The following is a 72,089-nucleotide window of genomic DNA, read 5'->3' on the forward strand; positions in this document are numbered from 1 at the left end:
CGTAGAAATGCGTTCTCTATATGAAGATGTATGCATTTCCTAAAACATATATTATATTCTGTACCTCATTCATTATTAAGATTTCTTTCTTCCACTCAAGGGAGTTACTTGAAAGTAAGGATTATAGATAGTCTCACATCTGTATTATACATACATCTGTTTCATACCTCTGTAGCATCATCAGTGCACATTGTACATACTCAAAATAATTTCAAAGGATAAATAAGTTATAGAATAAACTTACACTTTTGTAAATTTAAAGAGAAATGTGAAATTATATAAAATGCCAAATGTTAAGTGTGGCATCTGAAATAAAGTGACAACAATGACAACAAAAAAGAAAACAAAACCCAAAGGTTTTCCAGGCTCTGAATATCATAACCAAATTGCCTAAACTCAAGTTATATTTACAATTCAGTTTTCAACATGTTTAGTCGTTTTTAATCCTTTGATATATGAGCAAAATAAGGTGTCAAAATTCTTTTTTTTAGGATTTTATTTATTTATTTATTTAAGAAAGAGAGACAGAAAGAGAGAACGAGCAGTGAAGAGCAGAAGGAGAGAGTGAGAGAAGCAGACTTCTTGGTGGGCATGAAGCCTGAGGGGGGCTCCATCCCAGGACCCAGAGATCATGACCTGAGCCAAAGGCAGATGTTTAACTGACTGAGCCACCCAGGGACCCCCAAACTATCAAAATTCTGAAAGTGTTTACCATTGCTCTTGAAACTGAATTAAATGTTTGGGGATCTATAAAAGCCAACATTTTTAGGCATGATCTTGTAGAGGAGAAAGAATATATAGCCATAAGCCGTGATGAAGGGTTTAAAAGCCTCAACAGAACATCTCTCAAAATGAAGAATATATGAAATTCTAGAGAATTCTTGGAAAACGGCAGCCAGCTTATGAAGAACACTGACTGTGACTAAGACTATGGTCTGTGTTTTTCTCATCAACTTCTCTCAGTACCATGGCTCTGGGAGAATATGTTAGTGAGGTAAGGGGTCGCCCTTGCCCATTCTTCAACACAGAAGAGAGAAGAAACTTTTAAAAAGATGTACAGTCTTCATTTAGAATTAGTTTGAGTTCTATTTATTCAAGGAGGGTTACTTAAACATGAAAGTATGTATCAATTTATCAAATGTGCACCTATAAATAATGGCAGTTGATTATCATCAGTGAATCGGTCCATTGCTCTGTTGTTAGCTCATGTCTGGAAACTTTTTCTCATGGTTAAATAAAATGAAATAATTAAATATTGTTATGGAAAATTGAAATAGTGTCAATTTTTTATAAATACATATCTATAGAAATCATCCCCACAGCAATAGCATTCTGCACATATACCTTAGCCCTAAATCGGATAAAAGGTAATGAGCTTGTCTAAAGAATTAATCTCAGAAGAGAAATACTTGCATATCAAAAATATTGTATTTTTACAGTATCTGCAAAATATCACTGTAGTATTAAAAATCCAGGCAAAATTTTGTAGAGCAGCGCCTTCCACAAATTATGTTAAGTTCATACAAATTATAATAAGTATATTAAGGATTCTCAAAGCACATCAGAAGCCTGTGAAGTCGAAAGTTGTGGGCACTGTGGTATAAATGGGGAGAAGAATAACAAGCAAAGTTGAATATTCTTGTTCTCATGACTTAGGTATAAAAGATGACTTCCGCCCAATGCAGGGAGTGCCGAAGCCTGCCAAGGCGAATGCAGATATATGAGGCATTGTGAAATTGCACTCATATATTTTTCCATGCCTGTGATTATTTGCTGATTTACTATTGTCAAACTCTGGTGCTCATTCATTTAATCACAAGTCCCTTCGTGACATAATTTAAGGTGATCACTCATGAGAATCTGGGGTGTGCCAGGAGCCCGAGGAACCACTGTGAGTTAGTGCTTTTGTGGATTCCTTGAGGAGCAATGAATTTCATGACTCAAATGGGTCCAACATGAAAATGAGGTTAGTAGCCATGTGTGCTTGCAGATTTTCAAGCACTGACATACATTTTGGCAGAGTGGGAAGGATTTCTTCTCAAGAGACTTCTGGAACTAGAGTCAGCAGGCTGGTGATGCCCAACTGCACTTTCTGAAAGCTTGTGGCCAGATCCTTGGCGAAGGCTATCCCTCTGCCTGTACGGTCTCCTTCGGCATCAGATTCAACTGCCCCCTACCACGTTCCAAGAGGGATTGAAAACAGATTCTCGCTTCTGAAGTTGAGCCCCAGCCACTTGTGAGAGTAAATGGATAACCGAGTTGTCATTAAAAAAAAAAAAAAAAAAGAAAAAAGAAAGTGTCAGGCAGAAATCAGCATTTTGTTTAAGACGTCTGAAGGGGTATATATTTATGGTAAGGGGTCGATGGTGCTTCTAGAACCATGGATAGCACAGCATGACATTTTAGTTGTTTTTCTTAGGATCCCTGGTGTTTATAATACTGTGTTTTTACTGGTTTCAATTATTTTCATCCAAAATCCAACTTCTCAGCATTGTCAAAGTCTCTTTATGAACCATGGATCCAATGATAATTCTACCCAACATGTTTGACAGATCCTTTTAGGAATTTTTACAAATTTCCTCACTCACCTCTTGAGAAAAAAAATATTTCACAGAATTTAAAATCCATGGAATACTTGGGACACAATGGATTAGTAAAGTTAAAGTGTTTACCTGAGATTGTCAGAATCTTTAATATGGGAACACACCTTGTTAATGTCCAAGAGGAAGACAATGAAATGCACTTAGGAGACACTGTACATCATTTAGAGCTTTGTAGGACTAAGTATTCAGATCTTATACCCCAAAGACGTTACGTCACAATCTCTTCTCTTCGGCCAATGGAAACCATCAGCCTCTTAAAAATGAGATCACGTACCCCAAATCACTTAACAGGTGCTCGGTAACTATGAGCCCATTTTTGTATGGCAAAGTTCTATTTGTTTGGCTTTGTTTTTCAAAAACGTCTTTGATCTTTCTGATTTCATTGTATATAGGATAAACTGTATAATCCTTAACTATGGTGTAGCATCATCTCCCTTTCCACCTCCTTGTGTCTCTCCTCTCTTCCAGTTTTCTTTCCACTCACACACATTTCTGTGAGTCCCTACTATTCTCTCACTCCTTCTGAGTTAGGATCTTTACGTTGGCTGCTTTTTCAAGCTCAAGAATTTTATGACCTCACTTCCTCTCTTAGCCTGGACAGTCCCTATTGATACCTCCAATCTCAACTCACAGGCCACCTTCTCAGAGAAGTCTTTGAACCTCAACACTTGACCACATGCCTCAGCCGCTTCTCCCTATCATCACACCAGTAAGAACTAAGTAAGTAGAGTATTTATATCATATAAATATAAATATATACATAGTTTTTCTTTATATATATATATATGTGTGTGTGTGTGTGTGTGTGTAGTTTTTCTTACAAACAGTGGAAGACAAAATTGTCTTCTGTCCACCATTATGTTTTAAAGCCAGGATAATGCCTGATACATATAGTAGATGCTTATAAACACTTGTTGGATTAATAAATGACTAAAAATAGAAGCATGTTAACTGGTTAGCAAGAATTATCTAGAATAAATCCAGCCCCAGATTAGAGAGAGAGAAATTTATAGCCCCTCAAGGCTTAAGAGCTATGAAACTAAACAAACCTCTTATTGATAAAACAATTTTCCACTGTGACAACATTTAAGATATATTTTTATGTCGTAAGAACGAAACACAAATCTTTCATTTTAAATTCATTGAAAATCGTCTTGGTTCCCTGACAGACACTTTCTCCAGTGCTTTCAACGCTTGGCACCTTAACGGGCATCTGTCTATATTTTGTCAGTTCTCTGTGTCATCTGCAGGCCAATTTCTGATATATTCCATACATTTTACTTCTATTAACATTTTTTAAGTGAAAGGTCTCCTTCTTATTTGTGATGACTTTGACTCCTCATTTAGTCTTTCAATTTTCTTGCACAAATGCCCAGGGAAATCTATATTTTCTATTTGAAAATGTATTTTATCCATTTAGATAAAAATTCCTTTCCATATCTCCTATAGAAAGAACCACATATCCTTTTATTCTGCTTTTGAGGATTTTTTTTTTCTTTTGCCTTCAATCCTTTCACTAAAAGAAGTATAAAGATTCATTTTATCCTGCTTAGGGAGTGACAAAAAGCATTCTTAACCCTTCCGAGGTCTGTTTTTGCTGAAATTTACCAGGACATCGTTTTGCATCATAAGTTAAAAAGATTATGTTTGTTCTTCTGTGGGAAAAAAAAATCCTAAAGCATCTCAATTCATTTCACAAAGTTTTAGATTCAGTTTCTCCAGGGCAGCTGGAGCTGACAGCCAAGATCAGGAAAATGGGAAAGCGTTGAAAAAGTGCCCGGGAGCCCGATTGTATGGACACAGCCTCAGGCCCCTAGTCTGTGTGTTATGTAGACTGGAGGATGCGGGTAATTACACAGAACATTTTAATAGTGTTTTACTTTGGCCACGTTCACCGGGAAACTTTACTCCTCTCATGATTCTCACTTCTTGGAATGAAATCTGTGCAAGTTCTAAGGGCTGCTGCCTAGTATGAAAAGCTTTGTGGATAATTACTAAAGGAAATACTTTGTGTTTTAATAGAGATACTTTCAGATAAAGTCTCTGTATTTTGATTGCAGATCATGTAAAAAACAACAACAAACAAACCTACATTTATTTATAATTAGAAATCCTAAGGGGAAAGCAGAACTCACCTATAATGTATCAATTTATCCTCATTACATCAAAATAACTTTTTTAAACACAAAAGTGCATCGCCCTACACTCCAGTTTCCCCTATCCCCTCCCCTCCAAAGGCCATTGTGTGGATGTGTTTTGTTTTTCTTTTTTTTTTTGAGAATTGTATCATGTGAACCTTTCCTTATATCAACTATCTCACAGAATTATGAAACAAAAATATGTCAGTGGGCTTCCAAATATCTTAAGGTATAATGTCTCTATCCCTCAACTACCTCTGCTCCATTTTTAACCTAATTATTTATGAAATTTAGGAGACTTTCTCCATTCTCTTTTATCTCTACTAAACTTCCATGAAAAGAGAAAAATGGCACTTTTTATTAGCTTTTTTTCTCCACAATTATTGAAATAAATGATGTATCAAAGATAATTTGCACACATTGTGGGATAAGTATTCCCAAGTGCAAAATGAAGATCAGAATTCAACATTTATCAGCTCAAGGGGGTAAAATGTAAAAAGTAACAGGTTAAATTAATTTGAATAACACTCCACAACACTAAAAATACTGTATTTCAACAAGTCATCAATATTAAAAATTATTAATGAGGTTTTTTGTGTTAAGTCTTTGAAAATCAATGTGCATTTTGCTCTAATATTTCATTTTGAACTAGACACAATTCAACGGCTTAAGAGCCACATGTGGCTAGTAGCTATCATACTGGATAGTGCACACATAAATATTTTTCTTTTATGTGGAAAAAATAGTCTACGGGGAAAAATTGGCTTCTAATTCAGAAATAAAATTCACAATATGAAAAATAAAACTGGTTTTTGATACTTTCACAGTGTTCTTCTAAGGAGCAGCCCTTTCTAATCTTCACGTGTCATGGGTATCACAGAATGGTGACCTTCCAAGTCCAGTCTCATATTTGGCAAAAGTAAATTATCTTTAATGTGTACAAAGCTGCCATAGCTTTTTCTGTATAATATTACTCTTCAGATACTTAAAACAGTTTTTGATTATTATCATCATCATCATCATTATTAATTACTGTTATTTTAGAGACAGAGAGAGGGAGCACATATGGGGGTGGGAGGGGCAGAGGGGGAGAGAGAATTTTAAGCAGGCTCCATACTCGGCGCAGAGCCCGCCACAGAGACCTCAGGGAGAGGATGGGGAGACCCACTGGGGGCTGGATCTCATGACCCTGAGATCAAGTCCTGAGCTGAAATCAAGAGTTGGAGCCTTAAGCAACCAAGCCACCCAGAAGAGCCCCTGGTTATTGGACACGTAGATCACTGCCCAATTTGGCAAATGTTTTGTATTATTAAAAGTCTACAGCCCTGTGGGGAAAAAGCCAAATTGTTCATTTCAAAGACAGTCTAGAATTACCATGGAATTATGGGAGGTATGTTGAGATCGTTGCCAAAAACTAGGGAAATGTAAGCAAAGGACACCAAATCTCACCAGCTGCCTATGATTATTTTGCTGAGATTTACAAGGACAAAGATAGGAATGGAAGACAAAGAACAGAATGGTTGTGATTTTTTTCCCTCCTCCTTTAACTGGGGAAGAAAGAATTCGAAAACAAAATAATGCTAATCCATTATTTAACTGAAGTGTTATTTGTTATATGCTTTTTAATTTCAGCAGTGAACCCGACATTGTCTAACCCTTAAAATTCCTGCGATCCTCATCTTTTTTTTTTTTTTTTTCACTCATGAATTGTGTTTGCATTTGCCTCGCTGATAGAGTAGCTGAGGAACGGGGACATAATGAGATGAGAGAGTTAAGCTTATATCTACTTATATAACTAAGTTCTCTGAGCTTTCGTTTTCTTCTCTATAAAGTGACATGATCATATTCTTGAATTAATCATTTATTCCACGCATGAAACTTGAATCTTTATGTCAATTAACCTCCTGGGTACAGATTGCAACTAAATTCAAAATGTCCCACCTCTGCTCCATTTGTTAACTTATTTTTTTTCCTAAAATTCAGGAGGCTTTCCTCGTTATCTTTATATATACTTGGAATGAATTAAAGGAAAAAGAACGATGCTTTGTCCTGATACAGGGTTAGATGTTACGAGCTTGAGGACTGAAAGAGAAGATGCAGTGGAGAACTCTTTTAGACATGCACAACATTGAGCACATGTAGGGATTATTTTTGTAAGGAATGCGTTCTGTTATTTGGAGACCAAGAAAATGAGCCTCCCCTTCTGTCTTTATCCTCGGTTTGCCTTCCCTCGGGCATCCTGAACTAGGAAGCCACGCGTGTATTTGAGGTGGAGAACACTGAGCAAGGGATCGCATCCTTCCTGCGTGAGCCTCACATTCACAGTAGCTGACAGGGCACCACTTGGCTCGACCACAGGTCTGCCCAAGCCGAGCAGTGCTGAGGTCCCATCATTCTAAAAATTTCTTGTTGCCAAAATATCACATCAGTGTCTCTTTCTGGGGGTAAACTGGTCACAGGGAATTGGAACATCACCTTTCAAAGCAAGTATGGGGTTCGTTTTTGGAAAATAAAAATCGGTCAGCTTACAAGGAGGTTCCCAACCGTGTTCTTTGTTGAAGTTGTGTCTGCAAAGCTTGCTGTTTACACTGCCTCAGTGCAAGGAGTCGGCCAGGGGAACCCTGCACACTTGTCTGTATATGTTTACTGTATCGAGTCAATTTGCATTAATAAAGATTTAAAACTAGCAAATTAATTTGTGAGGTGGCTTGTTTGAGTGAAGGCCTTTAAACACCCTCGGGAGAGCTATTTTGAAATCACTGAACGCTTGGCACTATATTGAGAGCGTGCGTTGTGTTTCTGAAATCTCAACAGCTATAATGTGCCAGCTCCTGGTGAGGACTGCCTCCTTGTGGGATTCCATTGGGAAGAGAATCCAGAAGATCCCCGACTGAGAGTGACATATCCTTAGCGGTCGAGTGGAGCTAGCATGGTCTGCAGGTTCAGAATCAAAGGCGTCTTCATTCATTCTTTCAGTGAATATTCAATATGCATCTAGTAAGGGCTGGGCTAGACGCTATACTCTGGGAAGACAGCGCCCAAGGTATCTCCTGCCCAGCCACCCCCGGCGGAATTTGTACCCTACTAGGAATTCGAGTGAATTAATCAGTTTTGATCGTGAGAATTGCAGAGCAGGAATCCAACAGGTGCTGTGATAAGGACGAGGGAAGCCTTGCATTTTATTATTGTAGTAAGAGTTCCTAACATGAAACGTAAGTCTTAACACATTTTAAGTCTATAAGACAGTGTCTTCAATTGCAGGCACAATGCTGTACAGTAGATCTCTAGAAGTCATTCAAGTCGCAAGGCTGAGAATGTCGTGCCCATTGAAGAGTGACTCCTCGTCTCCACCTCTCTGGAACCCCTGGAAACCACCATTCTGCTCTCTGCTCCTATACGTTTGACTTTTCCGGATGCCTCCTACAAGTAGAATAGTGAAGTACTTGTGCCTCTGTGACTGGATTCTTACTCTAGAGTCTTTATACCTTTGATGGGGTCAGTTAGTTAAGGTTTTGCTTAAGAGATAGATCTGAGTCCTATTAAGAAACCAGGGAACCAAAGGAGACGCCTGGAACAGACTTACTGGCAGGGGGCTCGCAAATTCCTGAGGTCAGAGGGAGCTTTGTGTGCAGGCCCACCTTGGAGATACTGTGGAATCAGTTCCAGGCAACCCCAATAAGGCACATTTTGCAATAAAGCGAGTCAAATGATTTTTTTTTTTTTGGTTTCTCGGTGCATATAAAACTTATGTTTACATTATAATGTAGACTATTAAGTGTATGATAACATTATGTCTTAAAAAATGGCAAGACGCATTTCTCAGGAAAATAATCCTCACATGTGCATGTCTGGAAGAGTTTTCCATGCATCTTCTCACAAAACCCTCAGAGCAAATAGCATATAGGGCTTTCAGGACAAAGTGTCATTTATTTTTTTTTTTTAATTTTTATTTATTTATGATAGTCACACACAGAGAGAGAGAGGCAGAGACACAGGCAGAGAGAGAAGCAGGCTCCATGCACCGAGAGCCCGATGTGGGATTCAATCCCGGGTCTCCAGGATCGCGCCCTGGGCCAAAGGCAGGTGCTAAACCACGCCACCCAGGGATCCCGAAAGTGTCATTTCTTAAGGTACATACCTTAGTTACAAAATACTGCATTGCCAAAAAAAAAAAAAATGCTAACCATCATTTGAGCTTTCAGCAACTCAGAACTGATGAACTCAGATCATGATAACAAATATAATAGTTATGAAGAAATTTGAAATTTTGTGGGAATTATCAACATGTGAGACAGAGCCATGAAGTGAGCAAATGCGTTGGAAAAATGGCACCACCAGAAGCGATGTAAGTTTCTACAAACCTTCAATTAAAAAAAAAAAAAAACTACACACACACAATATCTGCAAAGCACAGTAAAATGAGGTATGCTTGTATTCGATAATCAGCTGAGAGATCACATTTTAGGCCATGCCTGAAGTTTAAATTTTAAGTAAACATCCAATGGACGGCAATTAAATGATTTTTTTCCCCCAGAGCAATGTGCTTTCAGTAGTAGCCTTCCATTAGTGTTGAATGGTGTGTAGCAAGACAAGAGTGGTGGAGTAACGTCAACAAGATGGGTATCATAGTGTCCAGATTGGTGACAGTGGGAGCTTGGACTAGAGGAGTAGCAATGAAGGTGGAATAGAGTAGATTTCTTCAAAGTGCATTTGGAACGAACAGATAAGAAATTAGCTGTGGAAGTTAAAGAAAAGGGATTGCAGTAATTCCTGGGAACTGTGATGAACAACTGAGTAAGCGGTGAGGGAATATCTTGGATGAAGACCATAGGAAAAAGGATAGAGAGTGTATGTAAAATATGATGTTGGACATACTAATTCTGAGACAACGATTTTACGTTCGTCTTCCTACTGGATATCCAAGTCTAGATTTCACGAAAGACCAGAGTCACCAGAGATACAGGATCTGGGGAAAATTCATGTTTAACAGAGAAGAACAAGCGTCTTGGTAGCTTGGTAGTCAGTGTCACTTGACCACTATTGCCCATGTGGGTAGAAGTCGGTGCATTGGGAGTCCTGAGTGCTTGGTAAATACTACATTACTTATGGATGAGAGAAATTTTTAGTGCAGAATGAGTCCTACAGTTTTCAGGGGACAGTAAGAACGATTAGATGGAATCTCATTAGTAGCCATGTATCTACCAACGTTTATATGCAGGCAAGAACCACAGCTCTCCCAGGTCTGGCTCAGGACTTGCGACATCATAGTTGCTCAGCGGATTTTCACGGAATCATCTACTTGAAGGCACAGCAATCGCAGAGAGTGAGTTTTGAACGACCAACTTTCTCTTTTCCTGGAGAATTTAGAACTGAAGCCTACTAAAGCCGATGTATGTATTTCTCCCTCTCCTTTTCCTTTCATGTCAAATGTTATGTGAAGTAACATAAACAGGGTCTGTAAAAGAAACAAATAAGATGAATATTGCTGGTTGCCACTATCACTAGAGCCCTTCTACTAGCCTGCTCAGCTAGGTCTCCTGAATGCGTCTAGGAAGAGAGGGACTGGCACTTGCCGTGTGTCTATCTTCAGAAACACACTTCTCAGGGTTGCCGCTGAGATTCTCCGGGGTGGGGGTGGGGGGTTCCAGTTTTCTCAACGCTACTAGTCTTTAGAAACCAAGGTTGAAGGTATTTTTCCCCCTTTAGAGTAGGTCGAGCAAAAGTCCACTTGCTGAGACTCAGAGAATACTCGGGAAATCTCTCGCTGTCATTCCAGTTCATGAGCTTGTTTTATGTATTTATAATCACAGTGCATCTTTGAACAAAGACAAACCTCTTCAAATTTAATTATCTACGCTATTCACCCACATGATGGAGCTGGGTTTTTGCTATTCCGAAATGTTTCTTTGGATCCTCAGAGAGGGTGTTTATTATAATAGAGCAAAGGACTCAGAAGGCACTTGCACTGATCCCTATTCACTCAGGTGCTCAGTAGAGGGGTTTACAATGCACACCGGCAGAAGTCTTCGAGTTCCTTAGGATCTAAATTTCCAGAGCTCCTAAGATGCTTCCCACCACCCACCCACCAGGCTAGCAATTATGTCTGTCTTTAACTAACCATGTGGAGGACACCGAAAAATGTCCAAAAGGACTTTACACATATTTTGAGGGAAACCCTGGAATAAGATTCCAGCAACCGACGAGATCACTTGAGAAATAAGGCACAACTTGGACATATGCATTCTGGAGTTTTATTTTTAAAGGCCCTTTTTGTTACATTATTCATTTATTTATTATTTGAAATATGTATTGCGCTCTTACTAAATGTAAGCCCTAAGCAAGGAGAATCTTGAGGACCCCAATATTCACTGCAGCTTCCTGGTTGCACACTTCTCACTCTGAATATAATAGAATGTGCTTACAAATACTTCCATTCCCTAAAAAGAAAACAGCAAGTCCTGTTTCTGTTATTATTAGCACGAGAGGCTTACATAAGGGATGCATTAAAAAAAAAAAAAAAGAATCACACCCAAATATGACAACTGACAGTCTGTGACAATCTAATTGCATTTCTGCTATACCAGGGAAGCTATTGGTTGTCACTAATAATGATACCATAAATTAACAATCAGCCTGAAAGAGACAGTTTTCAATGCAACCTCTTCATAATTTAAAGCAGGTCTTTGGTACTGACCACGTTGCCAGTAGGGCTAAGCATTCTGGGGGAGTGAGCGGCTCCCCTGCTCACCTCCCAGTCCAGGCCACGATCAACGGGGGGCTGCGAGGCAGCAATCCTCTGCAGAAGCACCGCCAGTGGGGGGTGTGGGTGGCGTTACCTCTGTTCTTTCTCTGTTGGTGATAGAGAACACCTGCGTCAGGGAGCCCAGACAGCACTAGAAAGGGAGCAGCTCAGGAAGGGCAGCGGTCACGAACACAGACTCTTGAAGTCATGTCAGTTTGTGTGTTTGTTTGTTTGTTTTTTATTATTTAAAAAAAAAAATTTTTTTTGAAGTCATGTCAGTTTGATTTCCATTGTTTACTTTCTGGAGCTCAACGGAGAAACCAGTAACCACGCGTGGTATTTAAACGTACATTGATTAAAATGAAATAGAACTTAAAAAGTGAATCCGGCAGTCATACTAGTCACATTTCAAGGGCTCCAATATGGATTATCATCACAGAAAGTTCCACTCATCGGTGCCATTGTGAGCAATCATTCTTCGCTCCCACTGCTGACACCCTAACTCAACGCATCTCCGCCCCCCGTCTGCTCTGGAGAAGCAGTCTCTCTTCTTCCTCCACTTTGCTCTCCCATAATTTCTTCTGCAGTCAGAAGTCACTGACGTCATTTTAAAGCTTAAGTCAGGCCATGCTAACCTCTTCCATAGTTTCTCTTTATATGGGAATAAAACCCAAGCTCATTACTGTGGCCTGCAGGAGTGTACAGGACGTGGCTTATATAGATCTTTCTTACCTTATGTCCTACCACTCCACATTGTACACCCCAGCCCTTACTTCCTCCAAGCCACAGTGGCTTCTTTTCAGTCTTTGGATGCTCCGACCTTTAATGGTTTTTAAATTTTTTTTTTTTTTTTACATTTTTATTTATTTGTGATAGTCACAGAGAGAGAGAGAGAGAGGCAGAGACACAGGCAGAGGGAGAAGCAGGCTCCATGCACCGGGAGCCCGACGTGGGATTCGATCCCGGGTCTCCAGGATCGCGCCCTGGGCCAAAGGCAGGCGCCAAACCGCTGCGCCATCCAGGGATCCCTCTTTAATGGTTTTTATCTAGAAATTCCCATCGTGAGAACTGCTCTTCCTCTTTATTATCATATGATTTACTTTTTCTGTTGATTTAATCTCAAATTAAGATTAATTTCCCCTAGAAGGCTTTTGATGGATACTTTCTTACGTTTTATTATTTTAATTTCTTTATATAGCCCTTACCCTACAGTTGATTTGAATATTTACATATTTTGTTTATTGCTTGTCTTTATCTACTATAATATCATCTCCATGAAATCAGTATTTTTGTATCTTTTGTTCTGTGCCGAACCCTGAGTGCCTAGCAAATTGGCTGGCATAGATGGAAGCTCAATAAATAATTTCAAATGGCAGCATTTTAAACAAAGAAAACCTGTTCTGAGCCACTGAAAATTTTAGATGCATTAGATTATTTAATTCTCAGTTTCCTTCTGAAGGATATAATAAGAATATCCTTGTTCTTCAGATGTGGAAAGTGCTTAGGTACTATTTAGCGCCCTTCACATGTTTAACAAATGGCAGTGTATAGCAATTTCTCTAGACTCCCCACCCCATGCAGATAGTGGATTGTGAAACACAAAATCTGGCAATTGCTAAGGAAGTGGAAACAGAGCGAACATTAGGTGTAATCTGGTTACTATCTCCTTAACATGAATTACCCACTCCTGGCTTTTGCCTCATCTGTATAATTCCTTTTTTTTTAATTAATTAATTTATTTATGATAGTCACACACACACAGAGAGAGAGAGAGAGGCAGAGACATAGGCAGAGGGAGAAGCAGGCTCCATGCACCGGGAGCCCGACGTGGGATTCGATCCCGGGTCTCCAGGATCGCGCCCTGGGCCAAAGGCAGGCGCCAAACTGCTGCGCCACCCAGGGATCCCTCATCTGTATAATTCCTAAATTATATCTACATAGTTCCTCCTGTCACATACCTGCCTAGGATGTGACCTAAGTCGAACAGTCCAACCCCAGCCCAGCTGATCACATTGCTCATTCTCAAGAGCAAGTCAAAGTTTGAGGTCTAAATCAGAATGATTAAGTAGACAACACTATAGGATAACAGCACTTGATGACAAATTGCACTAACTTCTCTAAAGGTTTCTCTCTTTATATAAACTTCTAATCTTATATGATTACTCATATAGACTCCAATCAGCAGAACAGTTATACGAGCTAATTACCACTGCAACTTTCATTTTTGTTAACTTTAAAAAAAATGATTTTATTTATTTATTTGAGATAGAGAGAAAGTGAGAGAAAGAGAGAGAGAGAGCACGCGAGCAAGTGCAAGAGCACAGAAGGGGGAGGGGCAGAAGGAAAGAGAGAAGCAGGCTCTCCACTGAGCAGGAAGCCCTACCGGGCTCAATCCCAGGATCCTGGGATCATGACTTGACCTGAAGGCAGACGCTTAACTGACTGAGCCACTCAGGCACCCCTTTGGTTAGCTTTCATACACAACTATGAGATGACCAAGCCCATTGGACACACCAGAAGACACATTTAAGTATTTTCAATATCAAAAGTACCTCCTACGTTTGACTATTTACACATATAACACACCAAGAGGACCCAAAATGTTTTCTAAGGTTAAAACAAAATATGTTGAGGATTTGAGTTATGGATTTAATTTCTGTGGGCATAATACCATGATCCACCCATTCAAGCTCCTGAAAGTTCACTATTCACTTTCTGCAGATTTTATGCATGGAGGGAATTAATTTTGACACCATTCACTTGACCTAGCAAACAAGTATCCTTCTTCAGGGAGTGTACTTTCAATGATAAATTCATTGGTCCATCCAGCCCTAACAAAAAAAAATAGGATGGAATTGACCATATTCATGAATCTAAGGATGGTCTGGCCTGCTAGTTAGAAACAGAAGTCAATTCTGTTACCTTTTCTCCTAAGGGAGCATTAGCTTTGTAAGATCACCAAGGCAATGCCACAAACTTTGTCAAGTATGTGAGGGCAAGAGGTGGACAGTCACAGGTGAGGAAAGACACACTGGAGAAGAAAGGGACGGATGCCTGGGGTTTTGTTCTTGATGTTCTTAGAGGACGTTATTTGTCACAAACTATCATCCCTAACCTGTCTCTATCATGATTCTATATTTGGCCTAAATCCATCTGATATTCCCCATATCCCTAATCCCACAATCTGTTCATCATTTCTCAGATGCATCATACATTTTTTTCACCTGTCTACTCTACCCAGGCAGAAGTTTCTGCTTGAATTTTTTTATTTCCACACTTATGGTTAAGGTGCAGCAGATTTCAATATTTAGAGACGTGGGAAAAATAAATAAATAAATAAATAAATAAATAAATAAATAAATAAATATAAATAAATAAATTAATTAATAATAAATAAAAAGAGAAGTGGAAGAAGAAGGGTGTTTTCTGTCCTACAACATGAAAATTAGTAGCCCTTCCTCTAGCTTTCTCAGTAGCATGATGACAATTCTGTTCTAGGACTTCCTTAATTTACCAATAGTTAGTGAATGACTACTGTGCTATTAGACCCTTATGGTTACTAGTGAAACAATCTGTTTTACATGTAGGAGTTTATAAGCTTCTTAAGGTCATGGAGCACATATAACTCCTTTTTTTTTTGTTTTGTTTTGTTTTGTTTTGTTTTGTTTTGTTTTAATTGCCCGGAGGTTCTAGAGCTATTCCGTAAACATATAGAAGGTCAATGTCTATTAAATAAACAAAAGCACGACCCTTCGGTTTCAAATTACATCTTAGCCAGAAGGAACCCAAGAAACTTCTTGACAGAAAACGAACAGCTCAAATTCACTGTGAACTGTGGCCAAAACGCATGCCTCGCTTTCAGAAATACTGAATCTGTGTCATGCATTTGGACAAATCTCAGGCATCAAGAAAGACTCACCATATGACTTTCCCCCTGGAGGTTCAGGCAAAGGAAAATTGAGTTGAATACCTGGCCAAATAGGGGCATTCCTGTGGGGTAGGAGGGGCTGAGGACTTTTGAGAAGATTTTGATCAGCATGAGATTCTCCTCAGGAAGGGAAACAGGGAGGAGACAGTATTTGTTAGGCAGCTTATGGATGGATGGCCAGCCAAATGGCTTGATGGGATAAGAAGGAAGAGTTCTAAAGCCGCTTCCCTTGTCCCTGTCAAAAAAATTTTCCCATCCATGTGACAGGACTGGGCTACTTTCCAGTACTTTAGTTTACCAGACTATATGTCTTTTTATTCCTCACTGGAAAAGATATAAATGCTAAGACTGGAATTACATTTATTATGTTGATGTAGCTCTGAATAGAGATGGAGACTGATATCTATTGATATAGACCAAGATATTATCTAAGTATCTGTAGACAAATGATCAGTATAGACTGGAGTGTATCAGAATCATTTGTGGAATTTTCAATATAGATATTAACAGATAACTGATATCTGAGGTCTATAAAATCAGCATTCTGAAGAAGCACCTCATATAACTACCATGTAAAATCTTGGAAGCCCTTGTAACCGTCCATTGAGATGACTGTGATTCTCTCTTCCCATTTCTATCCTAAAATGATGATTGCGACCAAGTAAGACCCCTAAGAAGAAACAATTACCTCATATTTTAGGTATATTATACCTTTTTAGAGCAAAAATAGTACACTGTAGAGTTTAATGTCACTATTTTGCATTGATAAAAGGGATTATGTGGGGAGGTAGGGATTTATTTGCAGATTAAAACAAGAAACACATGCCAAAATCATCATCGTTAGGATAATCCTCATTCTTGAGAATCTTAAACCTGCCCATTAGGATAACAATGATTTCTTTCTTATAATTATTTACAATAAAAATATATTTTTTTCTGAGATGCAGAGAGTGAGTTGGTTAGTTCACTTGTTACTGCAGATTTTACAGGATGTGACATAAAATACTCAAGATCTAGGAATATTGAGATTTAAAGGAGAGGAGATGGAAGAGAACTGATACTCATTAGTCACTACAAAACAATTTCACATAGAAAAACTTACATAAACTCAAAAACAACTACAAAAAATCATTATACCTAGTTTACATATTAAGACAAACCTGTAGAAAATAAACTTTCTGTGCCTTTAAGTATATTAAATAACAAAAATTCAACTGAATAAATTTGAAGACCTAATTGGCTTTTTTGACCCATTCACAAATCAGGTAACATCCGATGAAGGCAAATAAAGAGATGATCCACAGAGCTAAATAAACAACAAAACAAACAAAAAATTTAATTGCAGAGAGGGCTTAAACAAAATAATTAATTAACAAGGAGCACATTGTTTGGCAAGGTTGCTCCTCCTAAGGGGAGCAGAAAGATTCTATTGGTAAATCTCCTAGTACCGATCAGCACATCCCATCTTGACTGGTGAAAGGTTATGCTCCCAATGGGTTGAAACTGCAGTTGGATTAGGTCTTAAGTCTTGGTTTGCCAGACTTGGCCTAAGTGACACCATTTTGGGCCTATGGTTTTCTTTCTAACATATTTCAACTGACATTTATTATGTCTTTTATTTTTTTAAGACTATTTATTTATTTGAGATATATAGAGAGAGAGACCACAAGCCGGGGGTTGGGGGGCAGAGGGAGAGGGAGAAGCAGATTTCCACTGAGCAGGGAACCTGATGTGGGGCTCAATCCCAGGACCCCAGGGTCATAAACTGAGCCGAAGGCAGAGGCTCAACCACTGAGCCACCCAGGCACCCCTGCTGAGCATGTCTTATGTGGTGGGTGAGGTACATGATATGGTGGACAGTCTCTCAAATGGACCAATAACCCCCAGATCCAGGGAATTCATGTCCTTGCAAAGTGTCCTCCCTTTAAGTGGGACCTGGACTGAGCAACACTCACTTCTAATGAGCAGGACTAATCGTGGTCAGTCGGATGTTCATGCAACATCTGCTTCCTTCGTTTTACCTTCGACCATTTTCCCATTTTCCCATCAGTCTTGCACAGACAGCTCGGTTGGGACGAGGTGCTAACATGCTGTGCAGCTGCTTTAAGCGACCCGCTGCTTGGGCTGCAGCGGGGAGCACCTGACCTCCCCAGCCAGCTCTGATGGGCGTTTGGATCTTGACAAGCACTCCTCTCTCTGAATGCCAATGCGGGAGTGACTGTTATCACCACCACACTTTAGGTTTCCACCCTGCATTTGCCCTGCTTCTTGAAAACACCCGATCCGCCACAGACACACTCCAGGTTGAGCCATTTCCCCTGATTGCCAGGCAAGGGTGCCTTTGGAGGGGACATAATCCCAAACTCCTTGTGCTCACTATGGATTTGGAAAGTATCTGGGGTTGAACTGGCATCTTTGAGTCCCATTTTAAATGCTTAGTACTTATGCTAATCAGCCTCTTTAACACTACCCGACACAATCTGTGAGGATTAGTTCACTTCCTCATCCCTCAGTTTGTCATCTATGAAATGGAGAGAATAACTAGTCTGTGTGTATAGAATGCTGATCTAAGTTTATCTGACTCATTTCTAAGATGGGAAGAAATAATCTCACTGTTTTTTCCTCTGACCCTGAAATGTAGCAATGCATAGCCCTGGACCCACACGCGGTGAGCACGTACTGCGTACTGTCTTTCTTTTTTATAAAGGGAGGATAAGAAGGGGCCTACATGCTTGTCTCAGGAAGGCAAACATATTTTGTAATTTCCTTTCTTTCAAGGGTGAATGTGAATGTTACTGGCAAAGGGAGTGGAGGAAAATTAGTAGAAAGGCTGTGATCCCAAGGCTGCTCTTTAAAATAGACCTCTCCTCTCACTGAGTGGGATAATAGCCATTATTTATGGAGAACTCACCAAGCCTAGGATACTTAATCTCCAGTTCTCACATCCATTCTTGCAGATAACATAGTTTCTCAGTCTACAAAATGGAGATGAGGATTTAGATAAATGTCCCAAGGTCACAGAAGATCCGTAGTACTTAGGACATACAAGATAGTTTGTTTTTCTTTTCCTGATTCCCAAAACAGAACTCTGTTCGCTATCTATATCTGGCTATTATAACTAGTACTAATAGTAATAATCAGAAAGGATGAAGACGGAATGGAGAATAGAACAATAACAATAAAGAATGAAACCAAGAGTAAATTATTCCAAAAAAAAAAAAAAAGCAGAAAGATAATGTTATATTCAAGAGCAAATTTGACAGGGGAGTGCAGGAATAAATAAATAGATAGGAAAATAAATGAACCTTGCTCCACGAGGTGTAGATAGTAAGAATCATAATAGCTCAGGATGGAGCAGGTGCTTTTCCATTGGGAAAGTGGGTACTTGTCTATTCTTTTCTTTTCTTTTTTTTTTTTTTTTTTTTGGTACTTGTCTATTCTTGTTGCAAAGGTTGGAAGAGGCATCTGTACTGTTTTGTCTCTATGTCTATTTTATGTTGGAAGCATCTCAGGGTTAGAGAAGCCATGTAACTTGCCAAAGGCACACAGTGACAATCAAAGGGACACAGATTCGCCAAGTAGTCTGACTTCTAGGCCGTCATCTTAATCACTTGGCAAATACAGTTTCCTGTCAAATACTGATCTTTGTTATCCAAGGAATGTTTAAGGATATGTGGGACTTGATATTAAAGTATCAATTTCATTGGGACTTGATATTAAAGTAAATGACCCAGAAAAAGATGAGAAACTTTATCAAAGATGAAGAGGAAGCTTATTATATAATCCAATGGTGTGCTATGAACAGCACGTTGAGTATTTTACTGAAAACAAACTATATTATTTTTTTTTCACAAGGAAAACATGATAGTGGACTATGATTAGCATGCCAACACAAAAGAAGGCTTTAAACATAATTTTTATTCCAGGTGGAAACATGATGTACTAAAAAAAAATCAATAAATTATATCATAATTTATAAATACATTTAATAAATAATAATAATGATTAACACGAGATATAATGCATGTTCAAGGTAACTGTTTTTTTCCTAGATTTCAATACCTTTTAATCAAATTCTGTACTAATTTAATTAATTGTATTGGTTAATGGCGAAACAGTACACCTAACATACACTCAGGATGACAAGAGAAGAAAAAAATGTGTATGATCATGGCTTGGAAAGATCACAACAAAAGGACACCTGATCCAAATCTTTATGATCATCCTTTATTTGACACAGGTAGTATTGGTTAGATCACTGTATCAATGGTTTCTGCTTTGCTAGGTATCTAAAATATGGATATTGAGTTGCCATTACCCTGTGGCTGGAAATTTTGATGGCTTAAAGTCACCATTTTAAGCCAGTATGACATATTAGAAAGCATGATGGGTTTGAAATAAAAAAATATGTTTTCGAATCCTATAACTACTTCGACTATGTGTATGATTGTCAGATAAAATGCAGAATTGCAGTTATATTTAAACCTATTTAAATACTTAATTTGTTGTTTGTTTAAGCATAGGAATATTCCAAATATGGATATGGACATGCTTATATTAGAAATTAGTCATTATTTACCTGAAATTTAAGTTTAAATGGGCGTCCTCTGTTTTTATTTGCCAAATGTGAGCTTGAGAAAGCTCTTGCATTAAAATTCATCTATTGAATATTGCAGATTAAATAATATTTCTTTTTTTTTAATAATATTTCTTACCTACCTCACAGACTTGGCTGAGAGAATCAAGTAGTGGATCAACTTTCACCAGTCATGTCAGTGACTGTGTCAATAACTTCTGAACTCACTAAAATAAAACTAATATTGCATTACATTAAATAATGCATTAAACAATCCTTGGCCTTGAGTATGACATTCCTTGTCCCACTGATAGAACTTTCCATTTAATTTACATAAATGTTTCTATACTGTTCACTTGCATATTATTCTTAGATTCATGTAAGTGTATTAAAGGATATAAATTGGGGTGGGAGTGATACTCACGCTTTATGAATGGCAAATGCCAATGGATCTAAGGGGTGATGGTAGACTAAAGTATCTCTACCTTTGAACAAGTTTCCTTGCACAGAGGAAGTGCTTGGTAGGAATTTGTTTTGTGATGTACAATAAATAAATATATTTATAAATAAATATATCAATAAAAAATAAATGCGTCGACTAAGAGACACCTCAGGAGATGTCTGTCCAATGATGTGGATATTAGCTGTTACCTAGTTAATTCAAGCCTATACACAGAGTGAAAAATAGTGGTTCCCAAACCAGATACGCTGAATTAGCTTAGTATTTCTATTAAAATATGGGCAAAAAAAGAATAAGTTGGAAAAAAATCAGGCAGTCTGAGGTTCTGAGCCATCTAAACTCAGAAGTGTTAGCAAACTCTAGCATATTGCTTACACATTTAGATGAGAGGAAAGAGACAGATTCACTTCAACTTTGTGTTAGGGTCCAATTGGTCCATATTTATATAAATAGGACTTAGATTGTGCAGGTGTCAGCAAAATATTAAATGGTCGTGGACATGCATTTCCATCTCAGTTGTCATTGGAATCCTGGGTCTCTTTCCAGTTCCAATTTCTAGAGGTCGCAATTAAATCCTTTAAAATTCTATCAGCCTGAACTATTTTGCATGAACTTTAGATTTAATTTTAAAGATTTTTTTTTTTTTTGTGGAGAAATGCTGAAGTCAATAACATTTTGAATATTGTAGAGCAGCAAGAGCCAGATTGATAATAAGAGTTTAAGTCAGTTTTCCAGTGGACCTTGCAAAAATTTAAATAATTGAATTTTATTGTTCTTTTGATGAGTGGCTTCTATGTTTCAAACTTGCTTGTCAGCTGAAATTTATTTTCTGAGTGAGGCAAAAGACCAAAAAAGTGTTATTCATTGCTGTAACCATCTGAACATTTTTCAAGCATATTTGTAAAACTACAGAGCTAATTCAATAATTTATTGAAATTATCATAAAAGTTTAGCAAATCATGCATTGCATTCAGATCCTGATATATGCTAGATTTCCTGTTTTTACGAGTCAGCAGCTTTATAACTATAACCATTTGAATTTCAAATGACAAATTTATATCTACCACAGCCCCAGAATGCATAAAAAATGATAAGAGGGCACCCTTTAGAGAAATTTAAAAAGAATTGTGCATTTCATAATTTGATATATGTAACCTAATCCATCATACACCAGGGTTTACATCGTGCCAGCGAATGCAGACTCCTGTCTGTGGCCGGCACAAGGCTGCACGACAGACACACGCTTCCCTGGGTTATGAACCACTGGCCCCCTGGTGTGCAACGCTCGGCGCCTCTGTCGGAAGGGGTGCGTGTGTAACACAGAGAGCGGCTCTGTGGGCTTAATTACGACGTTAGACTTTGGCTGAATGAGAAAGAAGAGATGCCAAGCAAAGTGAGAAAAAGAGCCGTGTAGTCAGGGCCACAGAGCTAGAGGGTCCCTAGAAATTCGGTCCCCAGCCAGGCGTCTGCATGTGCTGCTCCCCGGACGCCTTCTCTCCGTGGGTCCCTCTTGCCAGGCTAAGGCCACCTTCTCATGTTTGTCTCATCCCAGGGTAATCACTATCTCATATGATTTCTCGTTGAACTTTCCCTGCCAAGGCCCCGTAGCAGAGCCACGTACACACAGACACTGTGAACACGGTGGGCTTTTCAGCTCTGCTAAATATGAAAATTCTCAAGGACGGGGATGAATTCTCATGGACACAGCAACCCGAGTAGTTTCCCAACGACTAGAATAATGGCAGGGGTCCACAATCACGGGGCAGCAGCTTGTGAGGCCACAGACTCGGGCCTGCAATCCCACGTGCCTACAGCTGGGTGTGTGGTCAAGTCCACTTACATTCCCCGAGTTCTACTGCGATCGTGTAAGACGGATGTGACATGGTGGACACTGCGAGGGTCAGACCAGAGTGATTCATCAAACGTTGGTGCTCACACAGTTTGCGCCGACTGTTTCCGTAGACTCGACCTCCAGGGCACAGTCACCCACGAGTTCGTGCCTGGACACGGCGGCCTTTTGGCCCAGGGTTGTGGCTCACAGAGGGATCTTGCATCAAGTGCTGTGCACCTACTCATTCCATTCATAGGCCGGCCGCCCGCCAGCCTAGGAGACTGTCCAGGCTCACAGTGAGCCGGGGCTCAGCGTGGGCCCCCACCTGGGATGGGGACGGCCTGCAGCTCCAGGGTGCCCCCCTACCTGGGATGCGGACTGGCCGTCCTACAGCTCCAGGGTGCCCCCAACTTGGGATGGGGACTGGCCAGCCCACAGCTCCAGGGTGCCCCCCAACTTGGGATGGGGACTGGCCAGCCCACAGCTCCAGGGTGCCCCCCCACCTGGGATGTGGGACTGGCCGGCCTGCAGCTCCAGGGTGCCCCCCCACCTGGGATGGGGACTGGCCGGCCCGCAGCTCCAGGGTGCCACCCTGTGTGGGGCGCCCTCTCTCTTTCCCTCACCCTGAAGTCCTGCCCTCACCACCCCCAAAGGACGCCTACTGGGCATGAGCACGGAAGGGACTGGTTCCATCCACTGAGGATGGGGTGGGGGGCCTGCACGTCGGGGCAGGGACCCGCTGGAGGGGGAGGGAGGGGACACCTGGGGCACAGAGCCGCTGGAGGGGGAGGGAGGGGACAGCTCTCTGATTATCAGAATTTAACCTTATGAACACTGACTTGCAAGGACCTGAAGTCTGGTGACAGATAATTGGTCAATTCCACATTGTGGGAGTGTTTTTGTTCATTGACCTAGAAGGGCACTGGAACGTTCTTGGCCGCAGTGCCTGTCTCCCACCTAACCGCCTATCCCATCTTCCTAAGCATCACAAGTAACCGCTGCTGTGATTATCCATGCTTCAGGGCTCACCTCCAACGCCAACCGGATTGGAAAGCTTTCGCCACCTGCCCCACAGCAAGTGAAGATCAATCAGCCCTATGTCAAGTCCGGAGGTTTCACCTTTCTGCGTCTCCTTTAGATAATCCTCCCAAATAAATACAGAGATCGGCTTACTTAGTCTGTATTTTAGGCATCTCATTAGGTACCGGAATATGGTGGTGAAAAACAGTCTGATTGAACTTAAAAGTTCATTGTGTGCAAGGGAGCACAGTTTGGACAGAAAAAATATAAAGGAAATAAAACATCTGTAAGGAGAGAAGTAGTAATTACTCCAGAGGGGATCAAGAAAAGCCACAGAGAACGAAGGCAGTGATAACAAGAACAACAAGACTTGAGTTTCAATCCTCATTCCAACTACTACTGGGCGCTCAGTCTTGAGCAAGGCATTCAATCATATTTGGCCCAACACGTACTCAAAATATTGACATTAGTAACTAACCATCAGCTGCATCCTGAGGACGGGGTGCCACAGCTAGATAAGGTCGTGCGTATCAAGCATTTAGTACCACTTAATAGTAGAGGCTTCAATAATATTGGGGAAAAGGGGCTGCGCCAAAGTACAAAATGACCCTATCAATGACTCTGGTGGAGCATGGTCAGCCCGTAAATACGGTGACTAAGTCAATGGCACTGTCATCAGCAGGTCCAGAATGGATGAAATTCTGGAACTTATGAAAACTGGTCTGAATAGGAGAACTTTTCCTGTCTGACTTCAGCATCTCCACTTCCGTTCATTACTCGGAATGGAAGACCTGAGCTCTGTACAAGGAATTCTCTCGTGTGTGTGTGTGTGTGTGTGTGTGTGTGTGTGATGGTGTGTGTGCGCGTGATGGTGTATGTGTAGGGGGGGTGGTTATCACGATAAAGACTGTGACCAAAATCCAAGGATGCTCCCTCTGGAAGTACGGGCTCTGTGGTGTGGCGGTGGTGGCGGTGGTGGCGGTGGAGGTGGTGGGATATGCCTTGGATGATGCTGTTCTGACATCTAATATGAGGTATTTTTCTCACATTTTATTAGAGCTCTTTCTTGAATTTTGGTATAATTTTCCTGCTAAAAAGCTATATTTTGCTCTAATTCTATCTTCAGATGAAAATGGAGCTAAAGAAATTATCATGCTGGTAAGAAAAATGCAGTGGTCCAGGCCAGCTGGATTCATAATTATGTGGTTGGAAGAAGTCAAAAGAATTTGACTTCGTTGTGAGCCAGGTTTTTGGCCAGATCATGGTAACCAAGGAAAGAAGAGTAAATATCTCATCTACCTTTTATTTTTTATTTATTTATTTTATTTTTTTAAATAATAAGTTTATTTTTTATTGGTGTTCAATTTACCAACATACAGAATAACACCCAGTGCTCATCCCGTCAAGTGCCCCCAGTGCCCGTCACCCAGTCACCCCCACCCCCCATCCTCCTCCCCTTCCACCACCCCTAGTTCATTTCCCAGAGTTAGGAGTCTTCATGTTCTGTCTCCCTTTCTGATATTTCCTTTTAAATTAATTCTGACACACAGAGTCTTTCCTTGTTACAAAATGATGATTAGGAGAGGAGGAAAAAAGGAATTCTTTTATTTTCTTTTAATTAATTAATATTAATTTTTGAATTCTATTTTTTTATTCCATTCTGTAAGGCAAAGGTCTAATCCTCTTTGTTTTCAGCCTAATATGTGTAGCAATACGCAACAGTAGAAGGGGAAAGAATATCCGAGAGCAGCACTTTATAAGTCCAAACATTAGGTAAATTTTCTTCGAAAGAAAGCCGTGGAGCCTTGGAACAAAGCTGTGGCATTGGACAAGTCTTCCTCTCCTGGATCTAAGCTGTCACTTTGGACAAACCATTTAAAACTCTTAGACGTTAGACTTTGGCAGAATGAGAAAGAAGAGATGCCAAACAAAGTAAGAAAAAGAGCTGTGTAGTCAGGGCCACAGACTCTTGGCATCGCATACGTTTACCTATGTAACACCTGTTTCATAGGGTTGGTCTGAGGGTTACAGTCAGGACTTGATACACTTTGGTATCTTAAATCTTTCCTCTTCTTGATCTCAAATCAGTGCCAAACACCTAGTCTACGGGCAGCCTGGGGCCCACTACTACATTATGACAGTAGGAAGAGTGACCAAGAATGTGGAGCAAGGAGCCCAAAGACCTAGGACGTCAGCCCGTATCTTATTTTGGGAGCCACACAAAGGGATTTTTTAAGCTGACGGTGAATGACATTCTGAGGCATAGCATTCTGGGAATGGTAAAGAGTTGACAAATCGGACTCAAATGAGAGCTTGCTAAAACGAAGACTAAGAAGGCCAATAATGTCAAAACTTGGACAGGTACAATGACACAGACTCCAACCAAGAAGCTACATTAAAAAAAAAAAAAAAAAAAAAACGAAAAAACAAAACAAAACAAAACAAAAAAACACAATTGGCCTAACTAACTGGTGACTCTTAGGATAACCCATTGATCCCTTCCCAGAGCAATCTGCCTTCTGCATTGGCCAGAATGATGTGGTGAATAGATGCGCTGGGAATCCCTGCCCCCGGACCCTTTGCGTTCTGTATTGTGGGTTTAATCTTTGCAGTTCCTCCAGAAATCCACAAATACTTTTGCCTTATCATCAAGATAGAAAAAGGCAGTACTCCAGGCTGTCGCTTGCCCCTTTCTAGACATCAGTGTGAAGATTTGGCCAGTTGCATTTCCATTGCATGTTTCAGAACTGGGAAAAGAGCCATCGCATGGGTTCTGGGATATACCCAAACTCACCATGGAGTGGAACAGATCCAACATTTTATTGACCACTGACCTCTCTCCTTGGGGTCTCCTGGCGAACCACACCGGCATCGTGTGTCTTTACGGCTGAGTGGCAGTTGGGATAGTGTCAGTAATCTTTGCAAAGACCGGTCATTCTCTCTTTCCCAGCGCACACTTACTTTTGGAACTGGTCACAGGACCCTCTGGCAAAAGCTAGGGGGGATATTTTCAGTATAAAATTCTGGTGGTAAGCTGATGCTGCCTCGTCCCTCCGCTCCGAGGTTCTGAGTCTGTGGACCAGTGAAAATCTTGAAACTCTTTGAGAAGCTGCAATTCTTTATTGTGACTATTCACTTAAGATTTTTGTTCACCAGATTTTCTGCCACTCGTCATGGTAAACGCAGCCACCTTATCTCTGGCAGGTAGGAGTCATGACTCGGCCCCTGCCATCTGGCTTCTCATCATCTTCACTGGATTCGGGAAGCAGTTAAGTGGCAGCATTATCTAGTGTTTTTCCTGGCCTGCGGAAAAGACCTATTGCAGAGTTTCTCAAGAATGTCATTGTTCCCCTTACTAATACATTTCTCAAAGTCTTAGTGCAGAGAATATTCTCTGGAATCTCTCAAGGGACATAGCTCAGAAGTGGCCAAGTAGGTGAGTTCTCACCAGAATTCTGATTTCCCTAAGCCTTTCAGTAATTTTCTATATCGAGAAAGGCTAAGAGTCTCAGCTGAATTCAATATAAGCCATCTCTGGAGCCAGCTTTCAGTCAATCAACCAAGCAAACTGTAAACCCAAAGATACCAATCAAAGTAATAAGAGATACAAACAAACAAATAAAAACACTTGCATTTGAAAAGAGCTTCTCACTTTTTTTCCCCTAATATATACTATCAGGTTCAAGTGGAAAAATAGAAATGGCACTGGCTCTAGAGTCAGGTGGATAGGAATTCCACACGGGCTTCAATATTTTTAGTTCTGTGCCTTAGACATGGGCTTCCTAAGGGTACAGTTATGTGGTAATCACCTCGAATTTTTTAAAGAAAACATATTTTTGAGACAATGAATATAAAAAACATATCAGACCGTACTCTAGGAGTATCCAAGAGCTAAATGATGGCTCATCAGATGCCACTCTATTCCCTAGAAGTGATCTTAGTGGTCACACATTGCAAATCCCTATTTTAACAAAAAAATACCCTGAGGTCTACTGTAAAAATATGGTGTAGATTCCCAGAGTAGAAAATTCAGCAGTATATAGAAAAATGATTTCATGATGCACAGAATTCCTTGTGAGATCATTTTACATGATATTTGAAGCAAATGGTTAAATTTGATCTCTCTTGAATTAGAGAAACTATATGATGGAAGTCTCAAAAAACCAGCAAGGTAATAGGTGTATAACTAATAATATTTTGGGCGAATGTAAAGTAAACTTGATCCAAAGATGATATATTTTATCCTGAATATGCATGAGGGGATATGTTAAAAATCCAAGAAAAATATTAAGCAAAAAGCAATACTCATTTTTAACCATATAAAATATTATAGTAATTAACCCGAGCTTTGAAAAGTATACAGATTGGGATTATTTTTAGCCAATTGGAACCTTTCAGTGTGGCATAGATGTTATTAACAGAGCATGTGTTTATTTGCTCATTGAATATTCAGTGAGCATTTGTCCTGTGCCAGGCACCCTCAGCCTGTGTGCGAGGCACGTAGTAATGAACAAATGGGAATCCTGGTCTCCTGGACTTTCTACTAGAGCCAGGGATGATCAATAGGTAACAAGTAAGTATGTAAAATTTGTCATAAGTCTTATGGCAGGAGAAAAACAAGCAAGTTAAGGTGATAGAGAGTGATGGGAAGGGGAGCCCTCGTTGTTAAGGCAACATGTGTGCAGAGATGTGAAGGAAGAAGAAGTGGCATAAAGCAGTATGTGCAAATGCCGTGATGTTGGAGCTTGGCTAGAATGGTCCAGAAGCAGCAAAAATATGGGAGGGTTGTAGAAGATGAAGTCAAATGTGTAATGGATGTGAGGTCAGGGGGAAGGTTAGCAGTGGCCACACCATGTGGCGCCATAATGATTGAAGCATATACTCTTCGTGGTATGAAAAGTCACTAGGGAGGGCTTTTGGTTTTGTTTTGCTTCTTTTTTAGATTTTATTTATTCATTTGAGAAAAAGAGAAAATGAGTGGGGGGAAGGGTAGAGGGAGAGGAAGAAGGAGAAGCAGACTCCCCACTGAGCCGGGAGCCTGACAGATGTGGGGGCAGGTGAGCTCAACCCCAGGACCTGGCGATCGTGACCCAAGCTGAGCTGAAGGCAGATGTTTAAGCCTCTGAGCCACCCAGGTGCTGCCATCTGGGAGTTTTGAGTGGAGGAGTAATATCTAATTTACACTGAGATCATCATGGTTGCTTTGTAGAAGACAGAGGCTATTTAGCAACATGCAATGATAGTGGGCACCTTGTCCTTTCTGCATGATGTTGGGCACAACATGGCCACATCGGCTCTACCTATAAAATGGGGATATTGACAGTCTGACAAACCTGACAGGGTTGTGGTGATTTCCTTGGATAATGCATACAGGTCCCCACTCCAAAGCCTAATTTTGGAGAAAGAGGGTGAGGGCAAAGTATAATTGACCTTAAAAAGACAATCATAGTATGGACAAAGCATGCAGATCCCACTGACGTCCTCTGTGTATTTTTAGTTCTTGGAATTAAAACAATTGTTAACGAGAGAGAGAGAGACAGAGAGAGAGACTCATGAGAATATAGATGTCTAGTTAGGGCCATATTTTCAGCCCAGTCTCAAGTGTTTATACATTTAATATTTATTTAACAGGCAATCTATAGCTAGTTAATTAGATAGCATGCTTAATATCTCATTTTCTTTAGTTGTATGGGTAAATGCTAATTAAATTCCTGAGCATTCCTCACAAGTGTAATGTAATAATAGGAACATCGTCACACACTTATTGGTTCTGCAGATTTGAATTAATTACATTGCAAGTAGATTTATCTTTCATATATTTATACCTCAATAGGTGCTCTTCCCCGACAATCATGGGGGATTTAATTTTCATACCACCACCTTATTAACTCTAAATTAAATATGTTTAGTAGGAGTTTAATACTTGCTGAAGCTCTAGTTAGCGATACTTCTTCCACACATCTGGATTTTGAAATTCATTTTGCCTGATGCTGCTAAAAAGGAATAGAGACAATTAATAAGGCAATGAGAGAGGATACGAAATGTAATTTGGAGACAAGCCAAGGAATCTGCTCCTCCACTGTGTTTCGTCAGCACCTTGGGGGACATCTCTTGGTTTGGTCCACCTCTTCTCTAGCCCTGGGCATGGGATGATCCCCTTATGAAAAACAAAATATATATTTGTATCTCCCACCCTCACATCGTCTCTCCATCCTCACTGATGCCACGGCCTTAATTCCAAGCTCCATCATCTCTCACGTGAACTGATTTAATAGCTTTTTCCTGATCCTCTATGTGTCAAGTCCAGCCTTCTTCCATCTACTCTGCCTTACACCTAACTACCGGAGAGGTCTTTCACCTTCAGAATGATGAGCCTGGGGCACCTGAGTGGCTCAGCGGTTGAGTATCTTCAGGGCATGACCCCGGGGTCCCGGGATCGAGTCCCGCATCGGGTTCCCTGCATGGAGTCTGCTTCTCCCTCTCCCTGTGTCTCTCATGAATGAATAAATAAAATCTTTTAAAAAATGATGAGCCTGCTCTTCCCCTTCTGGAATGCTTTACCTCCAGGATCTACTTCCGATTCTTTACCAATGTCACATAACATCTTCCTGCTTACCCCTGCAATCTAAACGCTTGCCTTTATTCTCCTCAGTCTCTCTAATTTCCAAAGCATGGATGCTTCCAAGTGACTGCTTGGATTGTCTCCCCGATTTCCTGGTTCACTCCTACCCCATCACTCAAAACTGAGATGTGTGCTGATTGAGTGAAGAATCAGATATTTGTGTTGACTTTGACGTATTTAATGCCAAATCTATTTTATTTTTCTGGGGTTGGGGACCCCAGGATATAGACTGTGAAAATATGAGAAGCTTGTCCTTCCTCTCATGACGAGTTTGCTCTTTAATGTGTTCCTGGAGTACTTCCCTCTTTAGTGCAAATGATGGCCCATTTCCTGTCCCCTAATCTGTCACTCACCTTGAACCCAGGGACTATCTTATAAGTATTCAATATATTTGTTCAAAGTTCATTTACTGTGACCTTACTGAGTACTAGAAACTGTGCTTGCAGAATGCTGGAGAAAAACACGCATCACAATACAGAAGAGAAGCAATGAACAGAATGACAGAAAAAGAATCCTGATGAGATTAACTCCATCCACACCATGAGGTAATGGTTAAGAGTCTTTTGCTGAGTACGTTCCTTGTTAACATTAAGTCTAAACTCTTCATCAAAAATGGAAATAGAGGAGAACTTAGTAATCTATGAGAAATAAATAAAATAATTCAGGTTAAGCACCTGGATGATTTACTCACCCAAGTTATCTGGAAAGGGTCTAACTCAGCCATCTGATGAGTTTGGTAACTATGATATTTTAATAAATGTGATTAAGCACACGTAGTAGGTACTCATAAATATTAGCTCTTATAATGATAAACAATTTTCTTATACTGTAAATGAGGAAACAAAGGTTTAGTGCCTTCTTCCAAGGAAAATGGTATATGACAAAGATAATAATGCCTGTCCTCTTATTTATCACTAAATAATAAATGCACAAAACATATAAGTAAACAAGAAAAAATAAATAATAGACAGCCTGCAGTTTCATCAATAAATTATACGTTTCTCCTGGGTTGGATAGAGAATTTACATTTTATTTGATGGTATCCATGATTGTGATAGTCTGAAAATTTCGAAGAAAATTACAGTTAGATATTTCAAAGAGAATAACTGCAAAAGAGTTGATAATAATTTATAAGTGTATATATGTATGTGGCTAAATTATGAATTTTTAGCAAAAGCTCAGAGGATCAGAGAGCTGAAGAGCCAGGAGGAAAAGAAGGGTAAGAGTGGTTTCAGACCAGTGTTCTCCATAAAACTGTACCTAGCCCTTTGCAGTCTTAAAATAACTTTCTCAAGGGTTATTGCGTTTAATGTTGAGACTTAGCGGAAAGGTAAAGGGCTGTATTATAATGAATAAGGAAACAAAAGCTTAAAGAGAGGGATAAACTCACCAAAAGTCACAGCAGAAGTGGGGCTGCAACTGTATTTCAGCAATACAGGACTCTTTCCACCCCCACTGCCGTGCCCTTCCTCCCCCTTCCCTCACGAGCTCTCGGGAAAGCATCCATTTCAGCCCTCCATTGACTTTGGGAGATTTTTGGTTTGTACAAATTTAAATAATTTAAATAGTAAGATGCTGTCAGCTTTTATTAAAGAAGTTATTCAGGATTTCACAACAAGAAGCCCCTGTGTATATTTAATAAGAAGATGTCCATGCTTTAGTGGCCACTAATACAGGATTCTTGGCCTTCTGTGCCCACACTTCTGTCTTCCAGAGACTTCCTGGCATTCGGGTGTGGAATCCAGGGCTCAGTGCTCCACAGCTTAGGGCTCTAAGATCAGCTATTTGAGATCTCTGATTGCTTTCAGTGCCTCCCGGTCTCTCTGCTATGCCCCCGGATTTGGGTGGTTCAGCCTTTTCCCCCCACTCTGGATCATGCCTACTTCACAGTGTGTCGCCTGAGCCTCTCCTCGTCTCGACTCAGCTGCATTTTCCGCAATCCCTGGTCCTCACTAGGCATCCTGATTCCTGTGCATCTGTGATGAGGCGCAAGTGTGTCTGTGTGGGAGATGTTGATGGCTTCAGACCCTGAGAATGAAGGGAGGGGAGAAATCAAATCTCTTGTCCTGTCAGCCTGTGATTAGAACAAACAGCCTGCTAGAGATATCAATCATGTCCTTGTCACTGTAATTCCATTTAGGCCTTTAAACAAAAATTTTATGTAGTCTAAAGTGTAGATAACGGAACCAGTATCTGCTTTCGAAGCTATTAGTTTTCAAATTTTACCATGCATGAGAATCACCTGAAGGGTTTGTAAAAACACACAGTAATGGGCCCTATCCCCCCCTCCCACACACACACCAGGGGTTCTCATTCAATTGATTTTGGTAGGACCTAACCATTTGTATTTTTAACGAGTTTTCAGATGCTGTTCACCTCGTTGATCACACCTTGGGAACTACTTCTAAACACGTGTTGATCTCTTTCACACCTACGACTTATGATCCTCAGCTGAAATATCTTTTTTAAAAAAATTGGTTTTATTTTATTTTTTTATTTTTTTTGGTTTTATTTTTAAATTTTTTTAAAAAATATTTTTATTTACTTATTCAAGAGAGAGAGAGAGTGAGAGGATGCGCACAAGTGAGGGAGGGACAGAAGGACAAGCAAACTTCCCTCTCAGGGAGGAGCCCTGTGCCCGCTAGATCCCAGGACCCATGGATCACAGCCTGAGCTGAAGTCAAAAGCTTAACCTGCTGAGCCACTCAGGCACCCCTGAGACACCTTTGAACTCCACTGCCACAATTTCAAACCAACGCAGCCACTAAAACTCCCTTAAATGTTGTCTTCGCTAGCCTACTTATTTATTGAATATGTATGAAGGTTCTGCTATGTGTCAGGCACTAAATTTGGTCTGTGGCCACAAGAAGATTTGATTACAAACCATCCTTAATTTCTCCAGCTAGGAAGGACTGATATCTTCTTCCTCATAGCATGACTACTGCCCTCCACCGAAGAACTGTCCTAAAACCAGCATCACTGGCATCACTTGGAACTTGATAGAAATGTGATTTCAGATCTTACCTCAGACCTACAAAATCAGGATCTGCATTTTATTAGAATCCTAGTTGACTCGCTTGCAAATTTGGTTTTGAGAAATATTGTTTTACTATACCATGAACTCCTTTATATAAAAAATCTAGGTTTTATTCAGCTGTGAATCTCCTAAAATACCTAGCAAATGTCTTGCCCCGTGATGGAAGGAGAAGGAGAGAAGCAGGTGAAAGATCAGTATCATTTTGTCAAAATGTATGTAAAATTTTAGCACAGTGCCTGACACAAGCTCATTTAATTTTTACAGCTCAGAGTAACTAATGGTTACTTGAAATATTGGATCAAATTGACTTTGTTTGAGTTTATTCTGGAATGAAGGCAAACTGCAAGCATCCCATCAAATTATAGAGGAAATTGAAGGTATCTACAATCATTATACAAAAGACATTGCTTCAAAATTATATTTTGTTTTCTTAAGAAGTGTAGTGATTACTGTTGAGAACAGTGATCACTTACTGAGTAGAGTGTTAATCACAGAGGTAGGTGTTTTGTTTGACAGGGTTTTGTTATGATGGTTGATTGAGGAAATGTTATTACTTCTCCTCCTTGTTTACTAATGAAAGTGAAATGACAGTGAAATGACTCAAGATCATTCAGGTTTAGGCAGGAAACCTACATAATAAAACGGTCAAGATTTGAATGGAGAAAAGTTCATTTTCTTGGCTAACCAATAGTTAGTGTTCAGGAACATCCGGAGAGCCATTTAACTTTGACTATTTCATGAGATAAAGTTTAATCCAAAATTCTGGTTATAGACTCCTTTCAAATAAAGAAAAAAGAAAAAAAAAAAGACTATACTAGTTTTCTTGAGAACAAGCCTCACAAGACAAATACAAGTCATAGCTGTGTCTTGAGTATCACCCAGCTCAATGATTTGCAGTTCTTAATTAGGATGGCAGGATGGTGTTTGCCCCCTAGAGACATAGGGCGACGTCTAGAGATATCTTTGCCCGTCACAACTGAAGAGGAAGGTTCAACTGACATCTAGTAGCTAGAAACCAGGGATGTCGTTAAACCTTTTACAGTAGACAAGACAGCCCCACCCACGCAATCATCTGGCCCAAAATGTCAATAGTTTTGAGGTGGAAAACTATGATCTAATTAATGTGTTATACAGAATAAAGACAACATTCATTGAATCAAATAACCTGAGAGCAGAAAAGGGCTTCTGAAGGAGTAGAACGTATGAAAACTCCTGTGTTCTGTCTCCCGGGCTGATAATTCAGAGGCATCCTCAGCTCAGCTCCACAGAGGTCACCCTTCAGAGTTGAGCCCTAGCTGCAACCCGTGCGGGCCAACTTAATAACATCTTTGGATTTTTATTTCCCTCCTTCATTGTCAGCTCATCCTTTTCTTCCACTGTTGTTTCTTGGAATCACTTCCCAAATAATAATCTATTGTAAGAAAGCCCTTATCTCAGGAATGCTTTATAGAAAGAGAAAACAGGCTAAGAAAGCAAGACTCCACCTTTTTCTCTTAGCACATTGGAATTCAGACCTGATGATTCAAGCTTATTGAATGTCTTACAAAGCCAGCTAACAGAAAAAAGCTCTAACTTGGCTGATGGTAATGGTATTGGCCTTTATATTATGAAGTCTCTTTTGCTTTCCTAAAGGAAGAAAATTTGGAGAAATTCTAGATATGGGTATTGGTGAAGGCCCCTACATTAAGCACTACACAAAACTATGAAAATACCCACACACAAATCCATTCACATATATATTGTTTCCCCATCTGTTAAGCAAAAAGAATAATAGAAAATATTCATTTCTATGAACAGAAGAAGAAACTGTATGACGAAAATATCCATGTATATACAAACAGTAAGCAAGTGGTAAAAAAAAAAAAAAAAAAAAAAAAAACAAAAAAAAATTTCACATACTTCCATCACTTCTGTGTGATTATATGCATATATTTTTGTATTTTCCTTCTTAAAAGGATGATTGGAGAGTGGTATCTGTCCATATGCTAGACTTTGGGACTAACCATACAAGTTTCTGTTTAGGTAAATTAAAATGTAGCATCATTAAGGTATGAAGGAACCCAGGTTTTGTTTATGTTCACTAATTTTCTAGAAGTGCTGAGCTCATTGGGAACAAACATCTGTTTGCACATTGTTTACATAGTCACACATTCAGAAAATAACATGACCAGACCATACACTCCACTTTTTTAGAAGAATGCTGACTTTGGCAAAGTTGGAAAAAGGTGTGTAATAAGATAAAGTCAGTTCATAAGTGCCTGAACTGGAAGAAATCTTAGAGTTACCTGGCCTGTTTGTCTCTTGTCATTTTACAGGCAAGAAAACTATATCTAACAAACAAGAGAGTGACTTCCTTGAGATCGATAATAGCTAGATTGGGACTAGAACTCGGGTCTTCAGTCCCACTTTAGGGTCTTTTTAATTACACCAAATAGATTGGATTAACCCAAGACACTATGTCGGCACCTGTCTGTCACCTCCTGCTGCTCCATCCCCGTACCCTCCCCCCAGAATCTCCATCCACACTCTTCCATCTTTCCATCCAGGTCTTCCTTACTACTCATGCCGCCTTCCATTGCCCTGTGGAACACTTGCTTAAAGCCCAAGCGCAAACCTGCTTACAGGAAATTGCGGGACTGAATGTTTCAGAGATGCCTGGGGGATGTATTTGGTTATTGATGCTCTGAGAAGCATGAGCTGTATTCGTTTGAAATGGACTCATGATGACAACAAGCTTTTACTGAAGTGGCATTTTCTTCCCTGAGGGCTTAGCTGCAGGAGGTACGTGAAAAATGAAAGGATTACTTCATTTTGTTTATTTATTTCGTCTTTTTATTTTATTTATTTATTTACATATTTTTATTTTACTGCATATGGCCATTGCCTCCTCTCATCAAACTCTGACCCACAGATTCAATTAGAGAGCTTTCCTGGAAGTTTGCTGTTTCTTGAGGTTCACCTGCAGGGTAGGAAAGAATATATTTTGGCCAGAAATCAAAGACACTGCAAACATCCTCTGCTCAAATTACTTTGAGTCCATATTTCTATTAAATTTCCAGTAAAGTATGCTCAATAAATCATTGCATTTGAAATTAATTGTTTCAATGAGGCATTTAATTTTGCACAATCCATTGCTCTGGGTGTATATTAGCTAAATATTTATGAGTTGATTATTTCTAAAGCAGTCAGATTTGTTAAGGACGGAAGATAACTATCTTCCTGTAAGATTTGCCTAAGATTTTTTTTTCTAAGTGATTACTGAAATGTCAAAGTTGTAAGGAACATTTGTACATTTTACACAAAATGAAATATAATGTGTTAGACTTTCAATTAATGTCCCAGGCTGTTTCATAAAGCATGACAGTTTTAAGCTATCTTGTACATCTCCATCCATCAAGTTCCTAGAACTTAACACTAAGGGTGTCCTCCTGAAAGCACACTTGATCTTTGGGACACCAGCAAACTAACCTAAACCCAAAGCAGAAATTCCACTCCATAGCTGGAACAGGCAATCAGGTGTATTAAACATTAAAGTATTGAAAAAATAAATGAAGCAACATAAATGGTTATATTCAAATGTACAATTTCCCAGCCATTGGTTACTGGTGGATATATCATCTAAAACATGGGAAAAGTTGAAGAGTTTCTGATAAAAATCCTGGTATAAACTCTTGCTGGTAGCTGCTTTATGAGATTTTAGAGGTCATAACCTTTCCCCCATCCCTTCCTTCTTTACTGGAAATTCTTCAAAGGTAATCAAAGTGCTGTCTGATCACTCTAATTTTTAAATTTTTTAAAATAAAATTCAAGTTAATTAACACACACTGTATTATTAGTTTCAGGGGTAGAATTTAGCGATTCATCAGTTGCATGTGACACCTAGCGTTTGTTACATCACGTGCCCTCCTTAATGCCCATCACCCAGTTACCCATCCCAGCAACCCTCAGTTTGTTTCCTATAGTTGAGAGTCTCTTATGGTTTGGCTCCCTCTCTTTTTGCATTATTTTAATTTTCCCTCCTTTTCCCTGTGTTCATCTATTTTGTTTCTTAAGTTCCACATATGAGTGAAATCATGTGGTATTTGTCTTTCTCTGACTAGCTTGTTTCATTTAGCACAACACACTCTAGTTCTACCCATATCATTGCAAATGGCAGATTTCATTCTTTTTAATGGTTAATATTCCATTGTGTATATATGTCATATCTTCTTTATTCAGTCATTTGTTGGTGGACTTCTGGGCTCTTTCTATACTTTGGCTATTGTGGACATCGCTGCTGTAAATATCGGGGTGGAGGTGCCCCTTCGAATCACTGTGTTAGTATCCTTTGTATACATACCCAGTAGTGCAATTCCTGGGTTGTAGGGTAGTTCTATTGTTAACTTTTTGAGGAACCTCAACACTGTTTTCCAGAGTGGTTTCCCCCGTCTGCATTCCCACCAACAATGTAAGAGGGTTCCCCTTAGATATTTTTTTTAGGAATTAGTAGAAGGTTGGGGTGCTTTAAAAGGTTGGATGGGCTAAATCATGGAAAAAAGATAAAGACAGCCAGTGGGTCACAACTTGATGGCACAATCCAGAAAAATCTCAGAAGCAAAAAAGTATCTCTTGTGTGTACATAATTTAGAGTATCAATTCATAAAGATAGAACATAAAAATTCACTCATAAAAACAAAATTCAGAGGCCTACAATGTGTAAGTTTCAGAGCTAGGAAGATTCCTAATTTCTTTTCTCTTTTCTATAGAGTCAGAAATATCTGATCACAATTGACAAAATGATTTGAAATATCTTACATATTTTAAAACTAAAAGATAAATGTACACTTGTAAACAGGAACTGGATGCTAAGATATTTTATCTTTTGACCTATATACGTCTGTCTGATAGTGAGGGTTCCCACTACCACCTGTGTGGAAACCCAGGGCACATCCTGAATTTTTCCTTCCTTTTCTCAAGCACATAAAAGAGATTATAAATTCATATCTAATTTGCCCCATAAAGCTATTTCTCATGTGACTTCTCTTTATCACACAAGAACTGCTCTAGTTCAGATCTTCATTATTTTCTCCTGCCAATTTCTTCAGCTGGTCTTCTACAATCCCCTCCTAACGCATCCCTTACCACCTAATTCACCACCATCCCCCATTGAAGCTAACCATACTACCGTTAGCCTTGCTAGAATGGCAACATGATTTGTTCAAGCTTTCATAGATATCTCACAGAGAAAAATGTGAAAAATTTAGCATGGTTTTAAAGACCTTCTGAGACCTAGCCCTACCTCTCCAGCCCCATCCTCCGTCTTTTATTGACCTGATTTTGTTCAAGGTAACAACTCTTAAGAAGTTTCTTTCCTCTCTTTTCTTCCTACACATACACAACTTTGCACTGGGTAATTCCTTTGCTTTGAATTCCTTCTCATTTTTGTTTGCCTGGGGGATTCCTGTTTACCTCTTCAGATTCATGCCATGAATACTGTTGGTCTACTCTGACGTTCCTGATCCTGAACACAGCTATAATCTTCTCTCTCTCTCTCTCTCCCTTTCTTCCTTTTGCCTCCATTTGTGCTCATCTTTATTGACTTTATTATTATATCTATATGGACTTCAATCTCTTATAAGTTGTGTAGCCATGGGAGTGCCTGGGTGGTTCAGTTGGTTAAGCATCTGGCTCTTGGTTTGGGCTCAGATAGTGATATCAGGGTTATGGGATCGAGCCCCACCTTGGACTCCCTGCTCAGCTGGGAGTCTGCTTGGGATTCTCCGCCGGTCTCACCCTCTGCCCCTCTCCTCATGTGTGCTCTCTCTCTCTCTCTCTCTCTAAAATAAGTAAAACTTTTAGAAAAATAAGCTGTGTAGACACAAGCAAGACACTCAATTTGTCTGAAATTATTTCTTCATCCAAATATGCTACAAAACATGACCAATGTCGGTTACCTTATTTAAGGACCAGAGTTCACGTATTAAAGCCCCTAGTAGGGTGCCTGCAATTCAGATCAGTATTAGACAGTTAACCCGGTGAAGGAAATATTAGCTATTATTATTAAATTCCTCTCAGTTTACCTTGAAACTCACTTTTCCTCCAAAGCGATACAAGCATTTAACTATTCACATTTCCTAAAATAATTTCCAATTTAGGAAACATCTGGTTTCAGTATTTTTGCAGAACAGAAAAGAAATATAGCTATCTCCTTGCTATAAGTAGTAATGCATGTGTTAAATAGTATTGACTCTGTCTTGACCTTTACATATTTCATTTTTCAAAGGAAAAAAATGATGATGTCTCTTACATACTATGTCTGATATCTGTATGATTAGAACTAAGTTTTATACCTCATTGTATGTAAGAACTTCATCCATCCAGCTATCCATCCTTTCACTCAACATATTCATCAAAATGCATTCATGTATTTATGTAGGGCACGTATTGTGACTTCCAGATGTTAGAAAACACCTAAAATGTTCCCCTTCCTAAGCTACAAAATGGGCACTATGATTGGAGGACTAAAGCAGCTGAACTTATAGCCATTAATTATTTAGAAATTAATATTTCTTTGTGACTATAAATGTGCTGTCTTCCTTACCTAGCTAAATAAATTGATATATAAGTATATTTATATCAGAGATATAAGCACTATAATGTTTTAAATTTAGTATGTGTCCATTTATCAATTAATTCATTAAGAAAAGATTAATATAATGACTGTGTGCCAGGCATCTAACCGTGTGCCAGGTACTGAAGATTCAGAGTTGACTAACATATGGTCACTTCCCTGGAATATTTCCCAGGAAGCTTGAGGAGACAAATAGACTGTCATACAACTATTTACTTCACTGCAGTGTGGTATGAGATGGGTATACATGTGTGGTGAGGGAGGAGGCGAGGCAGTAGTAAGTGCTTCCTGTAGTTGCTGGGGAATCCAGGGACACCGGGTGGCTGGGCAGTGGAGCATCTGCCTTCGGCCCAGGGCCAGATCCCAGGTCTGGGGATCAAGTCCCATGTCGGGCTCCCTTCCTGGAGCCTGCTTCTCCCTCTGCCTGTGTCTCCACCTCTCTCTCTGGGTCTCTCACATATAAATAAATAAAAAAAAAAAAAAAAAAGGAGTTACAGCATTCAATCCAGAAGGGAATGGGTTTGGTCTGGATCAGGATATCTGGATCTTGAATTCATGCGAGAGGTCTCCAGAAAGGCTGAACATTCAGGAAGAGGAGATTTGAGGTATATGGTTGTGGGTTTAGAAATTTTGTGAGGCATGTGTGGTACTATGAATAAAACATTTTTTTGTAATAATAAATTTATTTTGTATTGGTGTTCAATTTGCCAACATACAGAATAACACCCAGTGCTCATCCCATCAAGTGCCCCCCTCAGTGCCCGTCACCCATTCACCCGGTGGGGTGAATCCCCGCCCTCCTCCCCTTCCATCACCACTACTTCATTTCCCAGAGTTAGGAGTTTTTATGTTCTGTCTCCCTTTCTGATATTTCCCACCCATTTCTTCTCCTTTCCCCTCTATTCCCTTTCACTATTATTTATATTCCCCAAATGAATGACAACATATGTTTGTCCTTCTCTGATTGACTTACTTGACTCAGCATCATACCCTCCAGTTCCATCAAGCAAATGGTGGGTCATTTCTAATGGCTGAGTAATAAGACTGTTAAAAATTTATTTTTTCTTTTCTTTTTCTTTTGAGAGAGAGAGCACGTGGACAGAGGGGCAGAGGGAGAGGGAAAGAGAATCTTAAGCAGGCTCTATACCCAGCATGGATGTGGGGTTCGATCCCACAACCCTGAGATCATGACCTGCGCCAAAATCAAGAGTCTGACCCTTAACCAGCTGAGCTACCCAGGTGCCCCCAAACTGTTAAAACTTCTTTTGAAAATTGCTAAAAACCCCATTGAAATATTTATGCTTCATCCAGCTTGTCATAATGGAGAAAACACGAGCTAGGAATCAGAAATTATGTACTTTTAATAATGGCGACATTTATAAGATCTTCAGAAATTTTCACGACCTATGTGAGTCACATTTCCCCCATCTGAGTCTCATTTTTAAAAATCTGATAAAAAGCTTAATAGTGACACCTAACTTGCTTGGCTTTCATCAGAATTAAATGAGGCAATCTATTGAAACTATTCATAAAGTGCAATGTCAAAATGAGCATTAAATAAATGTCAACCCCCTTCTCCTTTTGCTTACAAGAAATACCAAGTGGAATCCGTTGCTATACAACCTTTACAACCTATCCCCAAGAACGCTACAGGAAAACACCTATTTTTCTTCAAATGTATTTCATGCTTTACCTTTTACATCCCAGATTAAACTCGCATTCAGGATTTCACATTTGGTTAAGGTCTTGGTGATTTCTGATCAGGAAACAACTAGGTTATTTCACACTTTAGTGGACCAACACATCAGCAGCGGCTTTAAGGGAGAGAATAGCTGTACGGACAATTGCAGATGCAAATCTCTTCAGTGTTTAACAATATGAACTATGAATTTTTGGGCATTTAATAAAGTTAGATTTCTAGACACAAATTATAGGGTAGATATCCCCAGTGAAATCTTTTGAATCCTCAGTCAGAGAAAAATTAGTTTTATTGTCATCGTTATGTAAAGAGGCAACTTTGGCCTCACACGATCACAGCAGTCTTAGGAAGGCTGACAGTTGTTTATCTCACAAACACACAGAGCTCACCCTGCCTTTCACCTTTCCACACTTCTTCTGTCAACAGCAGACATTTATTATCTGCAGGAAGAAAGAGATTACCTTACTCATTGCTTTTACTATGATTAATGTGAGGAATAATCATTGGAGGGTACAGTTTCACAAAGGAAACAAATGTCTGCCTTTATGGATTATTGAAAATCATAATGTTTCATCTTCTGTAGGAAAATGAAATGATCAAATACCAGTTTGCACTATTCAAAGGAAATATAGATACCATTTAGATATAGTCGGTGTTCATCCATAAAGCGGGTAAAGCATTATGTAGTATTCATATATACGCATTAAGGCTATTGAACAAGATGCAATTGTGCTATAGAGGACAGAGCTGGAACACAGTCAAGCAAAACTGCTTTGGGTTCTTGATATGTCAGTCGACATGACATGGCATGAGAATTTAAAAGAAGCTTTATATTTATAAGGCACTTACACGCCAATTATTTCATTTGACCCTCTTAAGATTCACTCAGATACAAATGGGAACTCTTCTTTGCTACACATCCATTTACCATCAAGCTCTGGCTGCTATCTCGACCCCAAAATAATTCCTGAGTCCATTCACTCTGTGTTTCCCTTCACGCCACCTTACTCAAAGGCTCCGACACGGCTCACACCGACTAACAGGGTAGTCTCCTAACTGGTCTATGTCAACTTGAATCAATGACGTCATTCTCTCCGTGAAAGCCAGAGTAATCCCTCTGGAGTATAAATCATACCATGTCACCTCCGTGTTTAAACTACCCAGTGGTTTTGCTCTGATCTTCAAATAAAATCTGCATGGCCAATGAAATTCTACTAATTTATCTGATTTGGAGTCAATGGGCACGTGCCCTGGCACCTTGTTTGTGGCTCTTGATCCAAAAGAAGGCCCCTTTCTCCATCCCTAGGCCTTCTAAGGAACCTCCAGGATTCCATTAATAGTCTTTTTTAGGCCTTTTACATATTCACTGAGAATGTCCTTAAGTTCTTTTAGCTTATACTTAATATCAGACTCCCAAACACACGTTTTAGGCTTTGTTATGGTAGGTGACATTCTACTCCCAGGTACCAAAATATCTTCCTGTTGCCTGATGCCACGAACCAAGTCACGACAAGATGTGGTGGCTCTGAACAGAAACAGGGTTCAATTTGTTAAAGGATCTCTAGTCTGGCCTGCAGTTGGCAGCGGTAGCTCACCTCTGCTCCGTTAGATCCTGGCTGGGGCAGTTCAAAGGCTGGAGCTAGAGTCATCAGAAGACTTTCTCACTTATGTGTGTTGCTGGTCCGGGAGGACTCGAATGACTGACACTGGAACAGATGGGATTCCCTGGGCACATCCCTCTACCTCTAAGAAAAATCTCCTTTTGATCTCTCCAACATTGTAACTTCCATGTAGCTGGATTTCTTTCATGATGCTTCGAGACTGCCCAGGTCTATGATTCCAGCCTCCGTCATTGAGCTGAGAAGATAAATCAGCACCTAAATTTTAGGGTAATCTTCTAGGTAGTAATAGATAGCTAAAACAAGTTGCAATAAAATATAGGTCATACAGGATGTAAAATCTTTGTTAAGACAGCAATATGGGCTCAAAAAGTAGTTTTAACACATCATATTTGGAACAGGTAGGCAGCTTATTTTAATGAGTCTTTTGGCTGTCTATCTACCTAGCCCTCTATCCGTAGGCATTTTTTTTTCCTTTTAGTATTTTATGCAGGTTTATTGAGGTAAAATTGAGATACCACAAGCTTCACCTATTCGAAATGTAAAATCTGATCTGTTGTAATACTTGAATATATTCATATTATCCACCATAATTGATAATGAAAACTTCTCTCATCTCTCCAGTCTCCTTATTGTAATCCCGCCCTCCTTCTTGCCCTACCGTATAATACAGAAAACCAGGGATACGTGCTGTCCCTTTACATTGACTTCCATTTTCTGTAGTGTCATATAAGTGGAATCATGCAGTACGTACTACCTTTTGTTGGGCTTTCACTTGGCATTATTTTAAAATGCACGGATATTGCCGTGTGTACCAAAATAGTCTATTTTTATTGCCGAGTAGCATTCCTTGGTAGGGATATGACACAGTTTGTTTGTTGATTCGCCTGTTGATGGAGATTTATGTTGCACCTCGTTTTTGGCTATTCAAAATAGAGCTGCTTTGAACATTTGTACACCGAGTCTTTAAGTGGACATATATTTCGTTTTTCTTGGGTGAATATCTAGGATTAAAACAGCTAGGTCACATAATAAATATTTAACAGTTTGAGAAACTGCCAAAATGTTCTCCAAAGTAGTTGTACCATTTTACATTCCAACCAGCAGTATATGAGCGTTTCGGTTGTTCTACGTTTCCTCAACAGCTAGTAGGGTCTGTCGTTTTAATTTTATCCATTTCAGATAGTGCACAGTGGTTTGAATTTGCATTTCTCTAAGAAATTATTTTGTGTATACTTTCTCACATTTCTATTCACTTATCTTGTTTCTCCTCTTTGTATATCTATTCAAATATTTTACCCATTTTTAACCGAGTTGTTTTACCGAGTTGTGTTATTTATACATTTCAGATATAACACTTCTTTTATTTATTTTAAGTTATTTTTAAGTAGGCTCCACGCCCAGTGTGGAGCCCAACATGGGGCTTGAACTCATGATCCTGAGAGCAAGACTGGAGCTGAGGTCAAGAGTCAGCTGCCTAACTGGCAGAGCCACTTAGGCCCCCCCCAGATACAACTTTTTTATGGATCAATATCTTCCAAATGTTCTTATTTCCAGTTTTCATAACAAAACTGGAGAAAACGTAAAAAGCACTTGCTGGCATTTACTAGAAACCTGTGCTCAAGTGTGGTACTTGCCAGTTTATGTATTTTAATTTCTGTCTTTCTTACTTCTGATGACAATTACAGTACATGGAGAAAATGTAAAAAATACTGATGTCCACTTCCCCCTCGGTTCAATTAAGTTAGATTCTCTGGAGATGGGACATAGCCTAAGTGTGTGTGTGTGTGTGTGTGTGTGTGATGTGTTTAGTTTTTGTTTTGTTTTGTTTTGTTTTAAATTACCCAGACATTGTTTAATGTATACTCATGGCTGAGAAACCTGCTTTACTGAGGTTGCTAGTGGGATGGTAAGATAAGCTTTCTTACTTCTGTTTTATAGATGAGGAAACTGAAATTCAGAGGTGGTCAGGAGATCGACAGAGGTAACAGAGATAGGGAGAAAAAAGGGTGGGATTCAAGTCAAGTTCTCTTTTACAAAGACCTGGCTTTGATTCATTCTCACTGTGCTGGGACAGTAATGAAAGACGATGCCTCTCAGGACAGTATGGAGAACAGCAGGGGATATTCAGATGCAGCTAAAGAATGACATCCAAATTTGGCACACAGTAGTCACTCAACAAGTCCTTGTGAAATCCTGAAAGAAGGTGGGAAGTGAGAAGATGGTGGCAGGCAGCCTCATAAAAACAGCTTATCCCCACTTTAATGACATCTCTCCCTTGACGAGTTCCAGTCTGATGCCTTTCTTGAGTTTAGCAAAAGACAGGCCTTTCACTGTTGTCTCCTCTAACCTGCCCATCACTTGTTCAGTCTGCGGAACCCCTTGACAGCTAGGGAAGTCCCATTTGTAGGATAGGCTGCATAATTTGTCTCAGAGAGAACCTCACTGTACATTAGATATAATTTATCATCTGTTTAAAAAGGTAATTTCAGCATACAGACCCACCTACCAAGAATGTCCCTCTTCTCTCTGGCCACCACTCAAATCTCGCGTGTACTTTCAGACCTATCACCAACCCCCTCTCTTTTTCAAAGGCTCCTCTGACCGCTCTTCCAATTCTATTGTGATTATTGTCCCTGCCACTCACACTGTAGTCTATCAGGAGCTGCCTGGTGATAACTATTCTACTATTTTCTTCACGGTTATTTTATATTCTGCATCACTTTTTAACTATCACGATGCATTTGTCTCATCTCTCCCTCAATCCTTAGATGGAATCCATCTCTGTTGGCTGGCAAAGGCTACACCCCATTTTAGTTGTGAGTAGATAATTTTTGCCTGTGGAAGGAGCTTGCCCCAGCAAGTATCAGATCACATGTATCGGGACATTTTTAGGGGGAACCATGGAACACTGCTTCAAGAAACGGGTGATTTTAAAGATTTTTCAAGGGAATTTTAGTTGGATTGGCTTGACAAATTCTGCTTTAGCATAAATTATGTTGCTGTATCTAAGGAAAGAATGGGCCAACGGATGAATCGTGGAGTTCCAGAGACATAAATTGTGCAGTCCAGGTTATGGTCCAAATCTCTAATGTGGAGATTTAGGGTATCATTCCAGGAGCCTGACACAACCAACATCTTGTGCTCTGATGCCAGGCATACCAAAGAGGTTTCTGATAAGTATGACTTCTCTTGGAGTTGGTGAATAGACATGGAATGTCCACCCAGATAAACGGTTCCAATGATCACACTGCCTCATCAGCAATTCCTTCATATGATTTCTAGAATAGTTCATCATCTATCCTCTGTTTATATCTCTGGATTTATTCCCCATTACTTTTATCATTGTGTTATAGCCCCAAAAAGTCCCTTCTTGTTGCCTGAAGATGTTTGTTAGGAATCCAAGGTGCTCTCTTAGCCTAAAACATATCTCTAAATGACCTAATGAGAGGAAATGGCCTTGATTTTGTCTTGAACAGTGACAGGCAGGACAGGCAATGACAGGATGAGAATGGAAGAGAGGGCAGTGGAGAGTCCCAAGGGCCACTCTGCATCCAGGAAGGACTCAGAGTTCCCCCACTAAAGGTGAAAAGCCATTGAAATTCTCTAGGCAAAAATGCATGTTAGAAGTTCTTGGACTTCCTGTGGAGAATGCTTGGTGTAGGTAAAGAGTGGAGATATGGAATTTGTTCTAAAGTTATCGCCACAGTTGGATGAAAAGTAATGGTAGGCTGAAGGAAGTCAGTGGCAACAGAGATGGAGAGCTGTCATGGATCCGAGTGAAACCAGAGGGACTCAGCAACTGAGAACAAACAAATTAACTGGGTTGGAGCCGGTGCAAGACATGACAATAAAAGATCCATCCTCTGATCCATCCATCCTGATCCTGAAAAGGCAAATAGTACTATCTGAGTATTTGTGGGTACTCACTGAATACAAGCCAAGTGGTTTTTCTTGAATTGGCTTCCTCAAAGTACCACGGTGACATTTTATGGTACATCTCCCCTTTTATAATTGTTAAATGAACAAGATGCTTTATACCATGCATCATGTAATCATTCTCACAGATCCTAATGTTAACATCCTTGAGATTCTAAGCATTGGTTAAATACTTAAACTGTCTAAAGTAATTGGCTTCAAGAACTTGAACACATCAATATTAATAGAGAAATTAGGCTTTGACGTTCCTTTAGAAAAAGAATAATGATAAAAATAAATCCAAGGGGTGTAGTGTAATGTATGCTAACGAGAAAGAGAGAGAGAGAGAGAGAGAGGGAGGGAGGGAGGGAGATGGTCAGAGCTCTGTGCTTACTCTCCTGTGTGGCTGATTAATGGATGTGCGTGTGCTTCCGATTGAAATGCAGATCCAGGCGTGTCCCAGAAAACGAGACCTATGTAATGAAAGATGAGGCCCACATGCTGTAAACAGCTTTGGTTTTCTCTTGATCTAAGGATTCTCAGGGTCTCTGTCCAGTACTCCGTGACGGGGGAGATCAGGGCCTTTCAGTCACACCCTGAGATGCGCAAGAGAGCTGCAAGCACCTGCTCAGTGACTCCGACACATCACGAGACGAGGTCAGCAATCAGGCTGACCATAGGATTTTGAAGGAAAGTTGGCAAGAGGGTTAAGAAAGAACAGAATCAAAAAATAAAAAATTAAAAATTAAAAATTAGGGATCCCTGGGTGGCGCAGCGGTTTGGCGCCTGCCTTTGGCCCAGGGCGTGATCCTGGAGACCCGGGATCGAATCCCACGTCGGGTTCCCAGTGCATGGAGCCTGCTTCTCCCTCTGCCTGTGTCTCTGCTTCTCTCTCTCTCTCTCTCTCTCTGTGTGTGTGACTATAATAAATAAATTTTTAAAAATTTAAAAAAATTAAAAAATAAAAAATAAAGAAAGAACAGAATCTCAGAGGTAGAAAAAGCTTAGATATTACTTTATTTCACTCCTTGCCTGATAAAGAAACTGAGTCTCAGATAAAATAAGACACTTATATAAGATCAGAAGAATAATTAAATTGTGTTTACCCATGGTTCTGTCATAAATGTCAAAACATTTTTATAACTCTTTGCAAAAAGGACTTCCTTGTTCTCATTGGTTATGTGTATACGAGAATGCCTCCTTATGGAAATTAAAAAAGAGAAGGCATATTTTAAGTATGTGTGAAGAGCTGGAGTCTCAATACGTGATTATTACTCCAGTATTCATTTTTGTATTGAAGAAGTGATAAGCATTTAAACATGTCTCCTCAATTTCTTCCAAAACCTCTAGGGAATCGCAATGGCAGACGGCGTGAAACCCTGCGTTCACTGTCCCTCTCATGGTTTTTACCTAGTGCACGAGTCTCCACTCCGTATGATTTTCTCCATAACTATTTCTCACTCTACTTCTTAGAACCACTATCACCCCTTACAAGGTGAACATGGTAAGCAACAAGCTGGGCTCTTTGCATCCACTCTTGCTCTCCTCCAGTATTTTCTCCAAATAGCTGCCCAAATAGTTAAAATGCCAATGCAATGCGATCACGACATGACTGCAAAGCTTGGAATCCGCAATGCCTTCCCCGTGTTTTAGAGTGTACCCCCGAATCTTGCTGATGCGCCCTTTGACTCCTGTCCTGTACTTACCTTGTGTTTTTCTTTGTGATTCATGCACGCTGCTCTTTTTGTCAGTGATCAACTCTATCTTGCTCCTTTCTGCCACTGACCCTTGACCCTTTGCAAATGCCTCCCTCAGCCCAAAGTAAATATACTTAATAATAAATAAATAAATAAATAAATAAATAAATAAATAAATAGGGGAGCCTATTTATTCCTGAGAAATTCTTACTACATTTTGTCTGCCCTCACCCCTTTTTCTTTTTTTTTTTTATTGGTGTTCAATTTACCAACATACAGAATAACCCCCAGTGCCCGTCACCCATTCACTCCCACCCCCCGCCCTCCTCCCCTTCTACCACCCTTAGTTCGTTTCCCAGAGTTAGCAGTCTTTACGTTCTGTCTCCCTTTCTGATATTTCCCACACATTTCTTCTCCCTTCCCTTATATTCCCTTTCACTATTATTTATATTACCCAAATGAATGAGAACATATAATGTTTGTCCTTCTCCGATTGCCTCAACCCTTTTTCAATGACCTTCTGCGCTTTCTCCCAGATTTTCTTTTGCATTAATTCCTTGGTGTCCTGTATCTTAGGCCAAGCCATTTTTTCTTATACTCCCATAGAATTAATGCTTTTCCTTTTCAGTAGTTTTCCCCGTCATCATCATATGTAATTTACCGCTGGGGTGTGGTATGGACAATGCATTTGATTGGGCTCGCCACGATACCTGACACATATTATTGACACCTAACATTCATTCATTTACCGAGTTTTAGATTAAAGTCATTTATGCACAAGGGACCTAAGATTCTTCTAGTTTGTACCCTCATTATAAGGGTAAGAAGATCAAAGTCCAGAGTCATAAACAGACTTCTCAGAAAGCCAGGTCTGGGGACTATCTCAAGGCTTCCTCATTCGATGATGCTCCTCTAGTTCTCTTTAGCTCAAGTCCTTACACTTCATGTGTATTGTGGGGGGCCTATTTATTCCTAAGAAATTCTTATCACATTTTGTCTCTCTCTGTGAACACTTAAAGATTATAGAAACAATAAATGCGGGTGTCCAACAGTTCTTAATATAAAGAGAGGTTCTTGATCATATCTGCCAGCTTTCTATTAAAGCTCCCCAAGTAGAAGCCTGTCAGGGCAAATTTCAAATAAAATATTAAATAATATAGAAATGATTTTAATTTACAGAGTTTTTTTTGTGACTCACACTTACTTTAGATATTTTTATCCTGTACTAATTCCTTTATACAGGATTTTAAATAAAAAAACTATAAATCATAATACTCCAGAGACAGGTGGGCACATTGGAGGGCAGTTAGGCTTCTTCGATCCTTCAGTTCTTCTTGGCCAGACTCTGACTAATTTCCTTAGCCTCTCCATTTATATGTACACGAAGGACTGGAAAGGTTCACATCTTTCCAATCAGAAGTGCTGCATGGATCACTGACTTTGAAAGGGAAGTCAGGTACTCAACCCCTCTGCTCTGTCAGGGGAAGGAAAGCCTTTCAATTCAATCTCGAGTTATCTGGAAACTCTTCTTTGCAGCATGTTAATTGACTGTTTTAAAGGACACTGCTTTAGAAAAAAAAATAAGAATAAATGTTCTAGCCGCTGACAATCCACACATTATCACCTTAAGCTTAACCTAATTAGATTGAGTCACTAGTCAGAAGTTTTGACCTTCAGAGAGAACATTGTTACTGACTTCAGTCAACCATATATATTCCGTACTGAATATTAGATCTCAAAAAAGAAAAGTATATTGTTCATACACAGTTCATACACAGTGCGGCCTGCGAATACTCTTGACTCATTGCTTATTTGTACAATGAGAGAATGGAGAAAATAATAGCAGTCTTTAAAATAGTATATTAATACTAGTGGGTTTTTTTTGTTTATTTTTAAAAAATGGCATTGCACAAACATTAAGAGGTCTAATGAATTAGTAAGGCCCTATGCCTTGAATTTCTCATCTTTATAAAGGTAGAAAGACTTGAGTTATGGAAAGAAGAAAAAATATATAAACTGGAAGGCTGGAATAGCACAGAAAAGTCAAGGAAGAGCAGAAAAATATGTAAAAGACACAACCCAAAACAGAGAGGGGCATATTAAAGGTCTTTTGTGTTATTCCTACCTATGGCATGGAGAAAATGGCACCATTTTTCCATGATGGTGGGTACATCACTGGGCTGTTAAAACAGTAGTTAGGCAAGTTCATGACAGTTTCTTGGGGAAGGAGAATTTCAATAGTTTATGTAGACAGGGTAAATGCTAAAGACCAGGCACAATTTGGGAAGCAAATTCCTCCCGGAAGTTCCCGCTGAGGATGAAAGATTCATCCCCACCATTAAGTTGGCCTCTGATCAGCCAACAATGCTTCGTACAACTAAGCCTCCTTTACATCTACTCTTTCTCCAAGAACTCCATGTTTAGAAAACACTGAGTGAGGAAAAAGAGAGTTAGGAGAATGGCAAACATTGGCATGTACTGAGTATGATGTCATGTCTTATGCCAAGTGCAGAGCAGATTAATGCACAGTCCCTTGCACATAGCACAGGATGAACAGTAATTATGTTGTTATTATTGTTACTGTAATTATTATGTCCTTTAGTGCCCATATTTCTCAAAGCATGGCCCTGCCTAGCCTACGTTAGAATTACCTAGAATGCTGGTTAGAAATGTAGATTCCTAGACTCCAATTGAGATATCTTAAATTAGAATCTCACAGGGCAAGGCCCAAGAATCTTTATTTTGAACAAATAAAATGCTGATTCAAACTAACAATTATAAAGCACTTTTTTATCTGCTGGGTATTTTTCATATTTTATTTCATGGAATGCTTGCTTGCAACGAAATCTGATTTTTACAGGAAAGAAAATGGGGGCCCAGATAGTTCTTGTAAATCCACATAGAGCTGATATTCTAATAAAGTTCTGCTTGACTTCAGACTGTGTCTTTTCAACTATTTGAAGCAGTGAGTTGTGAAAAAAAATCCATGCTCCTGGGAATTACTGCTCAGGGATGGTCTTGGGTATTGCTTCAGCCCAGCCACAAGGAGAGGAGGAGAGAAATGAACAACATGGAGACTGCCCACTACCTTGGTGCTGAGGAATACACTAATTTAGTGCTCATCAAGGAAGAAAATAATAGCTGGCTCTCTCAATCCCCCACATTTATATGGTAAGCCTTACTTCAAAGTCACCCTGGAAAATTACATGACATTTTTATCACAGTAATTTTCAGACTAGGTCATTATCTTTAACCAAACATTTGTGCCACACTTTGAACAGACACATATATCAGCCAGGCAGTAGACTGCTCTAGCGAATGCAAGGGGAGACTTTTGCGCAGCCTTTTCGGGGTCGTCAATCAAGAGATGATGGTGATAAGGGAAAGAAGAAAAGAAATGTCAGGGGAAAAAGTGTAACCAACTGACAAGCCCAGTTATCAACCCAAAGGACTAAGACTGGGGACTGAGGTTTCAGCTAAATGGGCTGTCCCTCTTGGTATAAACGGCTAGTGCTTAAGAGATCCTTCTAAAGCATCTTTCCCAAACTGGAATCCCAGGCCTCCTGTGTATTAGCAGTATGACCTTGGGCAGGCCACTCAACCTCGTGGGATACCAGTTGGTTAAGATACAGCTTAGCTTATCTTTGCGCTGTGCATAAATTCTGCTAGCTGGATTTTTATTTTAATCATTATTGTAGAATTTGTCGACCTACTACCTAGTAGATGTCAAATGTTTGGCCTAGATCTTTGGCCTTCTTGAGCTGACCTGCAGCGGTCCTGGAAATATCGATCAGATCTTTTTAAGCTAGATTGACGCCCAGGATCTGCTTCTAAATCCAGTCTATATTGTCACATTCATCAGAAGAGTTCAAAGGGAAAAAAAAAGTATTTAGAGATAGAATTTCTAAACTTGTATTTATTTATTTATTTATTTATTTATTTATTTATTTATTTATTTATTTATTTTTAAGCTTGCTTTTATTCATTATTCTCTGTGTGACTCTAGGCGGATTGTATACCTCTCCGCGGCTTAGATTTCCTCAATGTAAAAGAGAGCTAATAATATTGAATTACCAGTTTTTGTGCAGTAAATAATTGGATACCGTAGAATTGTTGCCTTGCCAAGCATAGGACCCGAAATAGAGCATATGCGCAGATTGTCACCTGCTGAATATATATCCGGCAGTTCTACTTAAAAAAAAAAAACAAAAAAAAAAAAAACAAAAAACTGTAGTTCCTGTTTAGAAGCAAAAGCGTTTTAGTTTCATTAACTCAGGCACAAACACACCTCTTCTTGCCTCCCTGGTCTCTCCCAGAAAAGACTCACAGATACGGTGGCTTCATCCCTTCTTAACTCTCTTCCCCTCTCCAGTGGCTATTGCTGTGACCTATTGCGGAGTTGACATTGTACAAATGATATGAAGGTAGTAATTTATGGTGCACCGGGCATGATTTATTCTTAGATGTCCAATGAAACAAGGTGTCAACGGTTTATCAATATCAAACAAAAGGATGCAGACCAAGTTTTTAGAAAATACAGCTGTGTATTCTTATGGGGGACTTAGGTAATACAAAGAGTTTAAGGGGTAGAGAGCAAGTGACCACCCCCCCCCCCCCCCCCCCGCCATCGCCTCTTTGAAGGGCAGAAGCCTGGAGAAGTTCTGTGACTATACTGTGCTCCAGTATTTCATACACAGCATGTTATTTTTACAGCAAGGCTTTATTGGTGTCTACTTGGATCTGAGCATCAGGCCTGGTGTTAGAGTTTGGGACGACAGAGGGCACATGACAGGACTCCAGACATCAAGTAATTCACATATTAGTAAACCACAGAGACCTCTCAGCTGACCACTGATTTGAGTCCTACACAGAGGAATGAATGAGGTAAAGAAGATGGGAAGGAAGAGGCACAGAGAGCCCTGAGGGCCTGCTCTCGGTGCAATGGGGCACATGGCTGTTTCATCAATCAGGCTTGCCGTTGTCATGCGCTTTATTTATTTATTTATTTATTTATTTATTTATTTATTTAGATTTGTGTGTGTGTGTGTGTGTGTCATGGGCTTTATGACTAGGAGTGAGGTCTGTTATCAAACAAACAAGTACACAGTTAAATGGCATGATTTTTAAGTCACTTAAAGTATCTAAAGAAAAAACACACATGAGTTGGAAAGATTAAAACCTTTATACAGGGTGGTCTTGGAAAGCTTCTTTGAGAAAATGGAGATTGTAAGAAGGTAGGCCCTAAGAAGCTTTTGTTTAACATTCATGCAGATTTAAAAAATGTCATTGTCTTTCCTCACTTATTGTGGTGAACAGAAGAATGGACACGGCTGTTTTTTTTGTTTTTTTTTTTTTTTTCCCTTTCCTCAAAGAAAAAGGTGGGAATAAGCAATTCTGGGTCAAGGTAGTTAGGTATAAGAATAAGGAAGTCCAGCTTAATTAAAATGTCCACCTATACTCAACACTTTATTTCATTGAGATTTATTAAAACAGATATTTGTCATTAATCAAAAGTCCATTGATTGCCCAAAAAACATTTATCGAGATTTAACAACTTGGTTATGTGTGTTATGTGGTTGTTAAGGTCTCAATAAATCTGTTTTTCCAAATCAATGTGAATTTAATTAAAATGCAAAAAAAAAAAAAAAACACCAAAATCTATCTGGTTTGCTTCAAATCCTTATTTTAAACAACTAATAGGATGTTATTAAGAGTCTGATTTAGTGACTCGAGGGCAGGGAGGATTTAGTGTCCTGTAAAGCAGCCAGTGAGTACCAGAGCAGCTGAAGGGGAGGTCGGGGGAAGAATCAGCAGATGTTTGCTGGGGCGACTGTCAGGAGGCCGTGAGGGGTGAACTGAAACACCACAAAGTTCTCACAGACTCTGAATTTCAATTATTCAGGACACAGGCATCCCCATACATACAACTCACATGAAAGGTAGATCACACTAACCTCATTCAAATTCTGCTTTATTATTGTCCCAATCACCAGAGGCTGTCCTGACTTGTATAGGGCCCCCCTTCCTCAAATTCCTGGAAATTTACCTGAACCTGTATATGTGACTTCGTTTGGAAATAGGGTCTTTGTAGATGCAACCAAGTTAAAATCAAGTCATGTCGGATTAGAGCAGCATCCGATGACTAGTGCCTTTATCAGAAGAAGGACAGTGGACATGGATACCCAGGGGAAAAGGCCATGTGAAGACGGAGGCAGGTACTGGTGTGCTACATCGACAAGCCGAGGGAGGCCCAGGAGTGCCGGCAGCCAACGGAAGCTGGAAGAGGAAAGGAAGGATCGTCCCCTAGGCAGCAGGCCCTGCCAACACCTGCTTTTCAGACTTCCAGCCTCCAGAGCTTGAGACAGTAGGTTTCTATTCTTTCAAGCCGCCTGGTGTATGGTAATTTGTCATATAGGGGACCCAGGAACCTAATACGGGGGTCAACAGAACTCTTGGAATAGGGCTAGCCTTTATTATGACCTGCAGTCACAGGAAGGGAACTCAGGAAACGTGAGCCCATGAGCTCCTCTATGTAGACCACCTGGAAGACCTTTCCCGTCAAATCTTTATCTCTACTTGTTGAATGTTCATCTTTCAAAACCAGCACATTTTTCCACCTGCTCCATGACGGATTCCTTAGAGATTGATCCAGAAGGGATCTCTCCCCGTGGACTCCAGATTCGCACTGATATTTTTTTCCTTCAACAAATTCTTATTTACACTGTGATTAAGTTATGGAATCACTGTCTATTTGGAAAACTAAGGCTAAAGTCTGGTTTGGTGATATTATGAATTCATTCAACGAAACTGCATCACTGGTCTACTAGATGTCAGATACTGTGCTAGACACAAAAGGTACCGGGATGAATAGAAGGTACCGTGATAAACCAAATACTCACTACAAGGGCTCCTGGTCTACAATGCTCGTCTGCATGTACCCACAGACCACAGGCCCCTTGCACAGGAGGTACTGAATGATCGCTGCAGCTTCAGCGCAGCCTTTCTCCTTCCCCGTGTGCAAGGATGCATGACACGAAGGGCCAGCAGACCTGGTCAAAACCAGACCCTGCCCTATCACCTTTTGTGGCCAAGAGCATGATTCTTCACAGTTCTGAGTCTCATATTCTTGATTTCTGGAATGGAGCTCACAAAACCTGCTTTGTAGGGTTCAGGTGAGGATCTACTGACACAAGAATTGAGACGCAGTTCCAACAGATCTTAGTCGCCCTCCCAAGTTCCCGGGAGCAGTCACCCCTTGATCACTGCCCCTTGAGCCGGCAGCAACAACAAAGAAGCTCCTGGGATACCCCTGATTCCGTGTGACCCTGTTCTGACGACAGAGTTCTCTCTGAGGGGAACCTCCGGCAGAGTTGCTCTCAGACACGGACTCAAAAAACAAGCATGCAGGACGGTGAAAGGGAAGAGGGCTCTTTTGAGCAAAGCCAGCTGGAAATGTCACATCTGGTCCCAGAGAAGCATTTAAGCCACAGTTGTTCTTAAGCATCTTGATTCCTCCCACCCAGAGCCCCGCTGCCAGGCCCACCGGGCGCTGCCCTCGGCAGCCCAGGCCACTGCCCGCACTCGCTCAGAGTATGAGCTTGGGGGCTGGAGAATGAAGACTGGACCCCCCCCCCCCCCCGGCTGCTGGTAACCTTGCAGCCCTTCTGCAGGCTGAGCTCATGTGCACAGGAGCTGGTGAGGGCAGAGACATAGCATCATGGGTGTGCCAGAGGGTCAAGCAGGGCGGGGGTACCTGCATCGCGTCTACGCAAGCTCCACAGTGAAGGAAAAGCACAACCACTGGACCCGCCCTCTTCCACAGACATACACTCAACGGATGAGTGTCCCTAAGGCCCTCTTCTGCCTCCCTGCACTTCCCACACCTGTTTTCTATTTTCTGGCATCCATGTAACTTCTTTAGTCATTTCCCTTCTTCCTGTCTTTGTCTTCATATTCACTTCGTTTTTTTTTAAAAAAGATTTTATTTATTTATTCATGAGAGAGACACACAGAGAGAGGCAGAGACACAGGCAGAGGGAGAAGCAGGCTCCATGCAGGGAGCCCGACGCGGGACTCGATCCTGGGACCCAGGATCAGGCCTTGAGCTGAAGGCAGATGCTCACCCGCTGAGCCCCCCAGGGGCCCTTCAGTGCATTCTCTTGGCAGACATCATGGGAGGAAAAAGTGCTTGGCATCCCCCTGGCTGTGCCTGTAATTCTGTTCAGATTGCTCAGAAACTCAGGACAGTTCCTTGTTCATTCGTTCATTCACCTACTGCTTAGTGCTCATTTATTTCAGACACAGAGAGATCAAAGTCCCTGCTCTCAAGGAGCCACCACCTGATGAGAAAATATTTCAAATTTCACTTGTGGAAAATAGCATAAGGACTCGGGAGTAAACTTTAAATTCACGGAGCTTTTCATGATGTGCCAGGCATCCCGTTTTTCAATACTGATCCCTTAAGCAGATTATCTTTCCATTTTACAGGTAAGGTACTCAAGGTCAGAGACGGTACATAACACAGGTAGACTGCTGCAGTTAGGAATGTGGACTCCTAGTAGTAAAATGCTGAGTGAATTCAGATCCAATTCCATCTTTTTATATTCTGTAAGACACTGACAAATTAATTCCCATTTATTTCCAAAGAGGAGTTAATTTTTGTTCAGTTATGACAACAGTCACAAAATGTGAAGTCCATCCTTAATCTCTCAATTTTCCCTTGGACGTGTTTCCCCTTCTTAGTTATGACATCAGTCTCATCCCTCTCATCTAAGAGTTGATCTATGCATGGTCCTCGGGCCAAGGATACCTACTGGTGGACTGAATAGTTTGCAATGCCAATAGTTGGCCAATGCCAAATCATCCTGCATAGATTTTTCAGGCTCCATTCCTAGTGAACAGAGACAGCAGAGCATCTTATAAATAAAAAATAAATAAAATAAAATAAAATAAAATAAAATAAAATAAAATAAAATAAAATAAAATAAAATAAAATAAAAAATAAAAAATAAAATAAAATATAAAATAAAATAATAAAATAAATAAAATAAAATAAAATAAAATAAAATAAAATAAAATAAAATAAAATAAAAATATAGGTGTGTGTGGTGATATTATGGGAGGAATTGTCTCCCCGCAAAAGATCTATTAAAGTCCTTATTATTGGTACTTGAGAGAGTGATTTTCACTTGGAACTAGGGTCTTTGGAGATGTATTCAAGCTAAGATGAGGCCTTTAGGTTGGGCCCTAATCCAAAATGACTGATATTCTTAAGAAGGAGAAAAAGGCTATGTGAAGACAGAGGCACACAGAGAGAGCATGTGATCACACAGGCAGAGATCGCAGGGCCAGGTGGCAGCCAAGGGATGTCAAAGACCACCGGCCGCCACCTGAAGCTGGGACAAGGCAAGCAAGGAGGTGACCCAGGGTCTCAGAGGGGGCGTCACCCTGCTGACACTTTGACTTCAGACACGCCACCTCTGGAACTGGGGGGGAACGAATCTGTGTTGTTTTCACCCACCCGGTTTGTGGTGCCTCACGAGAACACGGCCAGGAAACAAGTATTAGAAGTCTCAAAAAAACCCTTAAGGAAACAATCACTTGGACACAGATCCCAGTGTGGGGACGGCTTCGGGCAATTACCAAATTTGCCCGACGCACCCTTGAGTCTTTTTCTGCTGCACACCATTTGCCAAGGAGCACCCTCTCTGTAGGACCATAAAATGTTTGAGCCAGAAGGAGCACGTTGGCCATCACGATGACTATTCTGTTTAGGCTGTGAAGGGATTTTGGTCCCTAGGGAGGAAGTGACTGGTCAAGGACTGGGATAGGAGAGCATCCCGGTCTGTCCCTCTCCCAGGCCTCCGCTCTTTCCTTCTTCACGCTGTCTCGTTAGTCCTTGTAATCCCCTCAGTTCTTAAAATAGAAACCTGTGGGCAAAATCCAAACATAGCGTTAAACTGTCTCACTCACCAAATATATAAGATGAAATTCCTAGGTGCGATCATTATGGTTCCAGGAGGGATAAATTCGGTAATTTTGGCTTTGAATGAGAATACTTCTGTACGGAAGAGATTTTCAAATTTTAAAAGTGTTGAGATACTCATATAAAAACAATAGGGGGCACTTGTGATGAGCACCGGGGGCTGTAGGAACTGCTGGATCCCTATACTGTGCCCTGGGAACTAAGGTAACACGGTATGTTACCTAACCGGCATTGGAAGGAAACTTGAAAAAGACGGAAACAAAAAGAAACTTTAATAAAAACAAAAATTAGAAACTCCAGTCACCAAAGCTATTAATAAATGCGTGAGGCTGTAATTCCAGATACAATTAATATCCTTGATGTTTGTGCTAATGGCTGCCATGAACAATGTGCTGAAATATATCTGGAGTGCCAACTGACGTGTGTAACTCAGAGGATGGGGAATGAGTGCTTCACGAGTGTATGGAAAACCTTCTAAGAGGATGAACAAGTGTAAGTTGCATAACATGAGATTTATTTTTCTGCTATCAAAATATTGCTTAAAACAACAATATAACACTCTAGCAAGTCTATGGCAAAACAAAAACATTTACACATTATGATCAAGGTTGTTCATTAGGAAATAAGTTGTCAGTATGAATTAACAGCATTCATATATTCTGACCCTGTAATTCTAGAAATTTATGTCCAGCGAAAAACCTAAATGTTGTAATTCCTTGATCCCAAAAGGATGACTGTTTACTCACTATTTTAAGAATGACAATAAGTATAAATAAGTTTCCAACAAGAGAATCTTTACACTATGTGATGTGATGCTACAAGGCCAATAACATTTATTCACAAAATATTCATAAAATATTTTAATAGCATAAAATGTTTAAGTGGTGGCACTAAGTGAAATGAGTAAAGGCAAAAGTAAAACTATAATAGTAGCTAAACTGTGCAGATTTTAACCCATTTCCAAAAGATACAAAAATTAAACTTCCCAACTAACCCTGCTGTCACCCTCCTCCCACACCAGCAATGCTCGTACTTGTTCAAAGAGTAATTTCAGCCGTATTTCCGATTATATACACACACACACACATATGTAAGAATTTAAAAAAAATAAATACTGTAATCCGATAACTTTTTCTGTCTTCTTTCTAAAAATTCATTCTATCCTTAGACAACAGGAGTCACCAAGCCGAGACGCGATAGAGAACGATCACTGAGTGGAAGGGGAGATTTCTAGCCCAGCTGAAGGGTGGAGAGGACACATCTCTTGATTAGAATCCCCCCACTTCACTGCTCACCCCCTCCTGGTTTTAGTAAACTGCTCCTCTCTCATTTCAACCAAAATTTTCAGTGCGATTGCCCATATTTTCGGAAGATCTTGCTCCTCGCTTCTACGAGTAATTACTCCAAAAGTTAATAGGCTACTGATCCAAATGGGTCAATTCAAGAACCTTCTGGGGTTTTAAAAATAGATCTGTGAAGGCGAGCCACCGTTTCTAGCCACAGGAGCCTAGGACCGCGATGTTCTGTCCCCAACAGGCCGCATCTCCCGGGGCGGGGGTGCCAGCAGGCCGCGGGAGGCAGAGCCTTGCCAGGGGGACGCCTGGCAGCTTCTCTCCTCTGGATGAAGCGGTACCTTGGCCCTTTGCATGGCTTGTTTACTGAACTTTCCATCCAGTCGGAAGCTCTCCTATCTTTCGGATGAGAACCTCCACTTCCTAAACTGACTCATTCAGGTTCCTTTAGGATCTAAGAAGGGAAGTAGCGATCAAGAAAAATAAAGTTTGCAAAAGATGCTGTTGTGCCCTGGAAAGGGCCAGAATGTACATACTGGCTGGAAAGCCAGGGATGATGGGAAGAGACAAAGCTAGAGGGGAGGCCCAGCCCAGGTGCTGGTGGGCTCTGGCTGTCATTCTTAGAAATACCAGCTGCAGCAGGCGAGCACACCGAAACTCCGGGAGACTTCCAGGCAGCGGCTGGCATAAGCCAACTTGTGTTTTTAGAAGCACCACTCGAGCGGGGGAGTGGGGACAGTTTGGAAGCTAACCTGACAGTCATTGCGAAAGGCAAGGAAGGCGGGAGGTCGTGAAGACTGTAAGAAACGTGGAAGAGGCAACTGCAGGTCGCCAGCCCTGGGGCAGGCCACGCAGACCAGGTCGCACAGATCGTTCCGAGCTGGACCCATTTATTCCCAATGTCATATCTTAAGCGAACGACCCGGTAAGTTGGATTTTTACTGCCAGGCTTTACCAGCTCTGCATTCCCAGGTTAGTAGGCACAGGATACAGATGTCTCTTCCCTCGCAGACTCACACGAAGTCTGCACAAAGCATGCCGGGGTTGCTACGTCTGAAATAAAGAATCGTTTTTATCCTTGGGCTGATCATCAAGGAGTAGTGTTGCCTCATATGCAAAGGGAAATTATGAAAACTACAAAGAGAAATTAAAGATGGCTCTAAAGCAAATTAAAAATTAATGACAAGCGAAATCAAATTCCTTTTGTGGCCCATCTTCCTCCACCTGCAGCCAGCTCTAAGTAGCACTGCTGAAAGAGTCACGTTCGTTTGTAATTTAAAGGGACTTCTTCTAGCAAAGCAATCACTCAACCTCCAATGACACTTGTCTCCGACAACCTCCTAATTTTTCCAAGGGAGGAGGAGGGGTCACATCAGCCAATGTGCCCCGGCTTTTGCCTGGCAATTCAGAGAACTGCATGACCTTTGTTCTTGGAGAGGAAATTGCAGTTTTTAAAAGCATATCTACGGAAAGAGCTTGCTACTCAGAGTGCAACCATACCTGCCAGGTCACTGCTGTCACCCATCTCCAATAGCATTGATTTCTTGGAAGAAATGACAATAACCAAGCAAAACAGTTGACAAGATATTCTGCCACGATATAACGTACCCATCTGCAAGCACGACATCTATTACTTCATATTAGTAGCTGACTTCCTGTCACTTTACATGGGTGTCCTCGAGACCATAGACGCTACAGAGGGATAGATATTTATTTGGCTTTCATTGTGCTCAGATCTCTTTCAAAGGAACAAAACAGGATTCGTATCTTAAATAACCATCAAACACAAGCAAGCAGACAACAATATAACCTCCCTGACCTGGAGTTTCTCTCCACTAAGTACTGATGTCTCAGGCAAATGGCCAACAGGTGAGCAATCTGCAGACGTGCGTTTGAACAGCGATTGTGAGCAGTGTGACCAGGGATGCCTTTTTTGCGTGCCTCAGTTTTCTGATCTGTAACAGTAGCTTAATAATCGCACCCGGACGCAATACTGTTGTGAGGACGTAGTACAAGCATCTTCCCCGCATCCTGGCATTGAAAGTATGGTAGCCAGACTTCCCCTTAACGACCTAATTGGCGCTCCGTGGAGTCTCGTTACATCTGTGATAGAGCCAGAGTAGGGAGTTTGGATTGCATGTAGTAGTCAATGAAAAGCTATCTTATCTCCTAAACATAGATATTTATGCCCAAATGCCCATGATTGGATCTAACTATAGCAGCAAAATCTGTCAGCTGGAGGCATAAAGGCCAGTCAAAGAGCTGTTGAAATAATCCAAATGAACAGAGTCAAGGACCTGGTTAAAGTGAAACAATTAGATATCAAAAGAGGGATAGATTTAAGAGACGGTTTGATAGAATTTGATAGATTATTTCACAGAACTGATGGAGCTTGGAAATCAGCTTGCACGTGTCACCGTGTCCTCAGTATTTCCCCTGTTCCCCAGTACACGGCCCCGGGGGCTGAAATGCAAGCCACACGCTAGGAGAGCAGTCAACAGACGTGGTCAGCTAAGTGTTTCTGCTGAAGGACTTTCTGAGCAATTCCTTTACGATCAGTGTGGATTTCAGCAAAATGACATTTCCATCTGCATTTGCTACTTTTCCTGGAGGCAAACTTTATAAAACCAGGAATATCTGGCCTCAGATGGGGCGATCACTTATTATCCAAGTTTTAATCATATTAGGGTTTTTTTTTTTTACTCTGTAAATTTGATGTCAATCGCAATAGATGTCAGCAAAGGAAGGAGGGGAAGAGAAGTCATACCATATGAGAAGCAATTCAGGGAGGATTTTCTAGAGATAAATATTTGTAATGTAATTATAGATCTGTCATCAACACCACTATAATTTCCTGTCAATCACCACACTGATGATAGGATCTCATCTTCTAAGGTGTAACTCTCGTTCACTGCAATTATCACCAGGATGAATCTTCCAAGAGGCACAAAACCCCCTCTTAGAATTATTTTCAAGTAGGGTTAAAAGTTGGTATTTCCATGCCAATGCCCACTGGTGAGGGTCATCCAAAGGTCTTTAAACCTCTTCCTGTGTGGGTGAGGGTTACTGGTAAATTGTCAGAAACAGATGTTGGTGTTTCTACCACATTCTGCCTTTTTCTGACATAACTCGCTTGAATGATCAACTTGGGATAGAGGCGAGGAATTTCAATTAAAAGGTCCCATAAAAGCAAAACTTTGGAAGGTTCATTTAAATTAATTTCTAACATAAAATGCTGGATTCTGGACTTAAACCCCAGTTCTTTCAATTTTCTCAACCTAATCTCTCTGTAAACTCTCTCTTCTTTTTTACTCCAGTGCTGCTACTCATTATGTATCACCTGAACTATTTAGCAGCTTCCTATTTTTTACTTTTTTTTTTTTTTTGCCTCTAACATGTACCGATCCATTTACTACATTTTTTTCTGCTAGAATTCAGAAAGTTGTCATGTCATTCATTTGTATTAGAGGCTCATATAACACCTTCTTGCCCTCATGATTGTGCTTCAACGATCCATCTTTTTAATGGATTAAAAAAACAATTAAGATACAGTGTCTGAGATGAATGGATAAAGAAGATGTGGTTTATGTATATAATGGAATATTACTCAGCCATTAGAAATGACAAATACCCACCATTTGCTTCAACGTGGATGGAACTGGAGGGTATTATGCTGAGTGAAGTAAGTCAGTCGGAGAAGGACAAACATTATATGTTCTCATTCATTTGGGGAATATAAATAATAGTGAAAGGAAAAATAAGGGAAGGGAGAAGAAATGTGTGGGAAATATCAGAAAGGGAGACAGAACGTAAAGACTGCTAACTCTGGGAAACGAACTAGGGGTGGTAGAAGGGGAGGAGGGCGGGGGGTGGGAGTGAATGGGTGACGGGCACTGGGTGTTATTCTGTATGTTAGTAAATTGAACACCAATAAAAAAAAAAAAGAAAATAAAAAAAATAAATAAATAAAAAAAAATGAAATGTGCAGTGCTATCAACCATTAAAAAAAAAAAAAGATACAGTGTCTGTCTTCAAATTAGTAAAATGTGTTGATGAGACTCCACGTGCTGATGCATTTTTTTCCCTGTTCACTTGCCTAAGGGTTAGTATAGCTACCTGTCCATATTCCTTTCAAACTCCTGAGCAGACAATGCCAGTTTCTATCTGAATAAGTCAAGAAATGTGGTGATGCAGGAAGAGATAGATCTCTGAGCTAGGTCTTGAATAAAAAGGAGTTTAAGATTCTGTTAATCAGGGAAACCACAGCACTAACAAAGCACAGAGATTATGAATGCATCAGCATGTTCAAGAAAGCATAAATATTTATTTAAACCTTAGAGGGTGTCCTTAAGAGCCTGGTGTACTGGGAGATTAGGTAGTAACCCAACACCCACCCTGTTCTCCCAGCCAGGAGCAAATGAGAGTCCATTTACCAGGGTCACATGTGATAAGATTTTGCAGGCCAACCCAAAGGGTGTGTAACCCTAATGGGTGCAGTTCAAAGAAAACTAAAAGGGCTGATGGCCTTATATGCATTATATAAAACTCCCTCTGACTACAGCATGGAGAATTCATTGAGAAGAGAGAGAAATCAGAATGACACAAGAGGCAATGAAAGTAGACTTCCTTATCTATTTCAACTGTCCAGTATCCATAATTCCCTCCCACTCTCATTTTAGAGAAATTTCCCTTATGTGAATATTCCAAAGATGTAGTACATCCCTCCTGATCCAGAATCTGAAAAGGGGAAGAAATCGTCCTCCTTCGTATCCTAGTGCAATCAGAGTTCAATTTTCACGTAAGCTTAGCCATTGGGATGCTCCGGACTGTGAATCTGAAATGAGCAAGGCACATAAAGGTAAAGAAGCAATGAAGATCCACTCTCAGCTAATGGGGAATCATGGAAGCAGTGTGGTGGGAATGCACCATGCTGGTGGCGCCTACAGCTCTAGAATGTTTTGGGAAGCTCATTGTCTACATTTTTTTTTTTTTTTTAATGAGGACAGTATTGCTTTCTGTTGCTTGCACCCACCCTGTTCTCCCAGCCAGGAGCAAATGAGAGTCCATTGCAAAGCAGTGACAATATAAAACAAGGGGTGTATTTGAAGCACAGGTTCCAAGTAAAATAGACCAGATGACATGGCTACCTGTGTGCTTATAAGCATACCTTGCAATACTATATCATTCTGAAAACTACATGTAGCTGTATTAATCCTTGTTCTTTCTCATTCTTCTACATTTGGTGGAGCCATATTTAAAGGATGCCATCGTATCCAATGAAGGATGTTCCTTCTTCATGATTCTCTATGTGTTTTCCCTCAACGTAGGTTCTAGCTACCTGGTAGTAAGAATTGCGGTTGGCTCTCCATGAAATGCTAAGAATTATGTGAATATATGTGAATGTACAATTGGCGAGCTAGGAGATTTCACTGGAGAACAGAGGGCAACCGTGTGGGAAAGAAATCTTGGAGACTGGTTAACATGCACTGCAATGTTTATGCTGTGGAATAGTGAAGGAAGGGTAAATAAATGAACAGGTAGAAAAACCAACCACGTTGGGTTGTGACTACTCAGAGCTTTAACGGTGCAGACTATTGGAGAGCAACTGTGCGGCTTTGCCTGGCCTGTGCATTTGAGCACTTTGCTTTCCTCCCAATCCCAACCACTGTGAACTAATTCAATTAGTCCTCACAGGTTTGACGGGCAGATTCTCAACCCATCTTATCCTGTTCTCTGGGCACGAGTGATTTGGGGAGGAGACAAAGGAACCTTTTAGAATTAGAGCTAAGGAGGTGCCTTCATTCCCAAAGACTTTGCAGAAACATAAAAGAAGGCTGACTTTTGCACCTGTGCACAAAGCAGACAGAGCACGAGTGAGCACTAGTCTAGCCTGTTCTTGCCCCTACTAAGTAGCATGTCGGCAAAAGCCAAGAAATATAGGGAATATGTGGTAAATTTTGCTGATCTCCTCTCTCATCTTCAACAACGCCGTTTGCATTTAGTTAACACTAAGCTCCACGAACTACACTAAGCCCTTTCTATGCATTATCTTATAGAATCCTCAAAATATTCCTAGGAGTTCATATTATTATTATCTCCATTTTATGCCTAAGTAAACTGCAGCCAAGCTCATTTAGCCTATCTTTTTTTTTTTTTCCTAGATTTATGACAGGGTCATCTAAGGCAACAAATTTTTAAATTGTCCTAGAGGAGTCAACTCATTACTTCTGAGAGTATTTATGACACAAAACCAAAAACCAAATTTCTCTTTCACTTTCATGATTCTTCAATTATACACTTGCATAGAAGTGAGAAGATAGAAAACGATCACTAATTTAGACTCTATAGTCTTTTCTCCAGTCAATATTCCCAGGCAAAATCACTAGCAAACAACATCTCATTTGAGGAACTTGTGATATCTTTAATGGAGTTTACTACAATGAATGCAATCTTCCTTCAAAATGAAAATTTAATTTGAAATTGACCTCAAAACTGCATTTAGTCTTGCGGACCTACTGACTTTGGTTTAACATATGTTATTTTATTCCCAGGAAATGGTTCACATCTTCTGCACTCTGTGAGAGCAAGAGGAAAGGGAACCTAAGGGTGGAAGCCTAGTGTTAGAGAGAGATACAGAATCTCTCAAATCCTGTTACTCTTGTATTATTAAAATCACTATTCTTAGAATAAATGTATCAGCCTACATGCTCATGCAAACATAATAAATAGCTCCAGAATGCTTTGTAAAGCACATCTACAAAAGTAATGTTCTCTGTAATGGTGATGGAGCTCATTGCCATCAGTCATGTGGCCTGTTCATGAAGGACATCCAAATTTTAATTAGCTTGTGCTAAACGGCTTTAGTATCAATTTAGGCGAAATGTGACACTTGGTAAAATTGTTTGGATGGCCGCTAGGAATAATAACTCATAGAGCAAAATCACCCAGAGAATACTGTTTCATCAAAGGACACTGATTCTCATAGAAACCAGGAAAACGTCTGGAAAAAGGACAGGAGAATGAATAAAAAAAAGAAATCATTTGCAAATACAGAGGTAACAATTTGCCGTCCCTTCAGTGTAAGCCAATTAAAGACATCAATCTCCTATGTGAAAGAAAGTAATTACCACTCTAAAGAATCGCACACACACCGAACACACACATATTCATCATATTTGCAACGCATGTGATTGTGTCAAGACACGCTACACATGAGTTGTACAAGAATAAGTACCTTATCATATCCAAATTTCTATTAATCATGATGCTTTGGAACTGAAGGGCGTTGTTAGGGACAATAATATGCTTCCCACTGAGATTTCTCCTGTGCAAAAAGCCTCGGCTTTGCACCCAGAGAGCGCAAAATTCCAATTGTGGTTCACCCTCTAAGTGCTAGGAATAAGGCTTTGAGCGAGTTACTTCACTCCTCTGGTCTTAATTTGCAAAAGTCTCACCATTGTTGGGAATAATCCGAAGAAGAAAGTGAATGGTATGGTCTGGGTTCTAGTAAGTTCTATATACATTACAACAGTACACGGAAAATAATTTTGCTTAAAGATGGGAAGTGTCCATGTGTGAGTGTGCATAGTGTTCTGAATCAAGGTGCCCAGGCTGTTTTTAACTATGTACAGATTGTGTGAATAGAGCAACCCAGATTATTGCTCTACAGGCTGATTCTTTCCATCCGTAAAATGAGACAATAATGCTCGTGATCCAAATTTGTGTGTGTATGTGGAGTGGTTGATGTATATGCCATTTTTGTTCTAAATATCTCTATTTTGGGGAAATTCTATAGAACCCCAAGTTCAAGGAATATTTTAAACTTGCCTGTAGGCGAGTTCTTGGGTGGGGAATCCACCTCTTGAACGCAGCAGATGCTTAATAAATAGATCAGTTGCTAGGGAGGAAAAGATGAAAAGCTTTTGTGGCTGTCTTGAAAAGCTCAGAGTTACAACAAGATCCAGCATATTATAGTACAACCGGTAGAAAAAACCTTCACGACCAAAGTCCTATGGAGGCACAGTGCAGAGGCCTTTTGGGTTGAGTTCAAGTAAACATTGGGGATTTTAAGGCAGGGAGTAACATTCAGAAATTGTCCTCCAGCAGAGAACATTCTGGTGTTCTCATGAGATCACAAAATTGGGTTTGACCGGATAGGTGTACGTGAGCAGTACGAAGGCCAAAAATTAGGTGGAGCAGGTCTACAGGGGTAATTTTTTTTTATTGTGGTAAAGGCAACATTTGATCGAGGCTCTTAAGTTTTTAGGTGCGCAGGACAGTCTTGGTCGCCAGAGGCGCACTGCTGTAGAGCGGGTCCGTGGAGCGGGTCCCTAGGATTTGTTCACCTTGCAGAGCTGAAAAGTCATACCTGCGGGTCTCTCCATTCCTCACTCACCCCCAATTCCCAGCAACCACCATCCTATGCTTTGATTCTGTTCCTTTGACTCCCTCAGGTATCTCATCTGGGTGGAATCATGCAGTATTTGTCCCTCTGTGCCCGGCTCACTCCTCTCGGCATGAAGTCATCAAGGGCCACCCATGCAACTACATACGACAGGACTGCCTTCTTTTCTTTTTTTTTTTCTTTTCTTTTCTTTTCTTTTCTTTTCTTTTCTTTTCTTTTCTTTTCTTTTCTTTCTTTTCTTTCTTCTTTTTTTTTTCTTTTCTTTTCTTTTCTTTCTTTTCTTTTCTCTTTTCTTTTCTTTCTTTTCTTTTCTTTTTTCTTTTCTTCTTTTCTTCTTTTCTTTCTTTTCTTTTTTCTTTTCCTTTTCTTTTCTTTTCTTTTCTTTCTTTCTTTCTTTTTTTTTTTTTTTTTTTTTTTTTACTGCCTTCTTTTCAAGGCTGAATGGCACTTGGTTGCATGCACATGGCCCATGTTCTGTATTGGTTCATCGGGTGCAGGACACTTAGGCTGTTTCCACATGTTGTCCGCATGGCGAATGAGATGTAAAATTTTACAGGCCCTACGGAGGACAGTATGGAGGGTCCTCAAAAAATCCAAAGCAGAAGGCCTCGCGCTTTTTGTCGCTGTTGTTCAAGATTTTCTGTGCGAGGGAGAGAGCACACGCAGGGAGAGGGAAACGCGGACACCCCTGCTGAGCAGAGGGCCCGACGTGGGGCTCCATCCCAGGACACTTAACCCACTGAGCCACCCCGGGCGCCCTGGGAACGAAGGGCCTTGTTGGGCAGCTTTTGGCTGTTGTCGTTGTTGTCGTTTTCCCCTGTGGCTTCATCTTTATCTGCTGGGTAAGGACAAGAGGAAAAGAGAGCAAGCGGGAGAGACTGGGCAAGATGGGGAAAGCAGTGAGGGAAGGATGGGAGAGCAGGGGCAGAGGGAACACAGGGGCAGAGGATGCCTGGACCACAGCAGCCCAGCCAGGTCATCATCACATGAGCACGGCAGCTCCTGAGGTTAAGCTGGAGCTGGACTTACCAGCCAGGAACCAGGCTCATCCCAGTCTCTGTGCTTCAGGCCACTTGCCCCGGGTGCAGAGGGAGCAGCCGGGCTCCCTGTCCTCTGCATGACCCCCCCGAGGCCCAGCAGGTGCCTTTCTTGCATGCTGCAGCTCAGCCTTCACAGGGTCTTCTGTCGCAACTGCTGTCATGCGGGGCTAGCAGGCAAGCTGTGCACCTGCCTGGCCACTGCTGCAACGGCGGCCGGCGGCCAAGACATCCACCAGAGCTGTCCTCTACCTGCATGAGGAGTTAAAATACGGCCGCCGAGACCATCAAAACGCGTATTTACTTAGCCCGGTGATGACCAATGAGTAATTACTTCTGAGTAATATGGAAACTGAGTTCCACGCTCTGCATAAAGCCAAGGCCCTGAAACTCCGCACAACAGCCACAGCTGATGCACTCCCTGCATAGCCGCTGCTCTCCGGCTGCGATTTTCACAATGTGAGGATCATTGCTGTGCACTTGCACGTTTTCCTGTTGACTGCATGACTGTACAACACATCGGGGGGAAAAGGAAGCCACGGCAATAAGAATTCATCAAACATCCACAATTGCTCCTTTATATATATATTAAAAAAAGAAATGCCTCTGAGGAGAGCCTTAAGAGCAGACTCACTTCTGGGCTGTCACAAACTGCCGAAGACAAAGCCTGGAAACTGGAATTGGGGCTGAGCTCAGCAATTGCCTCAACTGTCACCGATTCGGCTCTGCGGCAGATTGCCCCATAAGATGTCAAGGGGGGAAAGGGACAAGGAGAGCAGTGTTGCCCTCACTGTTGCCCCGGGGCAGAGGAGCCCCTCACAAGGAGCACGGGCCTGGGAAGATGCAGGTAGACTTGGCAGGTCAGCTTCGAACCTGCGTCTGGGAACACGACCCTGCATTTCACGTCTTTTCTTTATTTTCAATGTATTCTTGAGTATTTTCTATTTTTGCCATGATAATGCTTCACTTGTCACTTACAGCTATTTTACATTCCTAGTCCGATTACTCCAACATGGCCATATCAGAGTCCGCTTCTGAGGCTTGCTTGCTGTAGCTACAGGTGGCAGAGGCTTATAAGACTGTTCTTTCTTGCCTTTGGACTATTCTTTTTTTTTTTTTTTTCCTTTTTTAAACCAGGGAACTGGAGTAAATAGGCCTTTAATGTGACAACTTACATATTTATGTTGATCTGGCTATAACTTTATAAATTGGCCAGTCTGCTCTAGCTGTGTGTCACAAATGCTTCAAAGTCCTCTGATTTCCTTGTTTTTGTCCCTATTCTTGACCTTGGACTTCTCTCAGTACTCCTTAGAGTTCATGCGCGTTGCCACTCTATCAAGTCTATCTCCTGTTACAGGAGCCAGGTTGGTGTGGTGGAAAAGTGTGGAGATTGGTAGCATTGTATAATCCTTCAATTATACCTCTCCTTTTCAACGTGTCTGTGCCTTGGGGTACGACTTCATTCCCCTTCACAAATGTTTCTGTGGTGTTAGAGGTTTTTTCTTTGTTCATTTCCCTTGCTCCCTGCTCTCTTCCTTGGTGTTAGTGTCTCTAACATATTTTCTTGAAACCCTTGATAGTAGTTGACTAGTTTGTCCTGTTGAATGAGACAGAAAAGTTACGGGGGGGGGGGGTGGACTGGGAGGAAGTCCCTTCTCCTAGCAGAGATACAGCTCTGGCAAAGTCTTGCAGCTGAGGAGTGAGCCTTTGTTTTAAAGAAGTCTTGAGTATATCTTCCAAAGATTATGCTTCCCACTAGGGTACATGAGCCACAAGCGAATCTTTCTTGGTTTTTCACTATGAGAATCTGGAAAAAAATCCATAAAAGTATAGTGGTCCCTCTAAAACTGTGCTCCCCAACAGATTATCACTACCACCATAGTTGACATTCAGCTCCTAGTAACTGGTCAAAATTACCATTGAAATCATCCTATCGCTTTGATGGCTCCAGCAATTCTGCTCCAGTTAGGCAAATATTAGTTACTTTATTTCTGAATAGTCAATCCCTTCATATTTCAAGGTCATGATTCCCTCTGTGGCTTCAGTTGTCCTCTGGGTCTGGTAAAAATCATGAGATTTCAGTTTGTTCAGAATTTCTTATTATAAGAATGGAAGTGAAGACGTCCAAGTTCTTTACATGTTGGAGCTAAAACAGGTTTCTTTTTCCTAAAGATAGTTATTCTTGTGTAAAGTTTGACATTGACAGGTTTTTTTTCTTATCTCAACTTCATAAATATACCCTTATAAAAACATTGATCTAAAAAATTGATTGCTTGTTTATTTCTCAAATCAATAACTACGCTGTGGAAAGAAGACAAGGGAACAAGGAAATGCTTCTTCACCATTTATGACTAATGTATATACTCTTGTATCATCTATCTTTGCAACTCCATATAGAGACATTTAATGAGTTGAATGACTGAAATACCATTTTTAGGGGCTTAAGAAAAACAAGAAAAAAATGTGTGCTGGAACAAAATTTTTGAAAGTGAAACTTCTTTGCTCTTCTTTTTTGTTTGTTTGTTTTCTTTTTTTTGTTTGTTTGTTTTCTTTTTAATAGACTTTCTCACCACTTCCTTTCCTTATTTAATTCCCTCTTTTGAAGGGAACATACTCTGAACCACATGGACAGACCTTACAATTGTCCATATAACTTTAGAGAAGAGTAGGAATGTTATGATTGTGGTAGTTTGCTTTGTGTTCATTCAGATATGCTAAGTCAACAGCTTTTGCCTCTTTTTTTATTAGGAAACACAACAAAATGTGTGCCTCATTTCATATTCTTATGGCCTTTTTATTTTTTGGTCAGTGAGGCATCAAATAGTCATAAATGAAGCAAGGTTACACGTTAACACACTCAATTAAATACCA

The 72,089-nt window shown here is 40.4% G+C and overlaps 1 long non-coding RNA gene across 1 annotated transcript; it reads right to left on the reverse strand.

The window, feature by feature from the left end:
• Nucleotides 1–9,175: 9,175 nt before the first annotated feature.
• LOC111096064 lies at nucleotides 9,176–30,361 on the reverse strand. The gene is made up of 3 exons (XR_005360242.1): nucleotides 30,274–30,361; nucleotides 29,222–29,291; nucleotides 9,176–10,196 (listed from the first exon to the last, which is right to left on the reverse strand). It is a non-coding gene; the product is annotated as an uncharacterized LOC111096064 (long non-coding RNA).
• Nucleotides 30,362–72,089: the final 41,728 nt, after the last annotated feature.

This window comes from Canis lupus, chromosome 5 (genome assembly GCF_011100685.1).
Source record: "Canis lupus familiaris isolate Mischka breed German Shepherd chromosome 5, alternate assembly UU_Cfam_GSD_1.0, whole genome shotgun sequence".
In the NCBI taxonomy this organism is placed as follows: Eukaryota; Metazoa; Chordata; class Mammalia; order Carnivora; family Canidae; genus Canis; species Canis lupus.